The sequence below is a fragment of the Trematomus bernacchii genome, unplaced genomic scaffold (genome assembly GCF_902827165.1).
Source record: "Trematomus bernacchii unplaced genomic scaffold, fTreBer1.1, whole genome shotgun sequence".
NCBI classification, from domain to species: Eukaryota; Metazoa; Chordata; class Actinopteri; order Perciformes; family Nototheniidae; genus Trematomus; species Trematomus bernacchii.
The window spans coordinates 18,255,473-18,325,132 of NW_022987720.1; the positions used below are offsets into that span (position 1 = coordinate 18,255,473).

Here is a 69,660-nt window from a genome sequence, read left to right on the forward strand (position 1 = left end):
AAGACTTTTCAAATCAGCAGCTATCTGTCCGTCCAGACGTCAGACTGGAACATGGATAAGGTTTACACATGTAAAGTGACTCAGGGCTCCCAGACTTCAGAGCAAAACATCAAGAAGTCTGAGTGTCCTGCTGAGCAATAGTAGAGGAGCACAATGACCGTTTAGTGTCTGCTGCTTTATTGTGTGTGCTGTTTGGTCATTACCAGCTTTACATGTGAGAGAACATGTGTCTGCAGGCTTGGAATATAAATGTTGACAGTAAGAGGGAAGTGTTGTATCAGCTTTGCAAATGGCGCATTTCTTTTTTGCAAGATTTATTAAAAATACAAATAAAAAAATATCTGAGAACAAAAAAAGTCTTTGTATTTATTCATACTTTTCCATTAAATCTTGAAACTTTGAGATTAAAGACCTGTCTTTCCAAATTCTTACTAATCAAAATATGTTGAGTAGAATTCAGAAAGCCCAATTGTTATTAGAAGTTTATTTGTAATGAAAGCAGAAGACAGAGATTAACCTTACGTCGCTGTTTTGAAGCTGCTTGCACCGGTTAAGATCTTAGAAGAAATCTGAAAAAAAGAGAAACTGAAAGTGAGTTTTCATCCTCCGTCAGTCAAGCATCACCTCTCTGCTCCTCCCTCTCTTCCTTCCCAGGATGCACCTGTAGGCCTCGTCTCCTTATTTATAGCTCCATGTAAATGAAGAGGTCAAGAGTCAGCTCTGTGTAAAGTAGTGAAACTTCTCTAACTGAAATACATTGATAGTTTCATTGTTAACATTTGGTCATTCACAGTTTACTTCTGAATGTGCAGTCAGTGTAGTTTTAGATTGGGTCCCCTGGGCCAGCGAGTGTGTGCCTGTCTACATGCAGTTCTCTCATTTAGATCAACATGTGTCTTCACTTTAGTCCGGATTAAAACATGACATATCTTCAGGATATAACAAGTTGATCATATCCACTCTTCAACCTAGCATTCAGTTTAAAGAGGAGGTTTTTTTAAACTCAAATGGGGAAGCAGATCTTTTTTTCTGTAGCTCTCTAACCTCCCGCCTTTTTCTTTTCTTAAATTGTTCAACTGATAACTTACTAAGGAAAGTTGAGTCCATGTGACAAAAAGTTGTGAAGAAAATGAATACATGATGTACCTTCTCAAACTAGAAAAGCTGAGTTTAAAATCCAAAAGCTCTTTGAATGAATGAGACAATCTAACTTGATATAACTAAAGTGTAGAATTACAACAGACACTGAGGCTCTTTCTGATGGGGTATTCTTTGAATTAAATTAACTTAGTGAAAAGGTCATTTTCACAAATGTTGTAAGTATTAAACAGTAGAAATCCATGAAGGATATAAAAGAATACTCTGCAGACGTATATAATTCACATAGAAGGTCAAATGTCTGTGTTTCCAGTCACTGGCAGTTTACTGTTATTTTACAGAAAGCTGTTACTTGAACTCTTCATTTACATAAAGCTATTAGAAAGAAGAGGAGGGCTGCAGGTGCATCCTGGGAAGGAAGGAACGGAGGAGTAGAGAGGTGATGCTTGACTGACAGAGGATGAAAACTCACTTTCAGTTGCTGATTGTATCTGATTTGAATATCATAAGAATACGTATTAGTTACGTTTTTCTATGTTATCCTTTATCACACTTAAAATCATATTCTTAAATAAGTTTATACCATATGAAAGAATTTTAAGCACATTTTCTTGACAAAGATTTAACTAAAAGTGAGATATAAAGATACCATCTGTGTATTCTTGACTACCATGATCACTAACAAAAAATACAGAAGCAATAGAATGTTTTTATGAAATGCGTTTTAATTGAATATGTTGAAAAACATTTAAATCATTTGCAAAGCTGATACAACACCTCCACGTAACTGTCACAACTTTAACACAAGCCTGCAGACACATGTTCTCTCACATGTAAAGCTGGTAATGACCAAACAGCACACACAATAAAGCAGCAGACACTAAATGGTCATTGTGCTCCTCTACTATTGCTCAGCAGGACACTCGGACTTCTTGATGTTTTGCTCTGAAGTCTGGGAGCCCTGAGTCACTTTACATGTGTAAACCTTATCCATGTTCCAGTCTGACGTCTGGACGGACAGATAGCTGCTGATTTGAAAAGTCTTGTCGGGTTGCTGAACAGCGGTGCTGGTAGAGATCCCACTGCTCACTGGACTCCCAGCAGACAACCAGCTCACATCTGCAAAAGGCCCAGACTGACTGGACAGACACACCAGAGAGGCTTTGCTGGCCTGGAGCTCAGCACTGGACGGAGGGAAGACTGTGAGGACAGGAGGAGGGAGGCTGGAGCCTGAAAACACACGGAGAGCTTCCATCAAATACTAATCAAATCATTTAGACAAAGCAAGACAGAAACAGAACCATTTAGTATATGAGTTTATATTATAACAATCAATCTGAAAAAGTAAAGCATTGGCAAAAGAGAAACATAGAAGTCTTGACCTAATATGAGCACTGTTCCTTTTAAACAAATCTATCAAACACAACCCAATACATATTTTTCATGTATTCAGAATACTTTTAATCAATTAATAAAGTCCTTTTATATATCTTATCCTGTATTTACATTTGTAAAATACTAATTTAATTTATTGTGAAATATGATGGTGTATCAGTCGTAACTCTGCTTTGTTTGTATCTAACCACCAAAGAGAGAAAATTACTAATCCCATATAGTTACAATATTATTCAGGGATATTTAAAATGATCCTTAAACTTAAGACTAATTACACGCATTCAGTATTGACTTTAATGCACATCTAATGAGCCTTCATTTTAAATATAGTTCATAAATGTTAAAACTGTTCAAATCTGGTAAAATTCCCTCAACCATCAAGTTGTTTTAAAATGTTTGTAGAAAATATTTAAAACATTGTGAGCATTTCATTAGTTTCAATTACACAGCTTGGCATGAAGATCAAAAACCAGTCTGTTAATTAATGAAAAACATGCTTAATGTTTAAAACAGTGAGCAACATAAACAATGATTATTGCTCTTCATACATAAGAGAAACATCAAATATATCCTGTTCTAAGGTGAGTTAGAAAGTACTTACTCGTCACAATCAGCTTGGTGCCTTGTCCGAATACCACAGTGATTCAGTTTGTATACATGGCTGTACAAAAACCTCCTGACTCTCACTGATGAGGGGAGTGGAACTGAAACATCCTGCTGAGAGCAACTTTCACTGTCAACATCTCCTTCACTTCATCAGGCTGATTATATTCCAAACCTCTGCTGGACTTGAGGACTGCTTTCATTCACAGACAAACTACATTGTGTTTTTGATGTGAAACTTTTTTATAATTACAGGAGCAATTTTCTCATTTATTTTGTATGTTTTCAAGCAGATGGAGATCAGACCTCTTTTGATGTCCTCTGCATGAGTATTATTAACTTCCATGGAGTTTGGGATTTAATCTCCATTTTAATTCACCGTCTAATAATCTTATCAACGACACCATCAATGTATAAATTCATATTTATCTTCACTTTCAAGTTTATTTGTGAACGTAACAGAATGGAAAAAGATTGTATCTTCAAATGTTTCAATGTTAATCCCTACAAACAAACATCTTCCCTAATTATACAAACTGATTGAAAATGTATTTAGTTTATTGATTGTCTGCATCTAGATTTCCTGATGTGAATGTGATGTTTTTATGTTTTCAATAGTGTGTGTCAGGTTTCTTCAGGGCCTCAGGAAACAGGACTCATTAAAGTCAAGTCACTGTTACTGTATCTTGTGTATTAAACCCAGATTATGTACATTTCAAATTAGTATAAAATATTATTTGGCAAGATAAAGTGGCTTTAAAAGCATGAATTATTTTCAGGTATTATGGATGATGCTGGACGGCATATTTATTTATTCATGTTTTCATTATTATAGCATTTATTAAAGGTATGGATAGATTTATAAATTATTGTTAAAATGAATCTGGTAAAATCCTTTAAATGTTTTTAAACATGTTATTGCACATGGTGAAAGGCACTGAGTTGCTTGAAGGCTCTGTTATCAGATGTGTCAGAGACTGAAAAAGCAGAAGTTCTTGTGAGGAGGTTTTTGTCACGGTGTAAATCACTGTGATACGTGCTCTTCAGCAGAGTCATCCCATGTGTGACAATAATAGACTGCTGAGTCTCCTTCCTCCACATTGCTGATGATCAAACGATAATCTGATGTAGACTGATGAGTAGATGTGAACTTTGGAGAGGAGAAACCAGAGCCATACTCTGGAGCGCTAAAGCTGTGATAAAACCTCAGTACATACTGAGGGACTCCTCCAGGAATCTGTTTATACCAGCGAGCAGCATAGTTAGTAACAGTCCCCAGGTTACAGTCCATGGAGGCTGTCTCTCCTTTCCTCACCGTCACTACAGGCTTCTGTGTCACCACCGTCACACCACTCACACCTGGAAACAACAAGAGGACATGGAGTCAAGAGAAACACACAGACTGATGAATCCAACATGAGGTCAGAGCTGCAGTCAGTCAGCCTCCTTACATGTTAGAGCAGTGATGAGAGTGCAGAGGGTCCCCAGCATGGTGTCAGTGTGTGCTGTAAACGTCCCTTACTGTCCAGCTGAGAGGTGAGCAGAGTGAGAGGAGAAGAGAGACTGAAGCTTATAAACACACTGAGAGAGGAGAAGTGCAGGAGGAGGAGTCTCTACACTCAGCACTGCTTTCATTCACTTTCAAACCAAGATATGTTTTTTGATGTGTCTTTCGTTGTGGCGTCGCATTTTACCTGCAATCTCATTATGTTAATGTCAGGATTATGGGTTTGGAAGTCTGTTAATGTCCTTTGCTCGAGTATTATTCACTCCGGTGAGATGGATATCCTGATTAAATCTCTATTTAATTTGATGTCACACAATCCCATTCATCAAGTAGGAAAAAGGTTTGCACCCTCACATGTTTAAATGATAATCCCACAGGAAAATACATGTTACCTAATAATACGAACTGACTTTCAAACAAATACAAAATCTCTGCCTGATTTGAGTTTAATTAAGCGTTGTCTTTTAGGTGTGCTTTAGCTGAACATAAATCAGCTACAGTATGTTATCTCCAAACTGTGTATTATATGACATTGGGGTGCGTCTCAAGACACTGCATTCATGTAGTCAGTTTCCTGTCTCTTTTGTTGCAGCTGGACGTGTAAAAATCATGAGACTCTTGGCACCAGGGTATTTATTTTATTTAATAATGGTCACATTTTGTGTTTTCAAACCTGAAGGTTTTCTATTTGTGGAAGAAATGATGTGGCAAGAAACTGTGGCATTTAAGTCCAAAAAGTATGCAAACATGTCAGATATAATGGATCTCAGTAGATTTAACTTCCTGGTGAATTATATCTTTATTCATACAAATGTTATTTGTAAAGAGTTTATGAAAGGTAACAAATACATACGTAATTTCATTTGTTATTGTGCAAATTAATCCAATAAGAGCATTACATTATTTTTAACAAATGATTGCATATAGGGTGTGATTTAGAAGGCTCTGTTATCAGATGTGTCAGAGACTGAAAAAGCAGAAGTTCTTGTGAGGAGGTTTTTGTCACGGTGTAAATCACTGTGATACGTGCTCTTTAGCAGAGTCATCCCATGTTTGACAGTGATAGACTGCTGAGTCTCCTTCCTCCACATTGCTGATGATCAAACGATAATCTGATGTAGACTGATGAGTAGATGTGGACTTTGGAGAGGAGAAGCCAGAGCCATAGGTTGGAGCGCTATTGACTCGATAAAAATATAAAACAAACTGAGGAACTCCTCCAGGAATCTGTTTATACCATTTAGCACCAGTGCCAGTAACAGTCCCCAGGTTACAGTCCATGGAGGCTGCCTCTCCTTTCCTCACCGTCACTACAGGCTTCTGTGTCACCACCGTCACACCACTCACACCTGGAAACAACAAGAGGACATGGAGTCAAGAGAAACACACAGACTGATGAATCCAACATGAGGTCAGAGCTGCAGTCAGTCAGCCTCCTTACATGTTAGAGCAGTGATGAGAGTGCAGAGGGTCCCCAGCATGGTGTCAGTGTGTGAGGAGGGTCTTGGAACTAAGAAAGTGAGCTCACTGCTGACAGAGGAGAGGGTTTGGAGGATGAGGAGAGGAGGAGCTGGAGGAGCCATTTAATACTTGAACACTGAAACTGAGAGTGGCTGACAGGAGGAGGAGCTTTGGGACAATCTGCATAGTTTTCACTATTGATTTATCACTTATCTTTTGTGGAGGGGAAATAGTTGAATTCATTCATTTCATGTAGCTTAGGCCAAATGTTGGGATATGCACACATTAACGCAATGTACAAAAATAACAGTTTAAATACATGTCTTTTGTTGGTTAATAAAGATGGGATGTATACGTTAAAGTTGTATGCATTATTTTAAACGTTTTTATAATGAGTCAACAACATACATCTGCTACAGGATCTAAAACTAAACTGACTGCACATTCAGAAGTAAACTGTGAATGACCAAATGTTAACAATGAAACTATCAATGTATTTCAGTTAGAGAAGTTTCACTACTTTACACAGAGCTGACTCTTGACCTCTTCATTTACATGGAGCTATAAATAAGGAGACGAGGCCTACAGGTGCATCCTGGGAAGGAAGAGAGGGAGGAGCAGAGAGGTGATGCTTGACTGACGGAGCATGAAAACTCAGTAGCTGATTTGATCAGATCTTTAAAGTTTTGCATTAAGTTGACTTTTTAATTCAAAAGAAAACAGTCTGGCTAAAACCAGAGGTTTTGTTATGAAATCTTCATAATGGATTGTAATTAGCTCTCAGTGTTCATCTGTAAATTCTTGCAGCATCCAAAATAAAAGACAAATCTAAATGATGTAAAAAATACCTGAACTTAATATTTTCAACACTGCCTTTTGAGAAGTGAATTTCAAAGTAACGATGAACAGAGGAACTGTTTTGCTCTTCAAAGGTCATCATCTTGTCAGAAATAACCTTGAATCTTGATTATACTTTGGTCCATTTAGAACTCATTTTAGAATAGGTAGGATAAACAGGCTACTACAGAGAGGAAAACAAATCAAAGCCATATGGCCTAACTTTCAGGAACTTTATATTGGCTACAGCTGACACGACCCCGGCACACATCTCTTCAGCGCAACATGTGGCCTTAAAACTGATAAAGAACAAATGATTTCCAGATGTTGGGATGGCATCTTGCATGGCAACTTCCACAACACTGGACTGTGAGTGTGAAGACATGACACAATGCTTTATACAACTAGAGTCAAAGAGAAAAATGTAAATGCTAAATAAGTCCTTTATGTCCTTTTACAATGTATCAAGTCAAGTCAATACATGTTGCAAATGAATATATTTTAATAATAATGTGGGTAAATACAAACAATCATAATCAAATAATTATTCGTACACGATTATACAGTATTATATCACAACTTTAGATTACATTTCTAGGCATCATGTTCTTTATGTCCAGTTATTAATACAATAATGACAGCTGATATAATGTGAGTGAATGCTGCCATCTTGTGGTTAAAAGTGACTTTGTCGGGAAAGGATACATTTAATTAATTTAAAAATCTTTTTTCTACACATACATCACAAGAGCCAGTCTTTATATTATACAAACTTATCATCTCCTTATGTGAGGAATATATAAAATATATGAATTATTGAGAAACATCCACACTGAAGGGTCTAAGGTCTCTGTGGCCCTCTTCTCCTCGCTCTGAAAAGGGTGGGCTCCTGGACAGTCCCCCTGTAAGGAGGCCTCCTCTGTGCTCGCAGTGGAGATCTCAGTCCGACACCGGGGGGAACCCTCTGTACGGGACGCTGAGGCAGAGCAAACCTGCCCTGCTTGAGGTCGTCCACAAAACCCTCCACACTGTCAAACTTTGAGGTGAGTCGACCCAGCTCGTCTTTCAGAGAGTTGAACTGCCTGTAGAGGTCTCCCAGGGCCTCGGACAGAGGCTGGATCCTGGACACATGTAGAGGCATTTAGGAAAGTACAAGAGAGCAAATGGTTTCATTATTTGAATGAGCTTTGGCAATGTTTTCATGAGCTGACATGAAATAGGAATATTGTTTACTTGCAATACATAACCAAGACAAGAGTTCATGAACATAAAGTAACAACATGTTGTTAAGCAGGAGCAGCCCCACCACATGCAGAAACATCAGGATAGCAGACATAAAGAACGGAAGTCCCTTTTAAAGAATCTGAAAATATAGTTTAGGAAAGGACACGTGCAGTAAGCACTGCATCTGATATGGTTGATGAGGAATGGCCATTACTAGTTGTTAGTATCATGTCCCAGAGCCAAAACGCTGAACTTATCAGAACACAATATTACACAATACACAGAACATTTTCAGCTGAAACATTTCCCATTGGCACATTCTCCATAGTGAGGTCATTTACAAAGTTGAGTTGGCTTTGTGTGGATGGGATCACTTACTTGATCTGATAGTTCAGTTGTCATGCGCAGAGCAAAGCAAGTTATATAATGTATTATTACACTAAATTGCAAACCATTAAAAGCACACTGACATCACTGACTGTTGTTATTCTCACTCTTACTCAACATGTTCTCTTCTTGATCTTGTCTGAGCATACCAGCAATACAATTTAAAGTGAGAAGCCGTTGTGACCCACCTGTTGTATTCAGGCAGGACTGAAGCGTGGTCATTGATCAGCAGATCTTTCACTTGGGTTAACATGGCATATTTCCAGTTGTCCAGTACCTGGGTCAAATTGGAACAAGTCTTGCTGTTGGTGTGTCCTGCTGAAGACAGAAATGTAGAGGAGGAGATAATATTCATCCTGATCTTTCCAAACAGAATATTAATTTGAGTGGTTTTCTTTTTTTTTAACAACACTTTATTTAGGATTCACAAATTGAGGAAAACTGAAATATCCACAGATTTTTCCTGACCTTTAGAGTCCCAGCGTGAGGTTTCCTGCTTCCATTTCTGAGCTCTGCATGTTAAGAAAAATAGGTTTAAAAGCGTCTAAAGGATTTTATTTGAACAATAATTGCTGAAATGTATCCATAACTTTAATACATTTAATAGTGAAAACATGAATAAATAAATATGCACTCCAGCATCAAACTGTCTGAAATGTTCACAGAATACAAGTTTTTTTTCTTATTAATTCATACATTTCCATGAAACCTTGTGTTTTTTATTACAGACCTGTTTTAACCTCATATTTATTAATTAAATATGTTCATTGAAATTCAGGAATCAGAAGTGTTATTATAAATAATGTTTTAATGGAATCAAAACAGAGAGACGAACATTACATGTGTTGTTTTTAGCTGCTTACAATAGTTACGATCCTAGAATAAATCTGAAAAATTGAGAAACTGAAAGTGAGTTTTCATCCTCCCTCTCTTCCTTCCCAGAATGCACCTGTAGGCCTCGTCTCCTTATTTATAGCTCCATGCAAATGAAGAGGTCAAGAGTCAGCTCTGTGTAAAGTAGTGAAACTTCTCTAACTGAAATACATTGATAGTTTCATTGTTAACATTTGGTCATTCACAGTTTACTTCTAAATGTGCAGTCAGTTTAGTTTAATATCCTATACAATGAATGAATTCAACTATTTCCCCTCCACAAAAGATAAGTGATAAATCAATAGTGAAAACTATGTAGATTGTCCCAAAGCTCCTCCTCCTGTCAGCCACTCTCAGTTTCAGTGTTCAAGTATTAAATGGCTCCTCCAGCTCCTCCTCTCCTCATCCTCCAAACCCTCTCCTCTGTCAGCAGTGAGCTCACTTTCTTAGTTCCAAGACCCTCCTCACACACTGACACCATGCTGGGGACCCTCTGCACTCTCATCACTGCTCTAACATGTAAGGAGGCTGACTGACTGCAGCTCTGACCTCATGTTGGATTCATCAGTCTGTGTGATTCTCTTGACTCCATGTCCTCTTGTTGTTTCCAGGTGTGAGTGGTGTGACGGTGGTGACACAGAAGCCTGTAGTGACGGTGAGGAAAGGAGAGACAGCCTCCATGGACTGTAACCTGGGGACTGTTACTAACAGAGTTGCTGGCTGGTATAAACAGATTCCTGGAGGAGTCCCTCAGTTTGTTTTATATTTCCATCACAGCTATAGCTCTCCAACCTATGGCTCTGGCTTCTCCTCTCCAAAGTTCACATCTACTCATCAGTCTACATCAGATTATCGTTTGATCATCAGCAATGTGGAGGAGGGAGACTCAGCAGTCTATTACTGTAATACATGGGATGACTCTGTGAATGAGTACGTATCACAGTGATTTACACCGTGACAAAAACCTCCTCACGAGAACTTCTGCTTTTTCAGTCTCTGACACATCTGATAACAGAGCGATCAAACAACTCAGTGTCTCACACCATGTGCAATAACATGTTTAAAAACATTTAAAGGATTTGACCAGATTCATTTTAACAATAATTTATAAATGTATCCATACCTTTAGTAAATGCTTTAATAATGAAAATATGAATAAATGAATATGCCATCCAGCATCATCCATAATACCTGAAAAATAATTCAGGCTTTTAAAGCCACTTTATCTTGCCAAATAATATCTTATACTTATAGAAAATGTACATAATCTGGGTTTAATACACAAAACACAGTAACAGTGACAGGACACTAATGAGTCCTGTTTCCTGAGGCCCTGAAGAAACCTGACATACAATATTGAAAAAGTAACATCACTACATGCACATCCGGAAATCTAGATGCAGACAATCAATGAACTAAATATATTTTCAATCAATTTGTATAATTAGGTAACATTTTTGTTTGTAGGGATTAACATTTAAAGATTTGAAGTACAATCTTTTTCCATTCTGTTACGTTCACAAATAAACTTTAAAGTGAAGAAAAATATGAATTTATACATTGATGGTGTCGTTGATAAGATTATTAGACGATGAATTAAAATGTAGATTAAATCAGAAACTCCATCTGGTGGAAGTTAATAATACTCATGCAGAGGACATCAACAGATGGCCAAACACCGTCTGCTTAAAACATAACAAATAAATAAAAAGATTGCTCCTGTAATTATAAAAAAGTTTCACATCAAAAACATAATGTAGTTTGTCTGTGAATGAAAGCAGTCCTCAAGTCCAGCAGAGGTTTGGAATATAATCAGCCTGATGAAGTGAAGGAGATGTTGACAGTGAAAGTTGCTCTCAGCAGGATGTTTCAGTTCCACTCCCCTCATCAGTGAGAGTCAGGAGGTTTTTGTACAGCCATGTATACAAACTGAATCACTGTGGTATTCGGACAAGGCACCAAGCTGATTGTGACAAGTAAGTACTTTCTAACTCATCTTAGAACAGGATATATTTAAAGTTTCTCTTATGTATGAAGAGCAATAATCATTGTTTATGTTGCTCACTGTTTTAAACATTAAGCATGTTTTTCATTAAATAACAGACTGGTTTTTAGATCTTCAAGCCAAGCTGTGTAACTGAAGCTAATGACATGCCCACAATGTTTTAAATATTTTCAACAAATATTTTACTCATCTAACTCACAGGATATATTTTAAGTTTCTGTATTTAGAAACAGCAACCTTTGTGTTGATAAGTGTTTAAAACATTAATCATGTTTTTCATTCAAAAGCAGATTAGTTTTTGATCTTCATGCCAAGCTGTGTGTTTGAAGCTAACAATCTGAAATGCTCACAATGTTTTAAATATTTTCAACAAATATTTTAAACATATGTTGATGGTTGAGGGAATTTTAACATCTTAAAACTGTATTTCATTTGAAGACTTTTTTTTTATTGTGATATCAATACTAAAAGTGTGTGTTTATAATGTTTAATTACTATTAGTCTTAAATTTAGGAATACATTTAAATATCCCTAAATATTTCTGTGGCTATATGGGATTAGAATTTTCTCTCTCTTTGGTGGTTATATATATACAATAACATCAGAGTTACTGCTGATACACCATCACATCGAACACTGACTTAAATTAGTATATTACACATTTTAAAAAGGATAAGACATATAAAGTGACTTTATGAATTGATTAAAATAATCCTGAAAAAAGGAAAAAAAACGTATTGGTTTGTGTTTGATAGATTTGTTTTTGAAAGGAACAGTGCTCATATGAGTTAATAATTTCTATGTTTCTCTTTTTCCCATTTAACATGGTTTACTTTTTCAGATTGATTGTTATAATATAAAGTCATATACTAAATGGTTCTGTTTCTGTCTTGCTTTGTATAAATGATTTGATTAGTATTTGATGGAAGCTCTCCATGTGTTTTCAGGCTCCAGCCTCCCTCCTCCTGTCCTCACAGTCTTCCCTCCGTCCAGTGCTGAGCTCCAGGCCAGCAAAGCCTCTCTGGTGTGTCTGTCCAGTCAGTCTGGGCCTTTTGCAGATGTGAGCTGGTTGTCTGCTGGGAGTCCAGTGAGCAGTGGGATCTCTACCAGCACCGCTGTTCAGCAACCCGACAAGACTTTTCAAATCAGCAGCTATCTGTCCGTCCAGACGTCAGACTGGAACATGGATAAGGTTTACACATGTAAAGTGACTCAGGGCTCCCAGACTTCAGAGCAAAACATCAAGAAGTCCGAGTGTCCCGCTGAGCAATAGTAGAAGAGCACAATGACCATTTAGTGTCTGCTGCTTTATTGTGTGTGCTGTTTGGTCATTACCAGCTTTACATGTGAGAGAACATGTGTCTGCAGGCTTGGAATACAAATGTTGACAGTAAGAGGGAAGTGTTGTATCAGCTTTGCAAATGGCGCATTTCTTTTTTGCAAGATTTATTAAAAATACAAATAAAAAAATATCTGAGAACAAAAAAAGTCTTTGTATTTATTCATACTTTTCAATGAAATCTTGAAACTTTGAGATTAAAGACCTGTCTTTCCAAATTCTTACTAATCAAAATATGTTTAGTAGAATTCAGAAAGCCCAATTGTTAATAGAAGTTTATTTGTAATGAAAGCAGAAGACAGAGATTAACATTACGTCGCTGTTTTGAAGCTGCTTGCACCGGTTAAGATCTTAGAAGAAATCTGAAAAAAAGAGAAACTGAAACTGAGTTTTCATCCTTCGTCAGTCAAGCATCACCTCTCTGCTCCTCCCTCTCTTCCTTCCCAGGATGCACCTGTAGGCCTCGTCTCCTTATTTATAGCTCCATGTAAATGAAGAGGTCAAGAGTCAGCTCTGTGTAAAGTAGTGAAACTTCTCTAACTGAAATACATTGATAGTTTCATTGTTAACATTTGGTCATTCACAGTTTACTTCTGAATGTGCAGTCAGTGTAGTTTTAGATTGGGTCCCCTGGGCCAGCGAGTGTGTGCCCGTCTACATGCAGCTCTCTCATTTAGATCAAAATGTGTCTTTACTTTAGTCCGGATTAAAACATGACATATCTTCAGGATATAACAAGTTGATCATAACCACTCTTCAACCTAGCATTCAGTTTGAAGAGGAGGTTTTTTTTAAACTCAAATGCGGAAGCAGATCTTTTTTTCTGTAACTCTCTAACCTCCCGCCTTTTTCTTTCTTTAATTCTTCAACTGATAACTTACTCAGGCAAGTTGAGTCCATGTGACAAAATGTTCAAGTTGTGAAGAAAATGAATACATGATGTAAGTTTAACCTTCTCAAACTAGAAAAGCTGAGTTCAAAATCCAAAAGCTCTTTGAATGAATGAGACAATCTAACTTGATATAACTAAAGTGTAGAATTACAACAGACACTGAGGCTCTTTCTGATGGGGTATTCTTTTAATTAAATTAACTTTGTGAAAAGGTCATTTTCACAAATGTTGTAAGTATTAAACAGTAGAAATCCATGAAGGATATAAAAGAATACTCTGCAGACGTATATAATTCACATTGAAGGTCAAATGTCTGTGTTTCCAGTCACTGACAGTTTACTGTTATTTTACAGAAAGCTGTTACTTGAACTCTTCATTTACATAAAGCTATTAGAAAGAAGATGAGGGCTGCAGGTGCATCCTGGGAAGGAAGGAGCGGAGGAGTAGAGAGGTGATGCTTGACTGACAGAGGATGAAAACTCACTTTCAGTTGCTGATTGTATCTGATTTGAATATCATAAGAATACGTATTAGTTACGTGTTTCTCTATTTTATCCTTTATCACACTTAAAATCATATTGTTAAAGAAGTTTATACCATATGAAAGAATTTTAAGCACATTTTCTTGACAAAGATTTAACTAAAAGTGAGATAGAAAGATCTGTGTATTCTTGACTGTCATGATCACTAACAAAAAATACAGAAGCAATAGAATGTTTTTATGAAATGCGTTTTAATTGAATATGTTGAAAAACATTTAAATCATTTGCAAAGCTGATACAACACCTCCACATAACTGTCACAACTTTAACACAAGCCTGCAGACACATGTTCTCTCACATGTAAAGCTGGTAATGACCAAACAGCACACACAATAAAGCAGCAGACACTAAATGGTCATTGTGCTCCTCTACTATTGCTCAGCGGGACACTCAGACTTCTTGATGTTTTGCTCTGAAGTCTGGGAGCCCTGAGTCACTTTACATGTGTAAACCTTATCCATGTTCCAGTCTGACGTCTGGACGGACAGATAGCTGCTGATTTGAAAAGTCTTGTCGGGTTGCTGAACAGCGGTGCTGGTAGAGATCCCACTGCTCACTGGACTCCCAGCAGACAACCAGCTCACATCTGCAAAAGGCCCAGACTGACTGGACAGACACACCAGAGAGGCTTTGTTGGCCTGGAGCTCAGCACTGGACGGAGGGAAGACTGTGAGGACAGGAGGAGGGAGGCTGGAGCCTGAAAACACATGGAGAGCTTCCATCAAATACTAATCAAATCATTTATACAAAGCATGACAGAAACAGAACCATTTAGTATATGAGTTTATATTATAACAATCAATCTGAAAAAGTAAAGCATTGGCAAAAGAGAAACATATAAGTCTTGACCTAATATGAGCACTGTTCCTTTTTAAACAAATCTATCAAACACAACCCAATACATATTTTTCATTTATTCAGAATCCTTTTAATCAATTAATAAAGTCCTTTTATATATCTTATCCTGTATTTACATTTGTAAAATACTAATTTAATTCATTGTGAAATATGATGGAGTATCAATAGTAACTCTGCTTTGTTTGTATCTAACCACCAAAGAGAAAAATACCAATCCCATATAGCTACAATATTATTCAGGGATATTTAAAATGATCCTTAAACTTAAGACTAATTACACACATTCAGTATTGACTTTAATGCACATCTAATGAGCCTTCATTTTAAATATAGTTTATAAATGTTAAAACTGTTCAAATCTGGTAAAATTCCCTCAACCATCAAATTGTTTTAAAATGTTTGTAGAAAATATGTAAAACATTGTGAGCATTTCATTATCTTCAATTAAGCACAGCTAGGCAGGAAGATCTAAAAACCAGTCTGTTATTTAATGAAAAACATTCTTAATGTTTAAAACAGTGAGCAACATAAACAATGATTATTGCTCTTCATACATAAAAGAAACATAAAATGTATCCTGTTTCACGATGAGTTCGAAAGTACTTACTCGTCACAATCAGCTTGGTGCCTTGTCCGAATACCACAGTGATTCAGTTTGTATACATGGCTGTACAAAAACCTCCTGACTCTCACTGATGAGGGGAGTGGAACTGAAACATCCTGCTGAGAGCAACTTTCACTGTCAACATCTCCTTCACTTCATCAGGCTGATTATATTCCAAACCTCTGCTGGACTTGAGGACTGCTTTCATTCACAGACAAACTACATTCTGTTTTTGATGTGAAACTTTTTTATAATTACAGGAGCAAGTTTCTCATTTATTTTGTATGTTTTCAAGCAGATGGGGTTTGGACCTCTTTTGATGTCCTCTGCATGAGTATTATTAACTTCCACCAGACAGAGATTGGGATTTAATCTCCATTTTAATTCATCATCAAATAATCTTATCAACGACATCATCAATGTATCAGTTCATATTTATCTTCACTTCCATGTTTATTTGTGAACGTAACAGAATGGAAAAATATTGTATCTTCAAATGTTTCAATGTTAATCCCTACAAACAAACATCTTCCCTAATTATACAAACTGATTTAAAATGTATTTAGTTTATTGATTGTCTGCATCTAGATTTCCTGATGTGAATGTGATGTTTTTATGTTTTTAATATTGTATGTCAGGTTTCTTCAGGGCCTCAGGAAACAGGACTCATTAAAGTCCCATCACTGTTACTGTATCTTGTGTATTAAACCCAGATTATGTACATTTTCTATAATTATAAGATATTATTTGGCAAGATAAAGTGGCTTTAAAAGCCTGAATTAGTTTCAGGTATTATGGATGATGCTGGACGGCATATTTATGTATTCATATTTTCATTATTAAAGCATTTATTAAAGGTATGGATAGATTTATAAATTATTGTTAAAATGAATCTGATAATTTATTTTTTATTTAACCAGATAAAAACATTGAGATAAAATCTCATTTTCAATGCTGATCTGGCCAAGAAGGCAGCAACGTTACACATAACACATAACACAAACATATAAAATACAGAGAACATAACTAAGAAAACAAAAGACGAAAAAGCAGTCACTACATTGTGCACATTAGGACAGTAAGAAAAGTGCACTACCTGTTACTGCAAGAGCAGCTGGTGGTAAGGACTTCAGACAACTTCAACTTAAAACATGCTATAGAGACAAGTGCCCTCAGTTTTAGGCTTGATTGAAGGTCATTCCAAGACCAAGACCATAATAAAAAAGACTCCTTTTTCCAGCCTCAGTCCGCACAGTAGGTACCTGGAACCGTATCCAGGCACTGGATCTGAGTTTGTAAGAGTCGCAAACTGGGGCAAATCTGACACATATGTAGAGTGGAAGCTTACCTAAAATGGCTTTATACATTAATAAAAACCAGTGCTGCATCCTACGCATAGTAAGTGAGGACCATCCAGTTAGGCTATACAGTGTGCAATGATGAGTCCTATAGGATGCATTTGATATATAACGCAGTGCAGCATGGTAAAGTGGGTCAAGTTTGGCCAAAACAGTGGGACAGGCAAATCTATAAATGGTATCACCGTAGTCCAGCTGGGAAAGGAATAAGCCAGAGACCAACCTTTTACGGGATGAAATTGAAAAACAACATTTAAGTCTGAAAAGGAAGCCAAGAGTGAATTTCAATTTCTTTGTTAAAACTTCAATATGGTGTTTAAAGTTCAGATTACTGTCCAACCAAAAGCCCAGATATTGTAGGTATCAACAAACTCAACAGAAACGCCATCAAGGGTGTCAATGGAGAGGCAAGAGGACGTTGACTTGGGAGCAAAAAGCATTGCTTTGGTTTTCTTACTGTTCAATAGCAGTTTGGAATCAAGAAGTGCATGCTGCAGCGTGATAAAATCTGATTTTAAATTGGAAACGGCCATATCCAGAGAAGGAGCACATGAGTATACAATAGTGTCATCAGCATACATATGATAGGTAGAAAATTGCATCTGATTACAAATATTGTTTACATATAATAAAAAGAGCAAGGGCCCCAAAATAGAGCCCTGTGGAACTCCCTTCTCCAAGGTGACAGGGTCAGAGACAGTACTACCCAACCTGACGCATTGAGTACGGTCGGTTAGATAACTCTGAAACCAGCAAATGGCATTGTGACCGAAACGAGACACCAACATAACATTAGACATAATGTGGTGATCTACAGTGTCAAATGCTTTGGCTAGGTCAATAAACAATGCAACGCAAACTGATTTATTATCCAAAGCAGCCTTAATATCGTCTAAGACTTTCAGACTGGCAGTCACAGTACTGTGCTTTGATCTGAATCCAGATTGCATAGGGTTAAGGATGTTGTGTGAATTTAAAAAAAGTTTTAGCTGAGTAGAAACAAGGGACTCAAGAATCTTTGATAACGCAGAAAGATTTGAGATAGGACGATAGTTATTCAACTCCGTGGGATCACCAGCTTTGAAGAGGGGCGATACCAGAGCTTGCTTCCACACAGCTGGCAGTGTGTGAGTGGACAGGGAGAGATTAAAAATATCAGTTACTGGTTGGTAAAATTCTAAAATATTTTTAAACAGGTTATTTCACATTGTGTGGGACACTGAGTTGTTTGAAGGCTCTGTTATCAGATGTGTCAGAGGCTGAAAAAGCAGAAGTACTCGTTACGAGGTTTTTGTCACGGTGTAAATCACTGTGATACCCACTCTTTAGCAGAGTCATCCCATGTTGTACAGTAATAGACTGCTGAGTCTCCCTCCTCCACATTGCTGATGATCAAACGATAATCTGTGTTTAACTGATGAGTAGATGTGAACTTTGGAGAGGAGAAGCCAGAGCCATAGGTTGGAGAGCTATAGCTGTGATAAAACCTCAGTACAAACTGAGGAACTCCTCCAGGAATCTGTTTATACCAGCCAGCAGCATAGTTAGTAACAGTCCCCAGGTTACAGTCCATGGAGGCTGTCTCTCCTTTCCTCACCGTCACTACAGGCTTCTGTGTCACCACCGTCACACCACTCACACCTGGAAACAACAAGAGGACATGGAGTCAAGAGAATCACACAGACTGATGAATCCAACATGAGGTCAGAGCTGCAGTCAGTCAGCCTCCTTACATGTTAGAGCAGTGATGAGAGTGCAGAGGGTCCCCAGCATGGTGTCAGTGTGTGAGGAGGGTCTTGGAACTAAGAAAGTGAGCTCACTGCTGACAGAGGAGAGGGTTTGGAGGATGAGGAGAGGAGGAGCTGGAGGAGCCATTTAATACTTGAACACTGAAACTGAGAGTGGCTGACAGGAGGAGGAGCTTTGGGACAATCTGCATAGTTTTCACTATTGATTTATCACTTATCTTTTGTGGAGGGGAAATAGTTTAATTCATTCATTTCATTAATATTGAAATCTTGAAGTACAATAATGTAGCTTAGGCCAAATGTTGGGATATGGACACATGAACTCAATCTACAAAAATAACAGTTTAAATAAATGACTTTAGTTGGTATATCAAAATGGGATTTATACGTTCAAGTTATGCATTATTTTAAACGTTTTTATAATGAGTCAACAACATACATCTGCTACAGGATCTTAAACTGCACATTTAGAAGTAAACTGTGAATGACCAAATGTTAACAATGAAACTATCAATGTATTTCAGTTAGAGAAGTTTCACTACTTTACACAGAGCTGACACTTGACCTCTTCATTTACATGGAGCTATAAATAAGGAGACGAGGCCTACAGGTGCATCCTGGGAGAGAGAGGGAGGAGTAGAGAGGTGATGCTTGACTGACGGAGCATGAAAACTCAGTAGCTGATTTTGATTAGATCCGTAAAGTTTTACATTAAGTTACCTTTTTAATTCAAAAGAAAACAGTCTGGCTAAAACTAGAGGTTTTGTTATGAAATCTTCATAATGGATTGTAATTAGCTCTCAGTGTTCATCTGTACATTCTTGCAGCATCCAAAATAAAAGACAAATGGGGCTAAGCCTGCGAGCTAGTTCAGGCAGTCAACTCGAGCACCAATGATACATTAACACGTGACGCACCTCGTCCCTCTTACAACCAACCAAACACATTCTCCTAAACATGCCGCTCTATTTAAGCTGCCAGGTCTTCCTGCCTCTGCCTCGCTATGCTGCTGCTGCTGTGTTCACTTGCTATTGCTGCGTTCATGTTCCTGCTGCTGTGTTTCATGTTGCTGCTGCTTGCCTGCCCCACCACCACCCCAGCTCCACCCCAGCTTCCACCTGTAGGTTCGGGGGATAGTTATCTAATCATCACTCAATGTTCTTGGTAAATCTGTGGAGTGATGAGGCCCGAGCCTAGACGCCAAACTCAAACTATATGCTGCTTATAATAAACATATTAAGAACATGTGAGTTGTCTGACTGAAATCTAAATGATGTAAAAAATACCTGAACTTAATATTTTCAACACTGCCTTTGAAAAGAGAAGTTCAAAGTAACGATGAACAGAGGAACTGTTTTGCTCTTCAAAGGTCATCATCTTGTCAGAAATAACCTTGAATCTTGATTATACTTTGGTCCATTTAGAACTCATTTTAGAATAGTTAGGACAAACAGGCTACTACAGAGAGGAAAACAATTAAAAGCCATATGGCCTAACTTTCAGGAACTTTATATTGGCTACAGCTGACACGACCCCGGCACACTTCTCTTCAGCGCAACATGTGGCCTTAAAACTGATAAAGAACAAATGATTTCCAGATGTTGGGATGGCATCTTGCATGGCAACTTCCACAACACTGGACTGTGAGTGTGAAGACATGACACAATGCTTTATACAACTAGAGTCAAAGAGAAAAATGTAAATGCTAAATAAGTCCTTTATGTCCTTTTACAATGTATCAAGTCAAGTCAATACATGTTGCAAATTAATCTATTTTAATAATAATGTGGGTAAATACAAACAATCATAATCAAATAATTATTCGTACACGATTATACAGTATTATATCATAACGTTAGATTACATTTTTAGGCATCATGTTCTTTATGTCCAGTTATTAATACAATAATGACAGCTGATATAATGTGAGTGAATGCTGCCATCTTGTGGTTAAAAGTGACTTTGTCGGGAAAGGATACATTTAATTAATTTAAAAATCTTTTTTCTACACATACATCACAAGAGCAAGACTTTATATTATACAAACTTATCATCTCCTTATGTGAGGAATATATAAAAGATATGAATTATTGAGAAACATCCACACTGAAGGGTCTAAGGTCTCTGTGGCCCTCTTCTCCTCGCTCTGAAAAGGGTGGGCTCCTGGACAGTCCCCCTGTAAGGAGGCCTCCTCTGTGCTCGCAGTGGAGATCTCAGTCCGACACCGGGGGGAACCCTCTGTACGGGACGCTGAGGCAGAGCAAACCTGCCTTGCTTGAGGTCGTCCACAAAACCCTCCACACTGTCAAACTTTGAGGTGAGTCTACCCAGCTCGTCTTTCAGAGAGTTGAACTGCCTGTAGAGGTCTCCCAGGGCCTCGGACAGAGGCTGGATCCTGGACACATGTAGAGGCATTTAGGTAAGTACAAGAGAGCAAATGGTTTCATTATTTGAATGAGCTTTGGCAATGTTTTCATGAGCAGACATGAAATAGGAACATTGTTTACTTGCAATACATAACCAAGACAAGAGCTCATGAACATAAAGTCACAACATGTTGTTAAGCAGGAGCAGCCCCACCACATGCAGAAACATCAGGATAGCAGACATAAAGAACGGAAGTCCCTTTTAAAGAATCTGAAAATATAGTTTAGGAAAGGACACGTGCAGTAAGCACTGCATCTGATATGGTTGATCAGGAATGTCCGTTACTAGTTGTTAGTATCATGTCCCAGAACCAAAACGCTGAACTTATCAGAACACAATATTACACAATACACAGAACATTTTCAGCTCAAACATTTCCCATTGGCACATTCTCCATAGTGAGGTCATTTACAAAGTTGAGTTGGCTTTGTGTGGATGGGAGCACTTACTTGCTCTGATAGTTCAGTTGTCATGCGCAGAGCAAAGCAAGTTATATAATTTATTATTACCCACAATTGTAAACCATTAAAAGCACACTGACATCACTGACTGTTGTTATTCTCACTCTTACTCAACATGTTCTCTTCTTGATCTTGTCTGAGCATACCAGCAATACAATTTAAAGTGAGAAGCCGTTGTGACCCACCTGTTGTATTCAGGCAGGACTGAAGCGTGGTCATTGATCAGCAGATCTTTCACTTGGGTTAAAATGGCATATTTCCAGTTGTCCAGTACCTGGGTCAAATTGGAGCAAGTCTTGCCATTGGTGTGTCCTGCTGAAGACAGAAATGTAGAGGAGGAGATAATATTCATCCTGATCTTTCCAAACAGAATCTTAATTTGAGTGTTTGGTTTTTTAAACAATACTTTATTTAGGATTCACAAATTGAGGAAAACCGAAATTGACCACAGATTCCTGACCTTTAGAGTCCCAACGTGAGGTTTCCTGCTTCCATTTCTGAGCTCTGCATGTTAAGATCATGCAGAGCATTACCACAATCCTCTTCATCATCACCTATCAACAAAATTCAAAATTCAAAAAATACAAGGTTTGCGTTCTATTGGGAAACAGGTATGAAAGCAGTGGTGAAATCCAACTATGTGCATCCACTCAATTACATTTATGTGTTTACCATTTTCTAGTTATAAGTTACATTTTATTAAAACACAAAAGAAACACTGGAAATGCTTGTATAATCTGCAGCACTAAACTTGTAATCTACCCTGAGCTATAAATAATCATAAATACCCACGCACAATACTCAATACACAATAATATTACACTTCTGCATTATAAGTACTTTTATTTTGAGTGACATTAATGGAGTATTCTACGATTCTACTTTTAACTATCTGAGTAAATCTTACATCACAGAAAAGTGATGCCAGGTAGTAAGAACACATGCCTAACACACTTCTCAAAAGAATCTCTCACACAAAAAAGTGTTTGTCCATACATATTCTGAGCATAATTTGAGAGAAATAATTCTACTTTGATCGATTTACACTTAGAATGTCTCTTGTTTGGGTTTTACTATACCTTTCTTTGAAGTAGTGAAGGGGTATTTTCCAGTCAACAGCAAATAACAGCAGGAGATCACACTCTGTGCTACAGTCCTTCAACAGGGACACACTGAGAGAACATGACCTGGGTAGCGCTCACTTATAACGGCCTCCCTCGTCTTCCAGAGCCGTTCCCCCACCTGCTCCCACCCACTTCAGTGGAGCAATGAAGACACACGTGTCGTGCTTTACACTTTTCCGATGTGTCTTGCAGACCTCTGGATCTGCTACAATGATAAATAACCCATAGACCCTGAATGGGGGGTCCTGATAATCTCCTATTTATGCTTCCTTTATCCTCTGCATGTCTTGTAGCTGCTGTGTGTGGTTTAGGGCAACTGCACTCCCTAAACTCTAATCCTGAGGAAGTGTTTGATGTAGCGGTACGTCTCCAATATAGCATTCTTACTGCCTACTGTAATATAATCTGCTCAACATCTGGTCTGACGCAATGGTCCCTTTAACTGTCAGGGAAGATCAAAACCCAGAGACACACATGCACTTGATGAAGCTGAGAATAAGGGAATGAAACCTCTTTTTTAAAATATTTGACTGAATAAATACGAAACGGTGTAAATATACAGCCCCTGAGAGATTCCCTCACAACACAACTGCTGACATATCCCTAATTCAAATAAGCTGCTGTATGATTTACTGCATCAGTTCAATCAGTTTGACATTAATCTACCCCTGATGCGTCTAGATAATTTATGTGGCAATGATCTAAATGCTGATGGAGGAAAGATATATATTATTTCGACAGATTAAGCAGACATATGCAACTGTACTCCAAATAAGCATAGAAATATCAATCACCAAAGAACATTTTGATCCATTTGTTATTTTGTTTTAACCCACACAAGGCAAAGGATAGCTTTTACTTAACTGATCTGAAATGAATTTTGTCACAAGAATTTCTACTCTGATCCACTCCAGATCAGCTCGTATTTCCATTAAAAAGATGGATAATGCTCTTGCATCCTGTGCTGATGTGTACAGTCAGTATTGATATATTGTGAAAAGAGTCGAGCAAATCATGGCTAGAAAGGAATCTGACTGGGCAATGGTCCCTGCCATCTGCACCAAGTTTAATCCCACAGAGCAAAAATACTTCACTGCCTGCTGTCAATAGGATAAATATCATCCATGTATCTTCAGTGCTGACAATATTACAGAATGAGTTGGATTTCATTCAAAGTGTGGGAACTGAATGCCCTTTGAATCCTTTCACCCCAAACGATTTATAAACAGTGTAACAGGATTTGTGAGATTTGTTAAAGACATACTCAACTGGTAATCCATTCTCTCAGCAAGTAACAATAAATTGAGATTTAGTCAAAAAATAATTGTCCTTTCAGTATATCTACAATATATGCTAGTAATTGTTTATGTTTTGATTGCCAATTCTCATTGATTTTCTTCTACAATATATTAAAATGTGTAAAAGCAGAGAGAAATGTGTGCAGATTAACCACGCAGTGTATACTTATCAATCAATCAAAGCTTATTTATACTGTAGCCCAATTTTACAGATTTTACATTTATCTCAGGGGGGTTTAGAGTTTATACAGAACACGAAAACGACACCCATTAATGTTGAATAGGTTGGGTAGATAATGTTGGACAATAACCCATAGTTTTGATTGTACATTTTCATGAATAACTGTAAAACAGTTCAACTACAGCTGTCAGATACATGTTATAGAATAGCATATTTGCCTAAGATATCGAATGAACTAGAAGCATACAGTACCATCAAATGTAGTATTACAAATATCTAGAGCAAATGGACATAGTTTTCCACCGGTGTATCTGTAAATCATTGATTACAGGTGATATATGGCTATGGACAATCTTGCACTAATGTACATTTCCAAAGATATTGAAGTGACTGTTATTTTGTATTTATTGTTGTGGTTTTTTTTTTATCTTAATGTGTGCACATGTACAAATGTGTCTGTTGATTGTGTATATATAGGATATACATATTTTATACATATCTTTATACATATTTGTATTTTTATATTCAGGATTGTGGGAAACGGTATTTTGATCTCTCTGTCTGTACACACAAACTGAAAGATTGACATTAAAGTTGACTTTGACTTTGATATGTATCTGCAGACCCACCAACATACACATTATTCTGAAAATCTCAAGAAGGCAAAACTCTTGTAAGCTCCTTGGGTGTAAAGTTTTACAAACTATCCACTAAGTTATCTGGAAGCTCAGATTGTTTTTCAGTTTTTGCACATTTATATGGAAACAGCAGCACTGATGTCCAGCTTTATTAGCCTTCGAGCCCCATCTGTCAGGCTCCCTCTGCAGCAGCTGACCTCCTTCCAGCTCTGTGCAGCTCGTCCAGCACAGCCAGAGGAAAGAATGACAGCAGCTGACCTGTAGAGCCAGATAGTGAGATAACCAGGCCTCCCAATTTCTGTTTTTTAACTCACTTCAGATTTTCTCTTGCTGCTTGTTATTGAGTCACAGTAGCATATAATTTCAAAACGACTTTATCCGAGGATGGTTGAACTGTATCTGCACTTATATTCAAAGACTGATGCAATACAGAAGGTGTACCACAAGGATGTTTACCTTGATGTGTCTTAGTGAGTCACGTGACTGCAGGTATCTAAGGGTAAAGCAGAGGACAAATCTGTGCTGTAGGCAGTTGTTACCTCATTTTACTTGTGAAAAATTATCCTTTTGCTGCTGTTTCTTTTTATTGTTTTTAAAGATCTCCCCTCATATAGATGTATGTTATGTATCTGCCATGAGACCTTGTGTAGTTGACAGTTGGCCTGATTGCCTTCAGTTACTCTAAGACGTTCATTGGCTTGTAGTGGTCACAGTGAGTAACTGTAACATTACATTTGTGATTAACAGCATTTTAATTATCAGTATAAATGGTTTCAAAATCAGCATGTGCAAATGATTATTAAAATGATTATCAGAAATTAATCACATTTACATCAGTACTGACAATAGCTGTTTTAAATAGCCTGAATCACTTTCTCTCATAAAAGAAAGGAGCTGTTTAAAAGCAAAACTGCAGCCATGAGCTGTGCTGAGAAAAGTTTAATCTTACTCGTAATAGCACATTTCTGTTTTGGTATAGCTTTCTGCTGTTTTTCTTTCCTTTTGATTGAATGCAGAACAATCTGGGTTCTTTTCACTCTGCTGAGCTATTTAGTGGAACTCTACACATTCATTAATATGCTTTTGTAATGAAGCATTTAAACAGAAAACCTTTGACCAAATTTGCGCACATGAGAAAAAGAAGGAATATATGAATGGTTAGAAAAATAAATGTAATTAATCAATCTAGAGCTGCACTTTAGTGGTATTAATGGTTGCAAAGTTGGTTAAAATGTGTAAATGCAAAGACAATAACATTCTTTGCTCGCAGTTCTTAAATATGATTCATTCAAGTGTGTGTTTCGTTTGTTTATGCTAATTCTTAGTGGGTTTTTTTTATCTACATTGCAGATCTACATTTTTTACATTTTTCTATCAGCTTCTGAATGTATTTGATACATCCAGAAGCTGATAGAAAAATGTAAAAATTACATAACACCTTGCCATTTGTGTGGTTTGTGTGAGTAAACATCAAAAGTCTCTTGTTCTGGACCCACTCGTGTGTGTGTGAGTCCCTCACATGCTTTGATAACCGTCTAATCCCCTCACTGTGACTCTCACATGATGAAGAAATCCCACAGCTAGCAGCCAGAGGCTAAACACTGCATGGTTTCTCCACCTCAGCTCACATGCTCCTCTGTTCCTACTGTAGTGAATTCTCCCCCAAATGCTCAACTTTAGCTTGTGTCATTCTGACCAGCTAAAAGCACAGGGAGAATCATCTCTAACATGAGGAGATATTTGGGGCTAAAAAGGATTTTTTTGCCGTGGTCGAGGAGGGACACCACGCAGAATGAGTCCAGTCCACTAATACCAAAGGTAAGGAGTCACTTACGTTAGTTCCTTTCTGAATATTGAGTACCTTGATATGTAGATAAAGGCTTGAGGCTGCATTATCCTCAACAAAAATGGTATTATATTTATTTGCCTGTTTGTTCAAAGGCAAGCTCTGCAAAAGAGGACGACGAGGAGCGTGACAATGTTGGACCAGACAATCGACAGGACGACAGCCGTGTATTAATAAGCAACCAACCCCACTACAGATATTCTTTTACGGACTATTTCCTCAAATATTTCCTGTTCCTATGTAATCTGGTGTTCACAGTTCTGGGTCTGGTGGTTCTTGGCCTGGGGATGTGGGGCCTCATCAGCAAAGAGTCGTTTGCTCAGGAGAAGATCGGCAGTATCGGCACTGACCCAATGCTGATTCTTGTGTCTCTCGGCTTTGTGCTGACCCTGCTCTGCTTGTCAGGCTGTTTGGGCGCCTTGAGAGAGAACTGCTCATTACTGAAGCTGTTCTCTGCCACGGTGCTGGCACTCATCACAGCCCAGGTGCTGGCTGGCATTGTCGCCTACAGTCTACAAGATCAGGTCGGAAGCTATCTGCGCTCAGGGATGTTAGCTGCCATGGTGCACTACCAGGATGACCTGGATCTGAGGTTCATCGCGGACGAGATTCAGACAAATCTTCAATGCTGTGGGGCAGATAACTACCATGACTGGGAACTCAACATGTGAGTAGAGGGTGACTAACTTGGGGAAACAAGTTCATTAGGAGTATGTCATGAACTTTTTTGTCCTGATGTTGGTATGCTTTGAAAATAATTGGACATTTTGACTTTTCCTCAGATATTACAACTGCTCAGCTCCAGGAGTGCTGGCCTGTGGCGTCCCTGCGACATGCTGTGTGGATCCTTTGGAGAATGGCACAGTGTGGAACTCTCAGTGTGGTTTAGGAGCCCAGCTGCTGGATGAGTTCAGTGCTCAGAGTGTGATCTTCCTGGGCGGCTGTCTGGGGGGAATGTCGCGCTGGATTGAGCAGCACGAGGGCCTGATAGGCACAGTTGGAATAGTTGTAATAGGAGTCCAGATTCTGACTCTGTTTATCTCTACACGACTGTTAGAAAGTATCCAGTGGCATAAAATGTACATGTAATATGATAACTGTATTGTGTGCTTTTTTTATGTGTCCTGCTTTTGGATCTCCACTTTGTTTCTCATTTGTAGTAAATATACTCTATCCCCGAAACCACTGGTTCCGAAATGTGAGTGTCGGGACCCCAACAACGGGTTGCAAAGCTTCACAGAGAGGCCTTCTTGATTTCAATAGTTGTCAGACAACTTTAGAGGAACTTCACCCCAAATTCCTCCTGTGGGGATTGTCCACAGTATTGAGTATGTAAGTCGCTTTGGATAAAAGCGTCTAACAAGTGACATGTAATGTAATGTCTCAGGATTTCATTTACTGTTGTTGTGAAAACTAAATTATACAGTTATTTATCAAGTTGAAATACATTTTAAGATATACACTTAAAGATATCACAGGATAAGGGAACGGTAAGACTTGAACACAAGCTGCTATATTTACAGAAGGTTCCCTCTCTGCTAAACAGCCATGTACTGCATTAGAAAAGTACACATTTAAAACCTGTTTACCTCTGCAATTCTTTTGTGCTAATCTATCTTGCTGCATACGACCAAAAATGCCAAACTATTCCAAACTATTGTGGTGAATTCACAGGAACAGCACAACATTCAATGAAACCCAATCATGTCATGCTGACAAAACAGCATTGTTTATTATTACATTTAGATGGAGGCAAAGAAATACATTTAAAAAATGCACTTTTTTAAATCCAAGCTTTGTAGTGAGACACATTCAGCATCAGAAATTAAAATGGCAGTTTAAGAGTCTAAAAATAAAATATACTTTAACATAAAAAAACACTTAGGCGGAGAACAGTATCTTAAATATGTAGACATCTTTAACACGTTCATTTAGTTTGTGGTTTACATTAAAACAGCTAATTTGATGATCTAGATGGGTAAATATATAAGAAATAAATTCTCAATGAAGAGACTATACCATATTGAGCCAGTTCCTGTAGGTCAAGATGGCTGTATGCTTCCCATGGGCAGATTATGGTGAAATCTAAGGAAGGACAAATCGCGAGTCAGCAAAATTAAGTGACGTGTGATTTGTGTGTACTTTTCGGTGATGCAGGGGCCAAACAAGGATGCTCATGCTTTCCAGTGCCAAGCCTTTAATTCCTGGGATCTCTACTCCAAAGCTGGGAGGGAAAAAATCACAAGTTTAATTGTGGGGAGTTTTACAAAAGAAACACTTTTTAGATAGTGCTAGTGAAAATGCACTGTAGGCCTATACCCAATGACGCTTACCCTCTGCTCTTTGGGCTAGGCTGCCATTCTTCAATTCAGGATTGTCCACTTTCAAATTCATACTTTTGTTGTTTGAGCCAAGTGTCATCATAATGATTAAAGGCATGAACATATCAAGTTGAAATACATTCAAGACATACATCCCCTTCCACAGCTCTGTATTTAGCTGTGCCATTAGAGAAACTGATATAAAATGAACATTATACTGTGCTTACAAACACACTTATTATCGGTAGGAACACAGACTTGTGTACAGACGATGAAGATTTATGTAATCCCACAACTGTCTCCATGATACCTTTGGGTTTAACAGCAGCTTCATAATCACATTACTGTGAGGACATGCTGAATTTGCAACTTAATACAATGCTCTGTCGTAAATTCTACCTTTACAAATTATATAATGTTCAGGTTTTTGAGTCGTCAGAAATCCTTTGATATGTTTAATACCGAGGTCATAATTAAAGGGGATTTACATTAAGCTGACTTTAACATCTTAAAAGGTGTTTCCTAAATGTTGTATGTGGTAATCCACATACTTTATACTGAAAACCATGTATAAACTCAGGAGTGCTTATGCTGCTGGAAAACAAGGCTCCCTGTTTGCCACGTTTGATCAATGCTCAGGGACAAAATGCTAAATGAGCTACAACGTGCAGAACAAACAGCTGACTGCTTCAACTAATGATATTTGATCATCATAATTTACAGTTGGTTAATGGTTGTTCTTGATTAATGGAATCTATCAAATATAAAACTATAAGTAGGTAGGCCTATACGCTATCATAATCCCCAAAACCCAAAGGTGACATCTAGAGAGCACCTCAGGGCATTTGCTTAAATACTGTACTAAAGTGAGTCTGAGCTAAGTATTACTTACTTAAGTGTTTTCATTTTATGCTAAGTTATAGTAGCGGTCTTTGTAGTATTATGTGGACAAAATAGAACAACGACGCCATCTAGTGCTGACAGACTGAATCCAGCTGACATATTAACCAGGATGACTTTTCCCGCAAAGATCGTTTATTTGTTAGTGCTTGCCTCCAAGATAAATGTATTTCACTAGGCTGGAATGAGTTGTCGTATCTGTTAAATTGATGTGGAAATGTCCGGTGTCTTTTTGTATTTTTTTCGTAACCTCAACACAGTTTCATAAGTAATTTAACGACATTTAAGAAAATCCATCATACAGGCAAAACGTCAGGTATCGGTGTAGGTGAAAAAAAGAAATGGAATGTGCTCCTCTGTGAAAACAAAACCTAAAAAAAACAACAGCAAAACCTCAATAACAGTGAAAGGAACATATCAATTCACGGGAGGGAAGCGTTTTTATATTTTTCGTATTGCAGAGAAGGAAACGACCAAGGTATCGGGAAAAGTGTATGGAGTGGGAGCTCTTTTACTTCCTGTCGCCTGAAGTCGAGGTTCGTAGGTTAAAGGTTAACACACGCTCTTCCACACGTGTTATTGTTTTGTGAAGATACTTCGTAATGCTTTGAAACAAAGTGCATTATCATGGGGAAAAATAAGAAGAACACAACTAACGAGTCAGGAAAGCAAGTGGGAAAGGCCGAAAAACATTCAAGGTAACGTAAAAATGGCTGTTGTGTTACAGAAACAATGCTAGCTAGCTACATTAGCTAGCTGTCTACGAGATTCAACTTGTCAACATCATTCTCGTATTCATTTGAGGACACGTACCTGCGTTGTGTATGGCTTGCAGATGTTAACTTTTATTCGTTTCTTTTCCTACATGATACCCTGGACTGTAACATGTTATAACAGTGATAATAAGCTCAAACGAGATGGCAAACCTAAGAAAATCAAACGAGACCACATCGAGCACATCCCCTTTAAGCTCCGGGAGATCATGAAAAACAAGCAGATAATGAAAACGGGGAAATTGAAGGTCAAAAAGCCCAAAGAGAGTGAGTTACAAGCTTCATATTCTGTTATACATACGTTAACATTACTCATATTTATAACTAGTGAACAATGTATTTTGGTTTTTTTCCATCTTTCTTTTGCACATTTCTGCACACATGTCTGCACAGCCCTCCACTTTTATATATAATACATAGTAGTTTACCATATGTGTTCATATATTCATTTTCCTAAGTAATTTAGCTTTTAAGGTTCTTTTGTATATTTAAATATAAATGTTCTCAATGCTAAATAGTTTCTTTTTATTTTCGTTATATTTTTGACCATTTACAACTTATTTTCTTAGATTGTTTGTTTTTTGTTTTTTTTATTCTTTAACTTTTTACATTTTTAATGCTATTTTATTTCTATTTCTGAAATATTTTGGACTGTTTATTTCTTGTGTCTTAATTTCTCTTATGTACATTACCTTGTGTTTTTTTATGCTGCTGCAACACAAACATTTCCCGAATTGGGATCAATAAAGTACCTACCTACCAATCTATCTATCTATCTATCTATCTTGCACCACCAGACACCAAAGGAAATTCCTTGTATGTGTAACTGTACCTGGCAATACACTTGATTCTGATTCTGATCTACCCTAAAGGTAAACCAGAGGATCCCAAAAGTGGAGACATACCTGTCCCACATTTCAAGAGGGGGAAGTGCGAGAGTGTGAAAGCCTATGTGCGGCGCATGGAGACTGAGACCAAACATGTCCTCTTCCTCACCAAGAACCAAGTCGAAAGAAAGCCTGAGCTGGCTGCCAACAAACAAGAGAGGCCTGCGGACGGGGGCAAGTCTGAGAAAAAGAAGGAGTGAGTACACTTTGATTTGTAATAAGTTAAGTAGATGATATATATTGTCTGTGCTGATATTGGACATTAAATAATGAAGGGTAAAGCCAACTGAGTTGATTAAACCCTATCCTCCTTGAGGTTATGTCTTCTTTGATTTTGTGTATCTAATATTTCAAGTGCAACACAAATGCACCCCTGGCTCAACATACTTATGTATTTTGTTCCAGTTTTATTTACTGTACAAGTGTAATATATTTGCATTATCTAAGTTCAAATTCAACTGAAATGAAAATGTTAACAGTAAATTGCAATGAAATGGACCTACTCTGCATTTAAAAGTGATTTTAATTCATGAGTGATACATGTCTAATGTATGTGATCTTCTGTGCTGTCTTTGCTCCAGACATGATACGGTCAGATTACAGAGGCTACAGAACAGAAAGTTGGATAAACAAGTGGACAGGATGGAAAAAGAGATGTTCGTTGGTAAGAATAATCTGGGGGAGCGGTTTATCTTCTGTAATTCCCAACAAGCATGCACTGACCCAGTATGAGGTGCATTCAACATCATCAGGATCCACATCTGCAGTTTGACTGGGTTTTTAGTGGCGTGTTTCCTAAAAACCTGTTGCTTTAGATTCTGCATGTTGATCAGAAAAGTTTATTGTACCTAAGTTTTTCAGTAATATCTTGCTAAGACAGAAGGATATATTCTCAAGCGTGTCAGTCAGTCACTTTGAGGTCAGACATTTTGAATTTGCTGAATTGTCCTATAGTCATTTTGGGAAAGTCAAGACACCGGCAATATTCCACTCTGCTGGAAAGGAAGCATCCTATTTTGGAAGTTTTGTATGGATAACTAATTATTTACTTTTTTAAATCAAACTTAAAGGGAACAGATTTTTTTTTTAAGCGCACTTTAAACGATTACCACTCTTTACAGACTTTACCCAGCTCTACTAAGCTTTAAATTGTCTATTTTTAATCATTGTTTCAATTTTGTAGCCAACAATTCTTCTCGCACTAATGTTGTGCCTTGATTTGTTTATAGCCATGACAATTACTAAGGCATGTCAGTGCTGTGTTTTACAACTTATTCGAAAAGAAACATCCATTAATGCTGGTTTTATTAGAATTGTCAAAGCAGAACATTGTATATTGATATTAATGAAAGCTTTATTTTGTAGATCATGTTCCCTTTGGGGAGGTTTCTATGTGCCCGCCATCTTTCAGCGCCAAACCCAGGAAAGCTCCTATCAAACCTCAGGTAACCCACTTTGCAGTTATTACATGGCCTTATGCACAATTTACATTTGTATTCATACATTTTTATCTGCTTTTTGTAGGGTGTTTTGTTCACAGGAAACCCTTTTTCTTTCATAGTTTCTGATGTTGTCATTTGCACAATCTTCATTTGTATGTGTTTTAAATATGATGTACATTTGTATTTAAAATGATCATTAGTAAACATTATTCTTGTACTGCTTTTACTATTTTCTATTTAGCTACTTTACATTCACCCTACATTTGCATCACACCTGTGCACAATGCATCACTGCTCTCTTCTCTGGTGGCTAGACTATGCTTTGCTGCTGGGTGCTTTATTTTAAATATAGATATATATATATTTTGTTTTTATTCTTTATTCCTGTGTGTATCATTGTTTTGTATGTGTTGTTAAAGTCTCTATATATTTACATGTAATGTCAGGGATCTTTATGTGTTTTGTATGTGTTGTCAAAGTCTCTGGATATATTTATATGTCATGTCGGGATCTTTATGGTTGAGTAAGATGTTGACTGCGTTTATTTCTCCTCTACCAACATCATTCCAGAAGGCACCAAAGCAGCTGCTCCTCAACTCTCTCCTCGGCCACACGGCGGCCACAACGGGCAAGCCCTCCATGGCCCGACAGCGAATCATGGAGGAGGAGCGGGTGCGAGCAGTGGAGGCCTACCGTCTTCTTAAGAAACAGAGACAGCAGCAGTTTAAGGACAGGGATGCCAATCTGGAAAAACTCAGGAACCCGAAGTGATGTTTCATGTCAAAGATTTTAAAAGACCCTGACTTCAGTCAGCCGTGAATCTCAGAGACTGAAAATCAGCAGACCGTATGTGTTATGTAGCTCACCACAGTGTAGCTACAGTAACTGTCAGGGAAACAAGCACACATTTGCATCTGCTGCCCACAGCAGGAGGTAAGTAGTGATCAACGCTCAACTGCCTCTTTCAGTGTCCTATATTTAGCTAAAAAAAGAACCAGATTTTCAGATTGTTAATGTCTGTATAATTTCCTATAAAAAGGACAAGCTGATAAAACCTAATTACATCCAGTAAGGTGACTTTTCTTGATTTCCACCACTGTTAGTAACTGACAGATGTCCAGCTGTTTCACCCTGTTTTAGTATTTGCATATGAAGTAAGCCTCTATGACATCATGTGTAGCGTTGGTGGACCATAAAATAGTTTGGATAATGCCCAGGTAAAGATAAACCTCCAGTGGTTTGCTGTGGTCCCACTAGATGTCAGGCTTCCTGCAGGAAGCTGGTATTGTTTGAATAGAGAGCTGACCAAACATGCATAATGAAAGGTTTTGTAACTCCAAGGGTTTTGACTTATGAGATGGATAAGTAAATCACATCAGCCTTTGTAAATGTAGATCAATTATTAGAGCCTAGCATAGCCATTTACATTTGTATCCCGTAAAAGGTTTACCCCCCCCCCCCAATGAACAGGCCTTTGTCTGAAACAGTGGACTCTGGGACTAGCTGTGCGTATAGTGAGATGTGTGTTTAACAACTTCATCTTTCAAAGCATCCTAGATCTAAAAGAGCGATAGTGACCTACAGAATAGTATCACCAGATGGTAGTGGTTGTTATTACTGAAGCCCTGTTGTGTGCTCTGTTGGTTCATAGTCGTTGCAGTTTGATCAGCTTTTTATCCTCCGTCTGTGTTTGTCCACAGAGGGTTGTCACAGTGACAAGAAAAGGCATTAAGTGGGGGCAGCTGTTACTGATAGGTGGTGCTGACTCCCTTGAGCTGAGCTCAAACACCATCGATCATGTGCTCACCTGCGTCCATGTGCACACGACAGCTTTTCATATTATCAAGTGCTTTGCAGTTGCTGCCTGTCAGAGAAAGATGCTGTTGGGTTTTAGCTCGAGTCAATGCTCGGGAATAAGTCAAGAGTTATGTGTGGGTTTATTTAACGTCCTGTAGAGGTACAGCTTACCAGTAACCCCTTTTTATGAGATGAGTTGGACAAGCTGTAGGACAAGATTCTAGAGTAAACCAGGTCAGTGTAGTCAAATGTTGAAAATGCAAAGGAAACACTATCAAATGTCTGAAAGGTATTTGGATACATTTGGGTAAATTTTTCTTGCAGAGTTCACCTTCAGGTGGACATCACTGCATGTTTTAGCAGCTCTTTGCATCTGTTCTATATCTGTGTGTAGGGGTTCGTAGCGGGCAGACAGGAGGCGTTGCATAGTAATATCTGTTTGTGTTCTGTTGTACATCTTTGACCGTCTGATTTCCAGTTTGTGAGCAATCTCCTTCCTGAGCAAGTGTATCATGGCTGCTGACAGAACAGAATGGTGGGAGTAATTGGGAGAGAGCCTTCTCAGCTGCTGCTGCTAGGCAGCCACAGCTCACTCTGGAGCTCTTAAAGTGTGTGCGTGTGTGTGTGACATAATTGTTCATCTCTGTCTAGAAAAAAACAACTCATCTTAGGTCAAAGCAGTTGTCCATGTTAATTTGTCCCTTGACGATTTGTTGATGCTCACAGTGTGTTTATTTGCAGCAGGCAGTCCTATACAAAGAGGCTCCTTTCGCCAGTTCTGCTGTCGGAGAGTGTCGTTTTTGTAAAATGCTCCATCAAATGTAATTGAAATGCTTTACAAGTGCATCCACACTTGTAAAGCATCACATGGAATTATTGTCTTTACTGTTTGTTAGTGTGTCATTTCCACAATAACACTACCAGTACCATAACCTCCAACATCAAAGTGTGATAACCAATCCCTGCACAGAGCCCTGGGTAAAGCTGTTAAAGCTTATCAACAAACACATGCAAATAACTTCTGTACATGGTGATCTTTTTGACATTTCCTGTTACATTATCCAACCTCCTCGTAAATGTTTATCCTGTTATGAAAGGATCCAACAGCTACAAAGTATGTAAGTTACCATAAACAGGTTTAATAAGTTTACATACAATTATAGTTTTATAAATCCAACTACAAAATCAAATTGCTTTCAGAGGATATGTTACGCAACTTAATTTCACAATTAAACAAAGTATGTTTCGCAACAGATTACCACATTCCAGTCAGATTTATGAAACGGGGAAAGCATTAGTTTATAGTGCAAACACAATGGAAACATTCAGTGTTACATTATAACCCCTATAAACTATAAACTATCTACACTCAATCCTTGCTTATCATTAACCAACCATCATTAATCTGTCAGTTGTCATCAAAAGATACATTTCACTTTGGGATTTGGACTTCAAAGAAATGTAAAAGAAAAGTAGCCAGAATGTTTTCGTATCTCTTTCAGCTAGAAGGCAATTGCTTCTCTGTACAGAAACATGCATGCCACTCTTTCTCTTGATTGTGTTTTGGAGTAAAGATACAAGTGAGCAAAGTTTTGGTTGACAGTGAAAGGTTCTAAGGCACAAGATACAAAAAAACCTGAAGGCTCCTGGTACAACCTCCAGACAAAAAAAAACAGATCTATGAGAGGAGCTGGGTCACATAACTGCAAATTCCATATTGCTACAGGGATGACTTTTTTTTTTAAGGCTATCCCAGAAGTAAGCATCGCCCTGGTTAATGGTTTTCAATCATTTTTGGGATTGTCGCAGAAAAGACGAGCTGTGACTAACAAAACGTACTGATACCTTCACGTTTTGTTTAGCAAGGTAACCATTGACTTTTAAGACGAGGGAATTCATTTCCAGGTTTAAGGACTCATTCCAGCAGCACTCTAATGATGGGTATTCATCACAGTGTAATTGCTTCAAGCCTTTTACTAAGGAAGAGAAAGTAAGATACATCTGATACAAGGAATCCTGAGGAGAGAACAAAGTGTAGATTTCCCAGCAGTAACTTCTGAGCGTGTAGGTGCACTGCCATGGATTCACGCTGACGTCATGTGGCAGTCCTTAAGATGGCAAGGAATCAGCTGAACATGGCAGAGAGCTTCCACCTCCCCGATTCAGAGAGGGGGCTCTGGCTCGAGGCATCATCGTGCCTTGGTCCATCTATAGAAACAGATAATGGATCATTTCAGCACACGTGACAAAGAAAGTCTAGTGGTGTAAATATTGTCGATTGACTCACCTTAGTCAGACCCTTGGCAATCAGGGCAATTTCAGTAGGCTGGTACACACAACTTCGTAGCTGACCATTATAAGCACCATATGGAGACACTGGTTTTGTGGGTACTGTTAAAAAAAAGAAAGATGGATGAGGATATAAATATAAGAGTTTGTTGTGATGGTCTTCTAGTCCATTACTTAATAGTTTTAGACTTAATGATCTCCACATTAAAACATGTCAAATACTTTTAAGACATTGTTTAAACATTACGGTCTCTGAAGCAACACACATCACTCAAACTGGCCAGCTAATTTAGGATAAATGGGAAGCCTTGCACACATTTGATATTGTAAAACCTTAAATGCACACTCTAGTTTAAATATGTGAGTGTGTCATGCTCGAACAGTTTTCCTTATGTTGACTAACCCTATACTCTTCCTATCTAGTTTCTGTTTGGCTCATGCTCTGCGAGCAGTATTGAACCTCATCTGAGCAGTGTTTAGTATGGTGATGTATAAAAAGTAGTAAATGATTGTATGCCAATGTAAGACCTCCAAGCTATGCAAATACATGACATTTTAAAGAATATGTAACTTATGTTGGTGTGCCTCGTAATGTTGGCCAATGACACAACCCTCAATAAGTAGGATTAGACTTTTGTCCTAAAAATGGGGGTATGCTTCCTGAATGGCACTTTTTTTATTTGATCCTATAAGTAGTTTTCTATTTGCAGTGGCAAACACTAACACATGTCAGCGGGCCTGAAGTCTCATGCATGTCAATGCAAGAGAAAACGAGGCATGTCACAATACAGCTTTTATATCAATAAAACATTTGCATGGAAGGCCATAACCACCCTTTAGCAACACATTTGACAGCTACAGTACACAGCAAAACTATTGCTGCCCTTAGCTGTTCTTGTGAAATAGGAATTACAACATTACAATTAATTGCGTCTTTTCCTCTGTTACTAGAGGCAGTAGCAGATTAACACTTTTTACCATTTTCTACACGGTTGCGCTTTATTATGTTAATTATTTACTTGTGTTTGGTTGTATAACTGCTGCAAGCTGAAGAAAGGGGGCTGCCCTTATGTGCAAGTTTAAACCATTTAATTGGATTGCTGTCTTGATGTTTATTTAGTTTTTTGAAAGATTCTGCCCCCTTTCAAATGTATTGGACTAATGGCGTCCATAATGTGTCATGCTTTACCTGCTGGAGGCTCGTCCATTGTGAAGGCTTTATTCTCCATGTACACATTCTGGTGGGGTGTCTCCGGCTCTTTCAGGATGTTGTCATAAACCAGGCTTCTGGCAGGATAAACATGATCTCCATCGACTGGCAGCTCCTGGTCTGGGTCCTCCTGGGTCAGTAGGCAGATTTCTGGGATGGCATAGAGGAAAAGGAACACCCATGCATTTGACACTACAGCTATGGCCAGAGTAGGATCATCCCAGCTGGGATTCCCGACGACCCTGTTCCCATGGATGTACATGACAATCCAAGTTACCCAGATGGCCAAGGTGAAGATCCCGGTGACTAGGATGAAGGCTCCGTCTCGGCGCCACTGCTTGTGCTTGTGTGTCAGTGAGGGCACGGCCATCAGCACCGCAGCTATCACCAGAACCATCACATAGACAAGTGCGCTCACAAAGTCCTGGTTAGCAATGTTACAGGACACATCAGGGGTCATGACACCTCCAGGTCCAGGTGGGCTCCTCAAAACAGTGATGATAAGCCACTCAGTGTTGATTATGACCTCGACCATCCACAGACCCAGGGCTCCCAGGCATAACATCCAGCTCCTGGGACCCCTGTCGCTACGCTTCAACAGGGCGAGCCATAACCCATGCATCACCAGGCAGGCTAGACAGCCTGAAAACAGCACTCCAAAGAGAAACCTCCGTGCAGCACAGTTGATGGAGTACTGACCCACAATAAAGGCAAAAGTGAGTCCAAAGAGTCCCAAAGTGAAGACTAGAATGCCGGCCTGAAGGGCCACCATACCCTTCCTCTTGTCTGTCACAAACGGTATGCTGGCCATGAGGATGACCAAGAGAATGAAAGAAGTCACTATACCAGCAGCAGCAACAGCCTCCACCACGACCCCCCACACTGTGGTCAGGTCACACAGGTTGTAATATATGGAGCTGATACTTGAGCCACATCCCTTTGGAGCACTGGTCGGTTCCATGGCTTTAATGTTCAAAAGGTGCTGCAACAGAATAAATATTAAACATGCAAACGTTTATATTTGTGATATGCAAAACAGTTATTCATTGCAGTTCAATGGAATTCATAGGCTAGTATTTGCATCCATGATTAGTATGGAAAGACAAACTACTGACTTTCATACATCCATCAAAACAAATTGTTCCCATTAATATTACTATGCCATGGCGCAGTAAAGGTTCTTGACTATACTGAGCCAGTTGTGGTAGTCTTACTTGTATACCTAATTGCGGACTACTTAAATTAATTAATTTGAGTCTCTGGAGAATCCTAAAATATACAGAAAATAGTTTTTCATAACATGTTCTCAGTCTAGCTTTCCAATTTTCAGCAGTATCATTTTAACATTATAGGCGCAATGTATTTCAGAAAACTATGAAAATAGCGTAAAACTGATCGAAGGACAGTGTCAGGTTATACCGCTCATTTCCAAATGTAGTGATTTAGTCTTAACGCTTAACACAGGCCATTAAGTGCACTATACTCCCGTGAATATGATAAATAAAGCATATCAAATCAAGTTTTATTTATATAGCACATTTATAAACGATTTTTGGTCGAGCCAAAGTGCTGGTATCAATTGAATTATCACAATTAACTCATGGAAAGTTAACAGTCTGAACAATGTTCACGTTTAAATATTTTTTTAAATGGCGCAATTAAAATGCTACAATTATTTTTGATAACATAATCATATTCGGTAACACAATTTGGAAGTATTGGATGAGGCGGATATTGCTATCAGTCAGGGGCTTCTTACCTGGACTGAAGACAGAGAGCAGTTCCTCTCGAGCTGCAGGGAAGAATAACCAAATCCGAAAAAAAATAGTTTTTCCCCTCGGGTGTTTTCAGGCTCTTGGGAGATGTTACAACCAATTTCGTAGCGTTTAAATGTTCACTTCATGGATCCACGTTTCTTTCCGGTAAGAATCATGGACAGTCCTCAACCTGCCCACTCCTTCTGAATTGTTATTGAACCATGTTATAATGAACTCACCGGCAGAGTCAGCGGCATTAGAGTAGTTGTAAGGTAGGTTATTATTGAATACACTCTGCTCAAACTATGACTGTTCGTCCAGCCTCTTTGGTGCTTGCAGCTTTGCATATTCTGTGAGATTAGCACCAGGCCTACTTATTTTATTTCAGGCAGTTTACACCCAAACAAAGGGACCACTCATCTCTCAAGTGAGACATTTCCACCTGTATACAGCATGTTCGACATGGTCTGAGCTGTGACCTGTTTGACACACTTTGATTTCAATGATTAATAATGTATTATCATTCGTTTGGTAATTAGATCAGTTATATGATTGGTTTCCTTTGAATTCATCATCTATAGCACATAAAGCTGCAGCAGCCTATACTTTCAGTTGTATAGAGGGAATAGGCCCACATACAGCTGTTCAATAAAACAAAAATGTTAATATAAATACAGTCAATAAAAATCAATGAAGAAAAATAGGCACAAGAGATGAAACTGACAATATAAAAACACAATGTAGTAACCTTTACAACCAAGCCTATAACATTGTTCCACATAAACAGCTAAATAAAATAAAAAACTTGATTTTAGTTTAGAAATACTAAATAAGCCACCAGTCTCATATCCAGAGGCAGTGAGTTCCACATGGGCATAAAAACACAAGGTACTCTCCCTGGTTATTTTATGGGATGTCAGTTAGGCTACAGTATTACTTTAAACATAAATCATGCATATTGAGAAATCTCTACTTGACTGTACTTTCCCTTTTTAAGGATACACTTCAGTATCATCAGATGGGAGGCTGAGCCTACAGTTTTGCAGAGCCACCTGGTGGAAAATATGTTTACAGGACAGATGGACTCCTGCTACATCTCAATTCAGAGAGCACAACAAATCAGCTTCGGTTAGTGAACTTTTTTAGGCCATTCCACTTAATAACCAGATAAGAACGGACCGTGACCGATGACATTGAAATCAAATTAAGAAAAAGCCCTGTAATGTGAAGCTCTGGGAGTCTGAGAGAATCATACTCTTTGGTATTGTGCCTATACTGAATGATTCAGTATTGGTTGCTCTTGTCTGTCATATTGTAATCACCAAAGGCAACCCACAGTACTTTTTATATATATTTTTTACATTTATTCTGTCTTATTTTAACTGTTTGCTTGTTCTCCCCAACTTTTCAGATATTAAACTTCACAAAACTTCACTCATCGTGTCTTCCTCATTCCTGCAGTTGTGAAAAACAGTGACCACACAGAAATAGGCCTAATAATAAGAGTGCAGTTTGGCATATACAATGACATTTTTTATATGAATTAGACCAAACGGGATTTTGTGAAATGTGTGTTTGTATCAGAAGCCATATGTGTCACATTTTGAAGACCCGGTTATTTAGTGCACCCCCTCCGTGATCAGCACAAGAGTAAGGTCACAGAGGACACCTTACTAAAACACTCTCTGGCATTTAGCCTGTACTAAACGTACTGTTTATACTGCATGATGGAGCCCCCTGTGGTGCATCGATCCCTCAATGGATCCCGTCCCGAGGGGTTCTCTCACAGACCCGGCAGCTCATCAATCCATGCCTTTGCATAGCATGTTCTTAATAGCATCTGATCAAAGGAGAAAGCAATGTGACCCTCATGAAGGGCATGCCCTTTTCAGAAGCACACAATAATAGAGCTTTGGATTGATTCTGTTTTTATTGTGTAGCTTAACAACAGTTGCCTAATTGTGTATATAGCTTTACTTTGTGCTCTAAACTGATCTAAGCCCAATAAATGTGTGTGTTTACATACAAATTACAATTCTGTTGTCACCTACCACTGTGGCAGGTCACTGAATATTTCTATGAGGAACTGCAAAGTGTCTCTGCTAACTCTGAAATCTATTTAGAGGACTTTAGAATTGTGAAGACTGAGTCAGTGGTGTAAGGGAGTTGAATGACATATATCATAATTAATTGAATTACTTACTATTTGTATTCAGGATTTCTTTAAAAAATAGAATTCCTTACAGTATATAAGGGAAGATACAGTATGTGGTGGCAGGTGAGCTGAAAATTGGCCCTACCATAGCCAACATTTACTTTGTATAGGTGACAGGCACTGATTTAATTTCCCTATATATGTAGACAGAGAAAGAGATATAGAGAGATGATGTTCAGCAATGTGTTCAGTATCACATCCCTAAAGACTCACAGCATTCATATACATCTCATGAATCTTCTTTTATGTTTATCTGTATTGTGTTCCTGAAAGTAAAACAGGAGATGCCACCATACAAATAATATGATGCTTTGTCTTTTTGTTTAGTGTGGTTTCTTGCAGCAGGCTTCATTATGGCACCTCAGCAGCAGCGCTCTCCTCTGAGAACCTGTCAGGTTATTCATAGCAGTGGCTCAGGTTGGGGTCTAGGACGTCTCTTCTGCATTTTTACTGCAGCCTGCCAGCCCCCGGGGCATCAACACAACCTAATTCACTCTGGAACAATTGCTCTTCTTGTCTGTCTCTATGCAGTGGGCATGGTAGATTTGGAGCTATTTTAAACACATCTGTCACATTGCAGCATGTTAGTATACATATTGTGATTGGACTAATGGCCTAGTCAGATAAAGATTTTTTTAAAACAAATATCAGATCCATACTAAGCTCTTCTTTTTGAGAAGGTTTTAACCAGGATCTCAGTATTGACCCTTCTCTAAATGACAGATCAATGCTAACTGAGGGATAGATCACGGCTTATACAAATGGCTCTGGCTACATCTTTATGAGCCCTGATGACCAGGGGGTCTGTTGTTGTCAATGCTGCCATTTTACAGTGAAACTTTTGTTGTACTGTATTTTGCTAGGATGTGTAGTTCTCTCATGTCATTTGGCTCACTTTCAGTAGCATTTCATATTGATTATCATCACTCTGAGGTTAGTATGTTCCCTGTAAGCAGCAGACAGTTAGCTGCATATCCAGCTGGAATTTGAATCTAAATAAACCCATTGGCCTTTTTAACATTTGTAATGCAGACACTGTACACTGAATTTTTTTTTGGACTATATAAATGGCAGTTGATTTCGACAAACAGTCATTGCCTTAAATTGATGATCAGATCCAGCACCAAGTATATCCCTCTCATTAGCGAGATTAAAATGCCATCACAGGAATAATTGCTCTTTGCTGAAAAAAAGTCCAGCTAAATGGATGACTGACTGCAGCTCGTCACACATAAATTACCTTTGACAGGCTCAGTGGCAACCTACTGTAATTGACAAATTATACGACCCTGATTATAGCTACTTAGAAGTCATAAACAACATTTTGCAGTCCAGAGATTTGGGGCATCCTGAGTGCCATTAAAACATGAAACTGAGTTGATATTGATTGTTAATAGTGGCCTAACCTCCCTGACTTTTAGACAAAAATAAATAAATGAAAACCATTAAGCTGAGTTTTTGGCTGGCCCTGTTCCACTGATCAATGCCATGTAACATCCAAAAAGGAGATTTTCAAAATCAAAGCTGTCGCTATAGCAACGCCCCTGCCAGATTCCACCAATCAATGGAGTCTGTGGGGTTGTGAGATGCGCCAGGGAAAGGCCAGCGTCCTACATAAAGAGTGCGGGACAGGGAGCCGGGCGGCACACTCGGGGCAACACACTTTTCTGCACTCACACGACAAAGGCACAGCAGCAAGAAGAAAAGTCAGGAGAAGAGTGGCACAGGGTAAAGAAGAGTAGGGGAAAGGAAAAAGAGAGGAAGAGTAACTGAGAAGATATGGTGCGCTCCTGTGGACAAGGGATCCCTGCCTGGGTCGCTGTGGGCACCCTGGTCTTCTTAATCCACTCTGTCACAGTCAGAGGAGGTAAGATAAGAAATAACATGAGTACTTCCAATTGTTTGCTTTTCCAGAGTTATATCAACTTCGCATCCTTTTTTTAGTGCCTTACAGTTTAAGAGAAGCTGTTTTGTTCTATTTCAGTTCAGCTTCCCCCATATTGTCAGTGGGTAGTAGGGCACGGCATGAATAGTGGCTTGTGCTCAGCCTCAGGGCAGGGGTAGAGTATTATTTATCTAGTCTACTTATTCTGTCCTCAGCTCTGTCTGTGCAGAGAAAGAAAGACAAGTCCATTTGCTGCCTGGCTTTGTGCCGGCTCAGTAAAACGGTACAGTATAAGCTCCGAGGTGATGCTTTTCTTGCCTCCTGATGAAGATCAGACTTTACCGATTTTGACCAAAGCTATTGAAGGCCACATTTCTGTGCTGTCAGATAAGATTTCATTTGAGATTCCTCATGGGCACAGACTCATTTCATCTTATATTTAGGAACTGTGTATTTTTATTTTTAGCTTCAGTGAAAAGGACACAGCCTTTATTCATAACTTGTTTGTCCTTTTTGAATTTTTCTCTCAGATATTTGAAAAATCTGAAATAAAAAAACTGTTTCCCTAGGTGTGATTAATTAATTGTTCCAATTGGATGTGGTGTGCCATAATCATTTATAAAAACACCCCCCCTCACCATGCTCAGCTGGCTCATGGTGCTGGCTGCCTAATTGGAAGAAGGTTAACTTTGAAGTAGGGGCGCTTGATTGTGGTAGAGATATGGGAGACCTTCCAGGGAGCCAATGTGCTCCCCCTGTGGCTTATTAAACCCCCAGTTGCAGGCCGACTGGCGGCTGTGGCAGAATGGAAACAGCAGCTTGTCACTCTCAGTCTTTTCATGTGTGATTCTCCAGTAGGGGCTTCTTGTACTTGCGCATAAGAGGGCCCATAGAAGCAGCAATCTGCAATGGCACTGCAAACTCAAGATTATTTTCTGAGCACCTATAGTGCCGGATGTTTTCTGACTCAGTCACTTGGCTTGTTCTCATCAATTGAAACCAGAAAAATAGATGGACGTGCAAATCTGTCTTTTCCCAGATACATATTTTCAGTTGTGGTTTTGTCGATGTGTTACGGAGTGCTTGCTGTCTCAAATCTGATTTAAGCTGTTGATCATGAACTCGGCTGTGAATTCTTGAAATGCAAAGTCAGGCTGATGCAAATTACATTTAACAAAATAAGAAATAATGCAGGTGCTAATGATTGAAAACAATCTTGTACTTTCAGAAAACATTTTTATATTCTTTTTAATGCTAATACATCAGATTTCCTCTGGCTTTGAATATTCATGGTTGTTTTCCTGTTAAGTGCTGCTAGTCCATCATCTTGCACTTTATTTCCACAGCTGCCCTGAAGCAGGAGGTACCATTGGACAGTGGGGCCACGGTGCTGAATCACTCCATGAGTATGGTGCAGCGAATGGAGAGCCTGCTGGCCCTAGGGAACAGCAGTGATGTCACTCTCCGGGTGCAGACCATCAACACGGACGAGGTGAAGGTGATCCAGGCCCACAGCCTGGTTCTCACGCTGCAGAGTGTGGTGTTTGAGGAACTGCTGCTTAGTCGCAACAACAGCTATTTGCTTTTGAGGGAAACGCCTGATTGTGCAGCTGTCTTTGACAAGTTTATCAGGTGAGGGTGAGGTGTAATCATTTGTTCAGATTTCATTAGGTTTAATTAGGTTAAACTTATTAAAACCATTATATAATCTGTGCAGCTACTTGTAGATGCTTTAACAATGTAAAGTGTTGATCTTCACTCACCATTTTGTCTCTCCGTTGGAGAAGTGAGATACTCCATCTTGTGAAATATTCTAAAATTACACCTGCTGTTTGAGGCTCACAGTTGAAAACGGAAAGTGTGGGTTTATTCAGTGACTCAGATGTGAGAAGGGAAACAAAGATGTATTCCTTATTGAAAGATATACTATTTTTAGTCTTTCAAAAATATCTGTTGATGACTATTGCAGCTTTGTTTTTCTCTTCTAGGTATCTGTACTGCGGTGACATCTCAGTGCGGCTAGATCAGGCTGTTTCTCTGCATAAGCTGGCCAGCAAGTATCGAGTGTGGGGCCTTCAACAGGGTCTAACCCAGTTTATGACCCAACATCTGTCTAGTGATTCACCCACAGGCCATGTGATTGGCTGGTACAACTATGCATTACAAATGGGGGACATGGTCCTGCGGGACAGCTGCCTGCAGTATCTGTCCTGGAACCTGTCCTCTGTGTTTCAGAGCGCAGAATGGAGCTCCATAAGTGAAGACCTGCTCTTTTCCTTGCTCCAGCGCTCTGACCTCATTCTGCAGAGTGAGCTGGAGCTCTACGAGGCCCTGGAGGCCTGGATCAGCCAGAACCAGCCTGTCAGTTCAACAGTGGAAAGTGCCCTAAAGGCTGTTCGATACGGCATGATCCCCCCTCATCACCTATTCCGTCTTCAGAAGCAATCCCCCCTCATGCAGAAGCATTACGAGTCTATCCGAGATCTACTCTACTTAGCTTTCCAATTTCACTCCGCCTCACCTATCCAACTGGCAAAGTTCTTTGATGTTAACTGCAGTATTTTCACTCCCCGTAACTACCTGTCCACATCCTGGGGTTCCCCTTGGGTTATCAATAATCCCACCCGTGATGACCGCAGTTTCAGCTTCCAGACCCAGCTCGGGCCCAGCGGCCATGACTCCAGTAAGCGAGTGACCTGGAACGCCCTCTTCTCCCCTCGCTGGCTCCCACTCAGTGCCAGGTCAACCTACACTGAGCTGGGTGCCATGCAGCCTACACGCACAGATGGTGGTCGACCTCGCATTATTGTAACACCAGCCACTTCCAGCCCAGACTTTGCTGGTGTTAGTTTCCAAAAGACGGTGATCGTGATGGCAAGACAACAAGGAAAAATTGTGGTTCGCCACGTCTACAACTTCCACCAGAGCACTGAGGAGGCTGGGGATTTCCTGATGGATGCTGACCTGCAGCGCCGTGCATCAGAGTACCTGATTGATAGCTCCCTCTATCTGCACATTGTAATAAAACCTCTCTACCATACCCTCCTTGTTGCCAGGAAATAAAAGCAGTGATGTGTGTGGCCTTACCATACGTTAGCCACCATTCACCCACACAATCACATGCACATATTCCAAAGTAAACTCATATCACAGCACATGTTTATGCATCAGGTCTGTGACATCTATATTTGGTGAGAAGGTTTTTTTTTGTAACATACAAAACTATTACAGCTTAACTATCACAATAACAATAGTGGTTTTCAGTATTTCATGCATACTAAGAAAAAAACATTTAATGTACTGTATTTGTTCAAAGTATTGTAGTCCAGCAGTTGTTTCCCTTGAATTACTTAAATCCACGTGATGGTTAATGTTTTTTCATAGGTACTAGAGAGGTTTTGCTTTAAAATAAGATGTATTGCTTTTATTTTTTCTCATTCGACTTCTCAGCAACCAAATATAGATTTTAGTTAAATGCACTTATCCTATGACATACCCTTATATAGCCTACTTTCCATACCAAAATGTGTTGATTAAACTTAAATCCCTCTATTGGTGTTCCTTTACTGTAGTTGACTATAGCAAGACAGTGAGTTCTTTAGTATTCTATTGTTTTTTTATTACCTATTGATACATAATGCATTTTGTCTTACTTTTAATAAACTGCACCAGTATTTGATGTTCATCCTCCAAAAAATAAAATAAAAACAATTTAAAAAGAGTATTTCTGTGTTGAGTGGTTTGCCCTTCAAATATAAAATCTACGAGATCGTAGTTAGTGTCATATTTGTTGGTAAATTAATACTGGTATTGTTGGAGAAAAATCTCGCTTTATTTACAGAGAAAGTGCTCACACAATATAAACTACTTATCCCATGATGCTTAGCACGAAACAGGAAATACGTCATTACGTCGTTGGAACCTTCAGCTGTCAGACTTTGGCCACCCTAAAAGTGGAGGTTTTGTTAGCAAACTAACTCGAACTGTTCAACCCGCGCAGACTTTATTTAAAGTTGTGCATCCATCTGCGGATTGATCTTTGAACGCGCCAGCTGGTGATTGTAGCACTGAGATTGCACGAAGACGAACTGTTTAGTTTTAATCGCTGCTAGTTTTTGCACAAGCCAGCGATCCTGAGCGGGTGTAAGGCTAGATGCAGGGAGGGAGGGAGTAAAAAAAGGCAAAAGTCTTTGTGCTTCCCTTCCCCCTCATCAAAGCAAAGGGGAAATGTCTCTGTCTAAAGGAGGTAAGTGGTGTTTTTCCACTCTTTTTTTAAAAGTAACTGTGCATATACTCTAAATTAAGACGTGTAGTTTGCGTGGAAGTAATTTAGCTAGCTATGTTTCAGAAATGTAACCTTGCCAGGTGGAAAGCTGCATGTATGAGGGCAGAAAAATAAGCTAGCCAGCATGTCTTTCCTGCTTTCTATCATTATGCGAAGTCTCTGGACACACTGCTGTCTGAAGGTATTCATCGTAGACTTACTGATATTGTGCTAACTTATAGTTTGTACTATTAATATTTTAGCTAAATGCTTCACTCGCGTCCTCGTTTAAGTTCCCGTGTTGTGATAAGCTAACACCGTTTTCACGACAATAAAGGACTTTTGCCAAGCTGTAATTCAGAACCAACCTGCCCCTCAGCTGGGAATCACCGCGCTGCCGGGATTAGTTTCTCCCCTACGATAAAGTGGGACCACAGGTGTTAATATTTTCCGACCTCCTGACTCATGACTGCTCGTTTGGGGTGAAGTTATTTTTGCTTTGGCAAGTGTGTTGGCGCACAAATATTTTTAGCACTGCGACGAACTAAATGCATTTTTTTTCCGTCGGTGGAAATTGTTGTTTTCTTTTAAAACAGGCGGCGAAGCTAAGAAACCATGGCGCTATCACACACTTCCGCCAGTCAGTCATTGCGTCTGTGTAATCAGCGTACACGGTTGAATAAAACACACACCTTTTAAAAATCAAGGTCCTTCCTCTACGTCAAACACACACACACACACACACACACACACACACACACACACACACACACACATTATGATGATGATGTCAATTTACATTTCAAGTTCACCGCTTGTGCTGTTACACAATCATACTAGCGTTACCATGGTCGGGAGTACACACTGTGTTCAGAGCGCTGTGTAGATTGGTGCTTCTGCTCAGGCAATCACAGCCTTTGGCCTACCATGGCATGTTTTGACTTGCAGCACCAATACCTTGTGCAGCCTCTCTTTGTTGACAGTTCACTGGCTGCAAGCAGATTCTATATAGCTGCTACACTGGTTCTGTGCTGTAATTACTGTGTGCACTGATAGGTCTTTGTGAAAGTGTTTTTTGTTCTCTCTCTCTGGCCACTACATGATTGTGCCTTCCGTGGTCAAGGAAGGAGCGGGCCTGAGTGCATTTAAGGGCTTTCCATGGTATTGCTGAGGCATGTTTGGAGATTGGGTTCCCCCTAACGGCACTGATAGGGTTGTGTGGAAGATTATATGGGCATGAGTCATCCTTTTTCTGTATATGGACCCACTCTGAGGCGGGAGCTTCCTGATGGTGACTAGCCACACAGCTATTGACATTTTGATCTCATGCACGATCCTGGAATTCTTGTTCACATTACGCACTGCACCGTGGATAGTTTCCACTGAACATCTTTTGGTTTTCTAAGAATTGCTGCATTTCCTGTCGAAGCGCACCAAGCCACTGCTACTCTCACAAGTAGATGATACTGATAACTCCAACACAGCATCAGTAGAATAAGATAGACACAATGATCAATACTTGCAATTAAAACACTGTAGCTTAAGAAAACTGTTCCTATGTAAAGACAAATACAGGTTGTGGAGATGTTAGAATGCGACTTGGCTTCATTGCACACATTGATGTTAACATTATTGTTCATTGTATACAACTAACTATGCCGTGAATAAAGAGCAATCTCTGGGAAATGGCATTTGTTAACGTGATATATACTCTTGACTGCAGCTGAGGCTCTGTGTCCTGTCAAGCTTAGTGCGAGGGCCAGTTGCAGCAGAAAGCTTTCTGAAGCTGGCCTCGGTTGGGTCTATTGGGGACAGCGAGCAGCGGGAAGCAAGCAGGCCAAGTGAAGTGACATCATATTTCCCAAAAGGTCCTGACAGTTGTTGTGTTTTAGGCGGATGTGTCCAGTCTGGCTGCGAGTCATATTCCAGCAAACACTTGCAGCTTGCCTTCACATACTGCTACCTGAATGGAGTTATGAGTATTTCAAATCCATTAATATTTCACAGTAAATAAGTTTTGCAGTAACTATGACCTAATTGAAACAAAAACACTGCATAGAGTGAAAGAAAGTTTTGCAGATATCTCAAATAGCTTAAAAACTGTTTTTGTACTTCACTGCGATGTTCGCATGCAAACAAATTTTGGTCCATGAACAAAAGACTGTCTTATTTGTCAGGTCATCAGAAATCTTTGAGTGCTCGTACTTTATCCCACGCAGAGGAAATGCAAAATCTATTTTTGACTGAGCATGTGTGAGTAAATCACACTTCAATCTCTCCCTACCACATGAGACTGCCGTAGTCTGTCCAGACACTGGAGGCCTATTTTAGGGCTGCAGCACAAAATGGACCTGTCTGACGTTTCAGTGGTTGGCCATAAAATCTAAAATCTTTGTTAAACTTCACTTCCCTTCCAGCTTAATCTAGCAAGGAGGGGTTTACCCAACTTACTTCCTCCACACTGGAGTATTGTGACTCACTCGATGGCAAACACAACCCAACAGAATGAATAAGAGCTGTTGCATTTGTTCTAAAGTGAAGGTGTTTGTGCATGAAACCAGTTTCTCTGAACTGTAGTAGAGTAATTGCACAGCCTGTCCTGAGCATGCAGCAGGACCTGAACAGGAAATAAACAGCCAGGACTGAAATGTTTCTCATCATATCCCTGTGGGTGGGAACATTTAAGCACACAGTGGTAAAGGTCAAGAAAATGGTTCTATTTTTCCTGTTGACCTTGCAACAAGAGCTCACATGCTGAACACAAGTGTCCGTGTCAAGAAAAGTTGAGTTGTTTTTGCTTTGTTGCTACTCGTAGGCCCGGTAGCTGTGTCATTCTGGCAGGGACTTGCAGCCTCTTGTGGGAAGTCCCAGAGGCTTCTGGTAAATTGTGTTTATGAATGGACTGCTGTCACTGATTCAACACAGAAAAGGTCCAGGAAGTGCAGTTTACCGCACAATAATCAAGAAATCTAAAACTAAACTATGGAAAAAAAACATTGATGGGTGGTTTGATAAGAATTATAGTATCAGTACAAATAAAAAATCTTCCCCTGCACCTGCCTTTTTTCCATTTGAGTCATCATACCAATGTCGATTAGTCATTTAGTCCACCTATTGCAGGGCCTCAGCTTTGAGTACACCTCATCTCTTGATAACCGATCACCTGCTGCAGGTTATGGCAAATGAGGCAACTTTATTGAAACCTTGAAAAACCTATTGCTACCAGAATAGAATAAAATTCCCCATCAATAGACATGGATGGTGTGAAAACAAGTTCATTGTGCACTTAATAGCCTAAATTAAAATGTAAAGCAAGCCTCCTCTCCACACTCAGGCACAAGTGGTGTGACCATTTGCCTTAGTCCTTTACAAAACTCAGCTAATTATACTACTCTGTTGCTCCTAAATATCGATCACCGTATGACTATCACAACGCTGAGATGGTAATGGGTTTTCTAATTTCTTGTCTCCAAGGGAAGAAGAAGAACCCTGGGCTGAAGCTGGCCAAAGAAGTGTTTGCACAGCCCCCCCCAGCAGCAGCAGCGTAAGGCTTCTTTTTACAATGGGTTAGAGCAAGAACATTGAAATGGCTTCAGCCTGGTATTTACTTATTGCATCTAATAGAGATACTTTGGGTAAACATCTTTCACTGTTGCTATGTGCATATGTACCGTTCAGTTTATTTATTTTTACTGTTTTATACATTTGTTGTGTTCTATTTAATTTTTATTTCATGTGCAATGCTCGTCTACATGCTGCTGTGACAAAAGAAATTCCCAAACTGGGATCAATAAAAGTACATCTTATCTCTATCCGTGTACATGTTGGCCAAAAAGAAAGAAATGACGTCCACCGACTTGAATTACTTATTGCTTCAACTTTATCTCATCATTTATAAATAAACATGCACAATTTCTCTTACAGTGTGAATATTCATTACTGAGCATTATAACATGTTCTTCCTGTCTTAACCTTGCTCTCTCCCTGCAGGCCCCCTCGAGATCTTGACTCGAAAGCTTGCGTCACAATTGGAGACCAGGTAAGATTGGTTATGGTTTCCCTGACACATGCGATTATGCCTTTCTCTCCTGAACACGTACATGAATACAACTTCTGCCTCTTTCCTCTAGAACTTTGTGGTGAAGGCAGATGACTTGGAGCAGATTGGAGAGCTGGGCAGGGGGGCGTACGGCGTGGTCGACAAGATGAAACATGTGCCCAGCGGTGTTATCATGGCTGTCAAGGTGGGCTGTGGGGCCGCTTCTCGGGTTACCTGATCTGTTAACGCACCGTGCTTTTTAAAATAGTACCATGACTCATAGATGTATTCAACATATGAGCTCAACTTGTAAACATTTGGATGAGATCTATCCGATCCATAATATGCTATAGTGGGGAGGGGGGGGGACACGATTTGATTTTCTGCCCTCTGATGACGCCTAATTAAGCATCTTTGAGCGTTAGGAAAATCAGCCAAAAAATCAAATGTAGTAGTAGTAGTAGTATTATTATTATTATTATTATTATTATTATTAATGTGTAATGTTTGCGTCCCCAGAGGATTCGTGCCACCGTCAACACGCTGGAGCAGAAGAGGCTTCTGATGGACTTGGACATTTCTATGAGGACAGTGGACTGCTTCCACACCGTCACATTCTACGGTGCCCTCTTCAGAGAGGTGAGCACACGAGGACTGTCATGGACTCCTGCAGGTGTTGCGTTGTGTGTGTGTGTGATCATCCTGTTTTAAATTGTTGGGTGACATCTTTCTTTCTTTCAGGGGGATGTCTGGATCTGCATGGAGCTGATGGACACGTCTCTGGATAAGTTCTATAAGAAGGTTATCGAGAAAGGCAAAGACTTCCCAGAGGACATCCTGGGCAAGATCACAGTAGCAGTACGTCCTGTCCCATATTTTTCACTATTAGTGTCACATGCTTTACATTATTACAGGATCGGTCCCAACATTTTGGGGAAAGTAAACATGTTGACTTTTCGCCGAGAGCAAGTTATGTGTCCTTTTTTTTTTTTTTTTACAGATTTGGCCGCATTCAGTTACTTAGATATGTGGTGCTTTATAAAATATGAGTGACTCCTGGGGAAAAAAACAATTAAAAAGTGTATAAAACATAAATATTGTATCATGTATGTGCACGTAAAACACTCATTGTAACTGAGAAATCATATTCATCTACATTTCTGGATAATATTATTTAAAAATGTCTCCTTTTCTTTAATGTTCTCTCTCCACAGATTGTCAAGGCATTAGAGCATCTGCACAGTAACCTGTCTGTGATACACAGAGGTAATTCAATTGTCAGTGTATGCCGTTTTTAGCTTTCCGTCAATGTTTCTCATTGTTGCTAGGCTATTTTCTCCGTCATCATTTTCCCCGACATGTCTTTTCCCAGATGTGAAGCCCTCCAATGTTCTGATCAACACTCAGGGCCAAGTGAAAATGTGTGACTTCGGCATCAGTGGCCACCTGGTCGACTCAGTGGCCAAAACAATGGACGCAGGCTGCAAGCCCTACATGGCGGTAAGTGCGGATTGTTGAATTTTTTTTTAATCTACTGGGGAATTGCTTTTTAAAATGTCTGAAAAAACAGATATTAACAGTCCAGGAGGATATTATACAGTCCTCTATTTTCCTAACCACTTCGCTTCAACATCTCAACTGTATGAATGAAGGTTTATAATCTTATTTGCATGCCTTTTTTTAATTCTTGACGGGGTTTAATTCTTAATAGCTTTCATCTGTAAATATTGATTATAATGATTTATTTTCCTGTTTATATATTTAAGTAAATGCGCCAAAAAAAGTAAAGCTTTCCTTTAAAGATGCAGGATAACCGTTTTTTGTTCAAATCGTTCTCGTATAACATTGGTACTTAACCTGTTGTTAATGATCTCTTTCAGCCTGAGCGGATCAACCCCGACCTCAACCAGAAAGGCTACAGTGTCAAGTCAGACATATGGAGTCTTGGCATCACCATGGTGAGTAGAGTTTGGTTTGAATATGTGAAACTCGATGCCATTTGTGATGCATTTTAGGCAAAATAATCCATGTTTTCTATTCACTTTAAACAGAGGTGGGAGAAGTTCTCAGATCTTGTACTTCTAGTATAAATAGAAGTACCAGAGTGTAGGAATACTGTGTTACAAGTAAAAGTCCTGCATTCAAAATGTTACTCAAGTAAAAGTACAAAAGTATTGGCATCAAAATATACTTGGAGTACCAAAAGTACTCGTTAGGCAAATTGGTCCATTTCAGAATAATATATACATTATATGTTTTGATTATAATGATTGATGCATTAAAGTGGTATCAAAGCTGTTAAAGGGGCAGCTAGTTAGAATGACTTTGTATGCTGCAGGGTAGCTTGTGAATGTTACTCCAGGTTTAAATAACGTTCTTTTTAGGTGTTGATTATATTTCACATTTATTATAAAAAAATCTGTAAGTAACTAAAGCTACGAAATAAATGTAGTGGAGTAAAAGTACACCATTTACCTCTGAATTGTAGTGGGGTAGAAGTACAAAGAAGCATACAATTTTAAATACTCAAAAAAGATTATTTCATATATCGCTTACACGACTACAAAAAACAAAATTATTATTCTACCTTGGTTGAATGTATTATTTCATTACTCTATACTCCAATATAATATTCAAGTTATTGTACGAAATGCATCAGAGTGTGTTACGTAGGATAAAAACACCTGTTTCCAAGCAGTAAAGTTTGAACTGTTATTTATTCTGCCTTCTGTGAATTAGTCTGTGATGAGCATCTTGTTTTTTAAATTCATAATAAAGCTCAAGCAGTACAACACCATGTTGGTGTGCATTCCCAACCAAAGTATATTTTGTCAGCGTGATCATTTCTATTTGATTAAAACGATAAAGAAATGTCAAAGAGATCCCACAGGTAACTCCTATTTCCAACATGCTGAGTCATGATGACCGTTGAGAGTACACAATTCAAACCTATTGTAGAACTTTTTCTCAGATCTTTTTTAAATCGATGAATTTGCTGTTGATAGTCTGTATCACAAGCAGATTTATAAAATCTACTGCAGTCATGTAGTTTAGCTCTATCGTGTACAATCCTTTGTAAACCACCCTTTTCTCTGTCTCACAGATTGAACTGGCCATATTGAAATTCCCCTACGACTCATGGGGAACCCCGTTCCAGCAGCTCAAACAGGTGGTGGACGAGCCGTCCCCACAGCTGCCTGCCGACCGTTTCTCCCCAGAGATGGTGGACTTCATCTCCCAGTGGTGAGTCTCGCACCTCCATGTCAGATGTGCAGACCTTCCTCACTTCATGCTCCTCATTCACCTCGCTGTGTGTGGCGCAGAAGCCCAGCAGGGGTCAGTGTTTGCTTTGTGTTTACTGAAAGAGGTGGCCCCAGCACAGTATCTGTAGAGTTCTTATCACTTGACTATTTTTAGATGTGGTTTTTTATAAAGTTGTTATAAATGTATATGATATTGTTTTCAGTTTTTTCTCACTTTAGCATGTTTCTCTTTGTTTTTACAGCTTAAGAAAGAAGCCAAATGAGAGACCAGCTTATACAGAATTAATGGTAAGTAGTTTTAAGATTACTTTTTTTCTTACCGTCAAACGACAACAAAATGTGTAATGGTTCCACTTTCAAAATCCCGCTCTGATCAGTGTGCTCTGGTTCTTGCATTTGTCCACAAGAGGCCAGAATTAGCTAGTTAACTCATGATTATGTGTTAATTTCAAAAGTTAATAACATCATTAGATAATTTGTTCTCATTTAAGACTAATCCCTAAGTGTTGTCTTTTCTTTTTTTGTTGCAGCAACATCCATTTCTCACCCTGCATGACTCCAAAGACACAGACGTGGCCAGTTTTGTCAAGGTCATCCTCAAAGACTGAGGGCCCGGCCCATCAGGCTAGGCAGGACCTCTTAGCAACCAAACCAATGGCCTACCTTTTCTCTTTTTCTTTTTTAAAAACTCACTGGAATGACTCTCACACACACAACAGGCGGGCGACCCAAAGACTGACAGCAGCCCAGCAGCACTGGAGAGAAAGAGAGAGAGAGAGAGAGAGAGAGAGAGAGAGAGAAGAGAGAGAGAGAGAGAGAGAGAGAGAGTGTGGTGGTAATATGAACTCATACAGTTAAATCCAACTGGAGAGGTTTAATTCGCTCCTCCAAGCTTCCTGTGTGTGCAATTATTCAACTTGGCAAATAGGAACTGAACCAGATTTTATTTTTTTTGCCCCACTGCCCATTTTTTATCTCTCTTCAGAACGGACAGAGCCAGCCATCATTTCTTTGTGACACTTATTGTATGAATACTTTGAATTTCATCTGCAAAAAACCAACAGTTAATGTGTATGTTGTTGTGTATTGAAAGCTATATTTGCATATGCGTTTGTATGTTTCTCATTATACAGACTTTTGATACTGTATATCACCGACAAGTGTGAATTTTACCGGACTAGGGCCTTATTGTCATATCGCATCAGCTGAACCGTACGACCGGGGTCTGTCCTGATTGGTCAGTGCAGGGGCTGCTTTCATGGCAGCGCCATGCTCTTGAGCTGAGACAAACATGTAAGAAATGTCAACGGTCACATTTTGGACGGGAGGCATTTCATATCATTTATAGATCTATTACAAAGTGAGGCGGGAATGTAAAGCGTCCCGTAACACCTGATCCGATTGTGATCCGGGCTGAGGCCCTTCATGCAGTGACCCCCCCCCCCCCTCCGTACTCGTCTTTTTTTTGGGTATTAACGAGTCGCCTTCACTGCTGCGATCGTTTCTACCTGAAAGTATTCAGGGGTTGCCTAACCAAGCTCACAGCTTTATCTCTTTCTCTGTGCCATTTTGTAAATCGTTCTCATGAATTACTGCATTAACTGTGTTTTTCCTCTTTGTTCTGGTCTTGCGTTTAGATTTGATTTCAGCAGCATTTAAACGCATGCCTTTGCCTACTGTTCTTAATTCTGGAGTCGGCATAGTCTTTTCATATGAGGCACTTACATTTTCTTTTTTCAGAGATATTATTATGCATTACACAGACAGTATGTTAGGGGAATAATTTATGTGTTGAAGATGTAAATACTATTTCCTTTTTTAATGTAACATGGCACTGTCCTTACCTGGCAGTGCAGATGAGGAGTGGTTGGTAGTAGTCAGTTTTAATGCAGTGTGACACACACACACACACACACATTTATTTGTACTCGGCCGGCTGACTATTATACACCGATTTTGGACTGATGTGCTGTCAGGCTATACCGCTCAGGTTTCCTCCTTCATGCGGAGATGACTCCCATTTTCTTTTTCCCCAGGTCGTACTCCAGAGCCTCTTTTCAGTCCAAGGCGGGCAGCCATTTTCTGTTTTGTCTGACCATACTATGCAGAGCTTCTTCACCTCGGATTCACTGCAAGAGGCCCTTGTCATGTGACAGTTTCCCCACTTCAAGTGTTCAGAGACTGTGATGGCGGTGAAAGTGATGATGATGACGGTCTAGCACTCATTGCCTCTGGTTTACACTGTAGTGCAACCTTTATCAAAAGTCAGTGAGCGAGGAGTATTTATGATTGTGAATAATAAGGGAAAGCTAGCAACACCACAAAGAAGCTGCTATTTTATTTCTTTTTTCCCCATTTTGTTTTTCTTTTTAGTCTGCCTTCTTTGGATGGCCATTCCCTTGGTGTGTAAAAGTTGTGTTTTTACGCTGGTCACAATGAGAATGGAACACTTGCTCTACCTCTTCCTCCTTCACTCTATTTGCCACCTTGTCATTGGGTGGGACTGACAAACTTGAACTATATGGAAAGACAAAAAATAAAGGCTTTATTGTTCAGTATGTTCGTTTTAATGATTGATGCTTGTTTAGCAATGACAGAAGTAGTTCACGGGACAAATGCAGAGATCACAACCCTGTCAACATTTAGAGAATGAGGCTGGCAAACATTTCTATATCTTTATTTTTGTCATGAAAATACCAAAACTAACTATATATTGTATATGAGAAATGTACAATCCTATCCAAGTCTTATAAATGCAGTGTTTTGACATCTGATAAGTCTTTCTAACTCATTTAGCTACTTCTTAAAGTGAACATATTGAATTGTATTTCATAATTTCTCTAGAACCTGAAGCAACATGCTCCCACTGACTATCCCCAATGCTTTGGTAAAATGCAGGACGGTTTTTGCACTTCGAAATATTCTAAATTCACAAATCACTGCTGTTTTAGTTACTTGTGCCAATAACTTTACAGTTCACAGCTGAAGTTTCATTTTGTAACACTCGGAACTTGTTTAAAATCTGGCAGGGCAAAGCTCTTTTGTTATCCAAACAAGAATAGCGCTAACTAATTCAACCTTTTTACGATTCTTGTAGCTGTCAAAACATTTTAAGAGAAAATTGCTTTCTGCAATGAAGCACATTTTAATTGTACTAAACAAAAAAACAAAGCTAAAATCTGAATTTTATCCTCAGTTAAAATGTTGTCTCAAATTTGATAGAGGTGTTTTGCAGCATAATTGGTCTCTTTTCAAAGTCAACTTTAATTTCAATTATTCTGTGTGTTTGTACAGACAGAGAGATCGAAATAACGTTTCCAACAATCCCTAATACAAATATGTATAAAATATATATATATATTTATATATATATGTGTATTGTGTATATATATATATATATATATATATGTGTATTTTTTTTTATATATATACATATATAAATATACAATCAACAGACACATTTGCACACATTAAGATAAAACACAACACTCGATATACACAAAATAACAGTCACTTCAATATCTTAGGGAATAGTGCAAGACTGTCCATAGCATGAGTTTTACGGTTGACCCACTTAATTCCTACTTCCCTGTCACTAACAGTTCCACTTAAGGCTCTCGTTCCTTTAATCAACAAGAGAGACACTGGAGCTGACTGATCCAGCTGATAAAAGGCGGCCAAGCAGTCTCAAACTGCAAGAACATGTTTTTCATCCTCTCACATGCATATAGTGTGAAAAATGTATCGTGCGATAAAAGTGTGATTCAAGCTACTAAGGTGGAAATGGTACATGTGGATTCATAACACATGTCTGGTAAATAACCCCTCATGCTTTGTGGATTCATCGCCTAATCCCTCTGCAGTTTTAAAACCTGAACTCCATTTTCAAACCAAAAAATTACCTTGCTTTTATATAATATTTTGCCTGTTTATTACAGTTTCCATCTGCGTAGACATCCTTATGTAAGCACAGAGAAGTGAACACATATTTTATTGCATGTCGTGATTCTTCAGGATGTGTGATGAATAGAAAGAAGACTCTTATTTTGATGGCTCTTTCTGAGTGCTTTTCTGCTGTGAATGTTAACAACAGGGGTTAACAAAAGCTCATTACTCCGCTCTGAGTGTTTGTCAAAGACCGATGACTTCATGCCAGGATGAGAAAACTCAATGCCATGTAGACTGCAGGCAGTGGGTCCAGTGTTTTGTGCAGCCGAACGAAAGACTCTTTTTAGGAAAGGAGGCCTTCGATGATAACGACTTGCATAATGCCGCTCAAAAGATTGGCGTGTGAGTCGAAAAAGTAGGCAGTTGAATTACTGTCCTGGCTCAATTCAATGTGGACTATGATGCAGAAGTGAATCAAACCTCTCTAAACTGCACATTTTAGAAACTTGGCAGTGTAGCAGTGAAATGGTTGGGTAATTGTGGCTTATTTTGTACATTACAAAGAATGGTCAAAACGCAAGAAATTACTCAATCAACTCAAGTAACGTACTTATCAGTGGTACTCAAACTTAAGGAACTTTCATTTTACTTGATTTATTCCAAATGACAACATACCTTACACAACAGGAGATACATCTTTATTCATGTAGAATGCTACTTACACGTTAATGCTTTAAATGAAATAATATACAATTAACTAAAATACACAGTGGATTTATGTATTCCATATTTTTAACAGCCAAAATGTGAAATCCCATTGGACCCCAATTATTCCAAGCTTGCAACACCCGCATGACAGCAGCCTGCTTTCGCCTTAAGGTGCATATTATAAATATATATGATACTGTCGTAAGTTATCACACGCTTTTGATTTGAACCTTCTTCTTTGATTTAAGGGAAGGGTGAAGCAAGCCAGGGCTGTTTCGTCTTTTCCGCTCGGCCTTGACTGTATTCTTTTTTTCTCAGGCAGGTCTGATCTAGCAAGAGAGTACAAGTGATTACATTTGTGCTTATTTTTTCTCAGTTAAGTTTGGGAACTCCGTTAGTTGTTACCCCGAGGGACCCACAAATTGACAGATGAGTGCCAGACGAGACATGGTAAATATGTGCACTCCATTTTGGAATTGTTTCCTATAGTGTTTTGCCAAATCTCACGATCTCCTGACCTGCTTACGTCCTGGAGATGGAAATCAAGGGGAAGCTTTTGCAGCTCACTAGGGTGCCACACAATGTTTCAGACAATCATCCCGCTGATTAATACAATGTCTCAATTTGAATAATTGTGCGCTTTTTAAATGAGCATGTTGTGGGGCAACTCGTACTAGAAGTAGTAGCCTACGTGTACATCGTCCCTCATCAACCTTCAATGATTGTGAATCCCTTTCCCCTCTCTCTTTCTGTTACTTGCCAAGGAAAACATGACCCTCACCATGCCCTTAGATGGCAGACTTACAAGCAGCAGATAGCAACATATAAGTTGCTCTTCTTCAGGGTGGGCTGTGTTGGAAAGTTAGAATGGGGTCCCTTTTCCTGAAGAGGGTAAAAGAGCATTTATGGAACCCGATCTTATTAGGACCTCGGCTGACACTGCACAACATTATGCAACATGCTTAACTATAGATGGGCTTCCTATTGCTCTGTCATTCTTGGTGTGGGAGTGGCAGTGGAATTGACTTGGAGTTGTCTCATTACAGCTGTCTGTTTACTCAAACTGCGTCCCAAGTAAATATACACAACATAGACTGTATATACACAAACATGCATATTTTTCAGGATATTTTATCCAAGCAGACATCCTTTCATTAATTCTGCAAATGGGGACAATAATAATTGAAATACTTCTAATTATTTTGACTTTAAATCACCATATATTTGGCCAAAAAAAAACAAGCACTCCAGAAGAAGGTGTTGTTTTCTCCAGTTTTCATCAACTTACACATGTAATTGTATTTCGACAGATCCAGCTAATCAACAATGTTACAAAGTTATATAAAACAAAGCTTTTACCTTTTCCAACTGCAACATAACTAATGCGTACACATTGATGCATCACCCATTGTAATCCAGGGATAGTATTCTGACATTGGTCAATCCACAAAAGGATTATAATGATGCTTATACTTATGTACTTATGTAAGACTTTGAAAGCAGAACGTTTACTTATAACAAAGTAACTGTTTTGCTACTTTTAAGAAATTGTCATATTTAAGTAAAATATGTACTTCCAGTTTGTTTTTTACTGCAAGATGTTTAGGAAGTCCGTTTTTTTATTTCTGATCAATTGGATGAAATTCTACATATTTCATTTAGAAAATATGTCTGGAATTGATAGATATTGAGATCGGATCAATATGACAAAGGAGGTAATTTAAGTGTTTCTTGAAGGGCAGCTGCTTAACATAATGAACAGGTTGGATTAGCATGTTTTAATACACGCCTGGTGCTATAATGCTGATGCTAGTGTAACTTAAAGTGTACTTCTGCAATGTTGGGCGTAAACTTCCTTCCTTCTATCCAAAGCCTTCAGGGCAGTGCTGTGCTCTCTGGATTCAAAGGGTTGGGTGACAAAGCAGTAGTCCATGAATACATCTGTTGCAGAAAAGGAAATGTCTCAGAGCAACTTATACAGAATGAGGTAATTACATAATAACAATTTAGTGACATCTTGGGGAATAAAAAGTGGCCTGGGAATGTGTACTGTTGATTTTTTTTTAGACTTCTTAACCCAGTTGGCAACGCGTGGTACAGTTATGATACAGCTCCTACTTGGCATCAGTTACAAGAGCAGTCAAAGCTGGATTTCATTTGATGGAAGCAGTAAAGGACATATTTAATCACCTTAAAGAGAGAGATTCCTTAATCTTGGTATCTTGAGTGTGCTTTAAATTGATATCCCCAAACTTCAGAGTAGTCTGAACTCAGTGGAAATACAGCACTCTTATTACACCCTTACAATCCAGCACAGCAGCTTAACTAATCACTCTGTGTATGCTAGCTCTTTCCTCTTGAGTTGAAGGTGATACCTGAACAGATTTGAGAGCTTGGATTAAAAAAACAATTTGTAGTTTTAACCCACGAGGCATCAATCACAAGTCACAATGCAAAGCCTGAGAGGAAATCTGAAAGCCCCTCGGTGTGTTTAATATAAGCAGACTGATGACGCATGTGTCTGTCTGCATGTGCATGACTGTGTAAATAAAGGCGAATATTTCTGATCAGTCCTCTATATAAAAATGCACAGATGCAACTGCTGAATGGGTAGATTTCAACAACAATCTTTCAAGCTATATTTATTGCGCCAGATAAGGCTTCAAACTGGACTCCTATGATACAAAACGCATGTGTGTGGGTGGTAGAAGGATGATTGTGTCCTGTCTGTGTCGGTGTGTGAGAGGCAGTGTGGCAGTGTTCTGCACTACTTAGCAAATAAAAGCCTCCTGACTTTATGTTCAGTTAGGTGATCAAAGGAGGACCCCTGAAAGGAAATACATTGCTAAGCTACCATATACAGTATGAAATATTAATAGAGACCATATATATATATATACATCAATAATAAGATTGTTGCTATGAGGGATTACATTCAGGGGATACTGCAGGCTGAACAAGGAGGTGTTGTTTACTGCATGATTTGGAAAAGTTGGTACTATTTTAAAACTTGGGAAAGCCAAAGAAGGTGAAATGTAATATCATTGCCAGAGAAGAAGTGCAGTGGGCCGATGTCAACAAGTGGAACAGCTGCAGCAAGGAAAGGCACTCTCTCCTGTCAAACCACAGCTGAAAGCCGAGCCTTCACTTTCCAAATCTGTTCAAATATCATCATTGATGAGTATCTTCTAGGACAAGTCAGTTTGTTTCTCCTCACTGGAATTCGATTGAAGTCTATTTTATGCCGCATGGTTCAGTTTGGCGGCAGATCTAAAGAAGAAAAAAATGTAAAAAATGTTACACCACATTTCCCATTTGCCTGATTACATAAATGTACCGTGTTTGCATTGATGACCTCCAGCATTAGTGACAAGCATCTATTGATCCATCCGTTTTGTTGTGGGTAAATGAGCAGAGAGACTACTCACACTGCTGCACACCACTAGACTACTATTTCAAGTAGGCCTTCTAGATAAATATTGTCAACACAAATGATCTGCACCAGTTTTTTTGCTAGCCTGAGGCATTGTACAGAGACAACTTTTTAAACTTTTGAACCATCATAGTTGTGTGGCTCATGAGACGGCAACGTTAGTTTGTCGGTCACTTTAGCTCAGACTAACATATTTTAAAGGAGAGGTGTCATGCTTTTCCGGTTATTACCCGTCCCCTTGTGTGTTATGAAGGTTTTTATGCATGTAAACGGTGTGCAGAGTCAAAACCCTCAAAGTACACCCTATCGCGAGTAAAACTCCAACACAGAAAATACCTCCCCAAAACGCCTCGTTGGAGATACGTCATTGTCCATTTGATTCTTCCGGGTACGGCATGATGTCAACCCGTACCCGGAACGAAATGGACCAATCCGTGGAGCAGTTACGTTACGTCCGCGGAGCCGTTACGTTAAGCCCCCGCTGATTGGTCCAAATTAACCAATCCACGGACTTCCTCACACACACATCTGTGTGCAGGGAGCAGGCAGCTCAGCTGATTTCTCCTCCCTGGCTGCAGGCTGATAACAGACAGTTGGGATCGCGGCAAAATTCTCTCTGCAGACCCATTCTCACAGCGTTTATCAACCTTTTTCTTACTCAATATCAAGCCACACTTATTGTTTTTACTTCGGATGTGAGTTTGTGTGTGCTCAGGATGAGTTTGGCTGTGTTTCGCTATGTATCCTAAACAAGGAAACAACACCTCCACGGAGCTCAGCGCGATTCACAACGTCCCGACCAATCAGAGCACACTGTGCTCACAGGGAGGGTGGGGGCTGGAGCTTTTGGAGCTACAACGAGCCGTTAAAGGCAGAGAGTGAAATTCAGTGAATACACGTAGTTTACAGAGATGCTGTATGAGAAACCAATGTGAGTTTGGAAAAATGCACAGTGTAAATCTATTTTAGTAGACCTCAACAATGGAATTATGATTAGTGGAAATGGCCATGACACCTCTCCTTTAATAATTATTGGATGGATTGCATGTGGTTGCCCACTTGCCTACACACATTCAATCCAATGACTTTGTGATACCCTGACCTGACTTGGTCTAGTGCCATCTCAGGCCAGATTTTCAATTAACTCGATACTTCGGTTTAAGCCCTAATAGGCCAAGCCCACACTGCATTGTAACAAACATGATACATTAAGATGAGGAGCATAGTAAAACAATATATAGGCCTACCTGCTAAACAGCAACATGCATTGTCAGCTGTCTCAACTACACTTTTCTTGGGCTAGCAAATAGAGGCTGAGCATGGTCATTTGCTAAACTAAGATGATAAGATGAAACACAATATATTTGTGTGACATGTGCTCATGCTAGCTACACCACAAGCTAGCTTGAGTAGAGAACTGTGGTTTAGGTGTCAAAATACACTTTTTACAGTGAAATTGAATGTCAAAAGCATCTTCAGAACAGTGAGTTTCACGGGCAATTGTTTGATAACGCCGTCTGGTGATGAGGATAACCATGTGTCTACTTACCTGTGTGACAAGGTGCCTTGTCCCCCCTATAGATGTGGAATTACCTATAATCTTACACAGTGACTTATTTCAACAAAGAGTGTGTTGGACTCAGTCTCTTAAAATGTGAGTAAAAATTGATACGTGCTGACTTGTTCAGTGGGCTGACTTGTCTGTATTCAGCAACTGAAAAACGTTCTAAAGTGGTATAACAAAACAAAAACATTAAACTACTAGTGCAGAGGCCAAAATAAAAAGGTGATCTGATTTCTGGAAATGGGTTTCAGAAACACATTAGGCAAAGTCATTCAGCATACTGTAATGGATCTGCCATAACTTCCCATTTAGGAGAGATCCTGCTCCAGGACATATTACAGTCAATGTAAACAGTATTTCTTCAGCCTCCGCACACCTGTTACTGTTGACACTGGAGTGAGGTCATCAAATTAGTGTTTTTTATTTGTTGCCAGCTTCTGCCTTCTGATGGTAGGGAGTTTAAGCTCTAGCAGAGGAGAGGATAAGCACAGAGCAGTGCCCCTCTGACCCGGGCTGTTTTCCTGAAGGAGAGCTGATGCGTTCAGAGCTCAGCTGGTCTAATGGAAACATGGTCGTCCCTAGTGAGAGAGAGTGTAGAGAGATGCTTCTCATCAAGGCTGCGTCTCTGCAAGTCTGTGCCTGTTTACGCACAACAACCCAGACGAAAAAAGCTTCTGACTGATGGGGCTCCATTTTATAAATAAATCTCTCCCAGCTTTCTGAATGGGATGAAGCCTTATCTGTTCATGGAGCTATCACTTTGTTCCTCTGAGGATTCTGTCTTTTTTTACAGTTGCTCTTACAATACCTTTGCATCATACTGTAGCGTGACATGTTGAAATTGTGCAGTCATGTAAAATGACAATGTATAAGTAATGGCCAGAATTGTTTTTCACAGAAGTTAAACAATGAACATACATTTCAAACAGAATCTGATAAAGTAACAGTTTGGATGTTATGTCAAAGATGTGATATTGTGTTCTGTTTTTTTTTTAGTTTGTTTTTTAGATTAAATACATTTGGAAGAAACTTAAAAATTACCATCATTTTTGGTGTTGTCCTCCCGCTATCAGTAGACTAATTTGCTGTAAGTACAGTGTAAGCAACTTCAGGAGACGAACCTTCTGTTAACAGTTAGCACTTAGCTCGGTTGTCTTTAGAACTAACTGCCCTTTGGCTGGATTAGCTAACTTTCTCTTGCCGTCTGTACACAGGTTAGGGCCCCCGGTCCGCTGGGATTCCACTGGGACTGGGTTTTGTGCTTACTGAATTGAAAAGGACCAGGTAAGAAAAGACATCTGCACTATAGAGGAACCAAAATAATATTAAAAGTGTGCCTAAGCGTGTTTGAGGCTGACTATAAAGTGTCCCAGTAATAAAGGCAAATATCGTAGGTATGTAAGAATCTTTAGGATTAAGTTCCATCCTGGAAAAGTGAAAGCTCTGTCTTTACAATCCTATGACTTACTTGCAGGAATAAAGCCAACAAGCAGGTAATCTTCCCGAGGTTTTACTGGATCTACGCGAAGTGATTAGAACTTGCCCCAATTCACTGTTTTTTTTGTTTTTTTATAAGCGATAGATTGTCCCATCATGAATGGGATCATGTATTGTTCCAGAAATAGACTTGGCAAAGCATTTGACTTTTTGTCCAGATTATTTTTTTAATCTGCGAATGTCTAAAGGACACAAATAATCCTGCCTTCCGTAAAAGGGATTGTGTTTTATGCTGTTTCTCCTTTTCAAAGTAATCGTTCAAATTGACAAAGAAGCACAGAGCATCACAAGCACACTAGAGCAGGATTTCCACCCAAATTCAGGCCTGGCACTTTGGTTTTTCATCATCAACAGCTTGACTTTTAATTGGCAGGTCACTGTGTGGCTTGTCTTCGGTTGTGAGTAATGAAGGAAGTCAAGAGTTCAGAATACAACAGTAGTTATATTCATCCCGCTTTCGTCTCATTAGTATGCATAAAAAAGTGACAGGTCACACCTACTACTACTTATGCTAATGACCTCCTTTGTTCGAGGTGTTATGACATGCCGGTGTGATATCACACCTGCGTGTTATATCCTTATCACGTACAGGTGTGACATCCTCCCTGTCTCCCCCCTGTCTCGAGCTGTCGCCCCCACCCCCCTTCACCCACCCCTCCCTCTCCCAGTCAGTTATTAGATATGATTTGTGTTAACTAAGGATGTTCGCTTAAGTTGCAAGGTTTGTGACCTAATGTTTAATTACTTTATTAACTACAAGGGGCTCTCTTTTTGAAAGAGGGTAATAATAATTAAAAAATAGGTTAATCATCCCCTGATATTGTATTTGTAATGTTTAGTTACTTCACACAACTTTAAAACCCCCTATGAAGTTGTTGTTAACTAAGGATGTTCTTTTGAAATTGTAGGGCATGTGAACTGGATGTGCTCTTAAGCTGTATGGCTAGTGAACTAATGTTTAATTACTTTATTAACTACAATGAAGTCTCTCTGAAGGGGGTAATAATAATTTAAAGATCTTAATGACCCCCTGGTCTTTTTTATTGTTTAATTACTTCACACAACTATTAAAGAATCCCTATATGAAGTTATATGAGGTTGTGTAGGGGTAATATTAGAATTAGCTGTAGGTAGGAAAAAAGAGAAGAACAATTATATTATATTGCTATTCATTCTGGGGGTGGCTGCAGGGGGGTTGATCAGGGCAGACAGGGTGTAAAAACACTTAGCAATGCACAGATTTAAGAGTGTGAGTGAACTGTCTTGCGCTGTCTAATTTAAAGATCTTAATGACACCCTGATCTTGTCTTTTTTATTGTTTAATTACTTTATTAACTATAAGGAAGATTTACTGGTGTGCTTCCCTAGATGATGTAAATAGTCTAAGTGTCATGTTAGGGGGACATTACAGAACTCAGGAGTCCGCCCTTGGAGGCTTGGAGAGCGGATAAAGAGAGGTGTATTTACTGGTGTTGAGCTCTGGATGATGTAAATAGTCCAAGTGCCATGTTAGGGGGGACATTACGGAACTCAGGAGTCCGCCCTTTGAGGCGTTGTTAACATTAATACTTTTTGCTTTTGTTTTTGTTACTAAGATACTTTTTAGATACACTTTTGAAGTGAGCAACACTTTACAACTGGTACTTTGTAAGGAATATGGTTTCTTGGTAGAATATAAAGTACTTTGTAGGGAATTGGGTTTTCTTTAGAGCTGTTTTCAGTGAGACAATGCAGTTTTTGATAATTTTAAGTTTCAAATTTCAAGGCTTTATGGCATATGCCCATTAGCTACAGTGTAGATATGTCAATGAAAAACATAGGTCACAGGCTCCTCCAACAGTGCAACAAATATATATATATATATATATATATATATATATATATATATATATATATATATAGAGCACATAAAACAGATAAAATACTGCAATAGAATGTTTTGATATGACAGATTTGTGCGTAATTCTCTCACAAAGGAACTGTAAGATACACGTTTATGTATGCAAAACTTTATAACTTGGTAAAATATTCATTAATTTGTAATGAATTGAGTTTCTTAAAGAATCAAACTCTAAATGGAGAGTTTGGGATTTTAACACTGTTTCGTTTGATAACTTGACTTGACTAACATTACTTTTTTTAAATATATGTTTTTAGATGCTTTACTTTGATTTCTTTCATGTTATTTTAACACAACATTACTTTTTTCATATTTTTCAACATACTGTGATATTTTGTTTTTCTCTCCTTTTTCCATTATATTTTTGAAAAACTACACAGTGATTTTTATCAAAATACAACATGCAACTAATACATTATACAATATTACGACTTTTTGCGATATTTTCAACACAATATACTTGTACCTTTTTTTGTTGTTGTAGGGCTTCAGGATATTTGGCATGTCATGCATAAAACCGGTGTCATCTTCCTGAAACTGACGTGCTGTCCGTTTTACAAACAAGTTATTTTTCTGCTTCTTCACCCTCTGAATTTTCCTCCCCGTCCCTCTTCCTTCAGCCATCACAACAACAATCAAGTCAGATCTGTCAAATTAAACACCTCTTCCCAAAGCGTGACTTGAGGGAGTGGGGCAGTAGGGCCTAACCCGATTGGCCAAATATACTAACATGCAGAACGTATGGTATGTTTGAAAAAGACTAACCATCTATCCAGTTCAAGCTGTCTTTAAGATGTGACATCGCGCTCTGACTTTTTCCCGTAAAATCGTGACAAACTATTACTTATTCTTAAATTTGACCTCTTGCTGCTTGGTTGAAAAGGATAGATGAAAAATAACTTTTTAAAAAGAGTGAAACAGC

At 39.0% G+C, this 69,660-nt stretch overlaps 9 protein-coding genes across 10 annotated transcripts in view; 6 read left to right on the forward strand and 3 right to left on the reverse strand.

The window, feature by feature from the left end:
* The window catches only part of LOC117493634 (immunoglobulin lambda-1 light chain-like), a 2,935-nt gene extending 2,579 nt beyond the window's left edge, over window positions 1-356 (forward strand). The window contains exon 4 of the mRNA XM_034144288.1: window positions 1-356. This exon is cut by the window's left edge and continues 185 nt beyond it. Coding sequence (XP_034000179.1) covers window positions 1-141 — 141 coding nt within the window. The 3' untranslated portion in view covers window positions 142-356.
* Window positions 357-1,801: 1,445 nt separating this feature from the next.
* Window positions 1,802-6,201, reverse strand: LOC117493638 (immunoglobulin lambda-1 light chain-like). Of its 2 annotated transcripts, none has more exons than XM_034144291.1 (4): window positions 6,045-6,201; window positions 5,630-5,952; window positions 3,095-3,128; window positions 1,802-2,328 (listed from the first exon to the last, which is right to left on the reverse strand). In XM_034144291.1, exons 1-4 carry the CDS (start codon window positions 6,184-6,186, stop codon window positions 2,003-2,005), a joined length of 825 nt encoding a protein of 274 aa, XP_034000182.1. In that variant the 5' UTR covers window positions 6,187-6,201; the 3' UTR covers window positions 1,802-2,002. The 2 variants fall into 2 exon arrangements, with proteins under 2 accessions (XP_034000182.1, XP_034000183.1); XM_034144292.1 differs by lacking the exons at window positions 5,630-5,952; window positions 6,045-6,201 and adding exons at window positions 4,133-4,455; window positions 4,548-4,662.
* Window positions 6,202-9,775: 3,574 nt separating this feature from the next.
* Window positions 9,776-12,870, forward strand: LOC117493644 (immunoglobulin lambda-1 light chain-like). The gene is made up of 4 exons (XM_034144299.1): window positions 9,776-9,904; window positions 9,997-10,319; window positions 11,328-11,361; window positions 12,338-12,870. Exons 1-4 carry the CDS (start codon window positions 9,865-9,867, stop codon window positions 12,661-12,663), a joined length of 723 nt encoding a protein of 240 aa, XP_034000190.1. The 5' UTR covers window positions 9,776-9,864; the 3' UTR covers window positions 12,664-12,870.
* A 1,564-nt stretch (window positions 12,871-14,434) lies between these two features.
* On the reverse strand, window positions 14,435-18,873 carry LOC117493647 (immunoglobulin lambda-1 light chain-like). Its single transcript, XM_034144303.1, has 4 exons — window positions 18,717-18,873; window positions 18,305-18,624; window positions 15,629-15,665; window positions 14,435-14,860 (listed from the first exon to the last, which is right to left on the reverse strand). The coding sequence occupies exons 1-4, from the start codon at window positions 18,856-18,858 to the stop codon at window positions 14,535-14,537; spliced, it is 825 nt and encodes a 274-aa protein (XP_034000194.1). The 5' UTR covers window positions 18,859-18,873; the 3' UTR covers window positions 14,435-14,534.
* Window positions 18,874-26,588: 7,715 nt separating this feature from the next.
* Window positions 26,589-27,795, forward strand: LOC117493229 (tetraspanin-10). Its single transcript, XM_034143684.1, has 3 exons — window positions 26,589-26,678; window positions 26,802-27,373; window positions 27,489-27,795. The coding sequence occupies exons 1-3, from the start codon at window positions 26,589-26,591 to the stop codon at window positions 27,793-27,795; spliced, it is 969 nt and encodes a 322-aa protein (XP_033999575.1).
* A 2,646-nt stretch (window positions 27,796-30,441) lies between these two features.
* On the forward strand, window positions 30,442-34,101 carry ccdc137 (coiled-coil domain containing 137). Its single transcript, XM_034143598.1, has 6 exons — window positions 30,442-30,625; window positions 30,825-30,967; window positions 31,573-31,783; window positions 32,169-32,251; window positions 32,953-33,032; window positions 33,600-34,101. Exons 1-6 carry the CDS (start codon window positions 30,555-30,557, stop codon window positions 33,798-33,800), a joined length of 789 nt encoding a protein of 262 aa, XP_033999489.1. The 5' UTR covers window positions 30,442-30,554; the 3' UTR covers window positions 33,801-34,101.
* A 1,848-nt stretch (window positions 34,102-35,949) lies between these two features.
* On the reverse strand, window positions 35,950-40,485 carry LOC117493167 (G-protein coupled receptor family C group 5 member C-like). The gene is made up of 4 exons (XM_034143596.1): window positions 40,085-40,485; window positions 38,305-39,307; window positions 37,114-37,217; window positions 35,950-37,034 (listed from the first exon to the last, which is right to left on the reverse strand). Exons 2-4 carry the CDS (start codon window positions 39,284-39,286, stop codon window positions 36,936-36,938), a joined length of 1,185 nt encoding a protein of 394 aa, XP_033999487.1. The 5' UTR covers window positions 39,287-39,307; window positions 40,085-40,485; the 3' UTR covers window positions 35,950-36,935.
* A 3,464-nt stretch (window positions 40,486-43,949) lies between these two features.
* On the forward strand, window positions 43,950-47,903 carry btbd17b (BTB (POZ) domain containing 17b). The gene is made up of 3 exons (XM_034142520.1): window positions 43,950-44,164; window positions 45,529-45,814; window positions 46,171-47,903. Exons 1-3 carry the CDS (start codon window positions 44,077-44,079, stop codon window positions 47,243-47,245), a joined length of 1,449 nt encoding a protein of 482 aa, XP_033998411.1. The 5' UTR covers window positions 43,950-44,076; the 3' UTR covers window positions 47,246-47,903.
* A 188-nt stretch (window positions 47,904-48,091) lies between these two features.
* Window positions 48,092-58,306, forward strand: LOC117492626 (dual specificity mitogen-activated protein kinase kinase 6-like). The gene is made up of 12 exons (XM_034142993.1): window positions 48,092-48,428; window positions 51,921-51,990; window positions 52,437-52,485; window positions 52,577-52,690; window positions 53,005-53,124; window positions 53,227-53,343; window positions 53,700-53,751; window positions 53,858-53,985; window positions 54,366-54,443; window positions 55,589-55,728; window positions 55,991-56,036; window positions 56,279-58,306. The coding sequence occupies exons 1-12, from the start codon at window positions 48,410-48,412 to the stop codon at window positions 56,354-56,356; spliced, it is 1,011 nt and encodes a 336-aa protein (XP_033998884.1). The 5' UTR covers window positions 48,092-48,409; the 3' UTR covers window positions 56,357-58,306.
* The last annotated feature ends 11,354 nt before the right edge of the window (window positions 58,307-69,660 follow it).

Coding starts and splice junctions, on each gene's coding strand:
- LOC117492626 (XM_034142993.1), top strand. Junction 52,691..53,004: donor GTGTTATCATGGCTGTCAAG/GTGGGCTGTGGG, acceptor TTGCGTCCCCAG/AGGATTCGTGCCACCGTCAA. Junction 53,125..53,226: donor ACGGTGCCCTCTTCAGAGAG/GTGAGCACACGA, acceptor TCTTTCTTTCAG/GGGGATGTCTGGATCTGCAT.
- LOC117493647 (XM_034144303.1), bottom strand. CDS start 18,858: ATGGCTCCTCCAGCTCCTCCTCTCCTCATCCTCCAAACCCTCTCCTCT. Junction 18,625..18,716: donor TCTCATCACTGCTCTAACAT/GTAAGGAGGCTG, acceptor TGTTGTTTCCAG/GTGTGAGTGGTGTGACGGTG. Junction 15,666..18,304: donor GGGATGACTCTGCTAAAGAG/TGGGTATCACAG, acceptor AACTGAATCACT/GTGGTATTCGGACAAGGCAC.
- ccdc137 (XM_034143598.1), top strand. CDS start 30,555: ATGGGGAAAAATAAGAAGAACACAACTAACGAGTCAGGAAAGCAAGTG. Junction 30,626..30,824: donor AAGGCCGAAAAACATTCAAG/GTAACGTAAAAA, acceptor ATGTTATAACAG/TGATAATAAGCTCAAACGAG. Junction 30,968..31,572: donor GGTCAAAAAGCCCAAAGAGA/GTGAGTTACAAG, acceptor TCTACCCTAAAG/GTAAACCAGAGGATCCCAAA.
- LOC117493167 (XM_034143596.1), bottom strand. CDS start 39,286: ATGGAACCGACCAGTGCTCCAAAGGGATGTGGCTCAAGTATCAGCTCC. Junction 37,218..38,304: donor AATGGACGAGCCTCCAGCAG/GTAAAGCATGAC, acceptor TTTTTTTAACAG/TACCCACAAAACCAGTGTCT. Junction 37,035..37,113: donor TTGCCAAGGGTCTGACTAAG/GTGAGTCAATCG, acceptor CTGTTTCTATAG/ATGGACCAAGGCACGATGAT.
- LOC117493229 (XM_034143684.1), top strand. CDS start 26,589: ATGAGGAGATATTTGGGGCTAAAAAGGATTTTTTTGCCGTGGTCGAGG. Junction 26,679..26,801: donor CCAGTCCACTAATACCAAAG/GTAAGGAGTCAC, acceptor GTTTGTTCAAAG/GCAAGCTCTGCAAAAGAGGA. Junction 27,374..27,488: donor CATGACTGGGAACTCAACAT/GTGAGTAGAGGG, acceptor ACTTTTCCTCAG/ATATTACAACTGCTCAGCTC.
- btbd17b (XM_034142520.1), top strand. CDS start 44,077: ATGGTGCGCTCCTGTGGACAAGGGATCCCTGCCTGGGTCGCTGTGGGC. Junction 44,165..45,528: donor CTCTGTCACAGTCAGAGGAG/GTAAGATAAGAA, acceptor TTATTTCCACAG/CTGCCCTGAAGCAGGAGGTA. Junction 45,815..46,170: donor GTCTTTGACAAGTTTATCAG/GTGAGGGTGAGG, acceptor TTTCTCTTCTAG/GTATCTGTACTGCGGTGACA.
- LOC117493644 (XM_034144299.1), top strand. CDS start 9,865: ATGCTGGGGACCCTCTGCACTCTCATCACTGCTCTAACAT. Junction 9,905..9,996: donor TCTCATCACTGCTCTAACAT/GTAAGGAGGCTG, acceptor TGTTGTTTCCAG/GTGTGAGTGGTGTGACGGTG. Junction 10,320..11,327: donor ATGACTCTGTGAATGAGTAC/GTATCACAGTGA, acceptor TGAATCACTGTG/GTATTCGGACAAGGCACCAA.
- LOC117493638 (XM_034144291.1), bottom strand. CDS start 6,186: ATGGCTCCTCCAGCTCCTCCTCTCCTCATCCTCCAAACCCTCTCCTCT. Junction 5,953..6,044: donor TCTCATCACTGCTCTAACAT/GTAAGGAGGCTG, acceptor TGTTGTTTCCAG/GTGTGAGTGGTGTGACGGTG. Junction 2,329..3,094: donor CACCAAGCTGATTGTGACGA/GTAAGTACTTTC, acceptor GTGTGTTTTCAG/GCTCCAGCCTCCCTCCTCCT.